This window comes from Cricetulus griseus, chromosome 5, assembly GCF_003668045.3.
Source record: "Cricetulus griseus strain 17A/GY chromosome 5, alternate assembly CriGri-PICRH-1.0, whole genome shotgun sequence".
NCBI classification, from domain to species: domain Eukaryota; kingdom Metazoa; phylum Chordata; class Mammalia; order Rodentia; family Cricetidae; genus Cricetulus; species Cricetulus griseus.
Genome location: NC_048598.1, coordinates 23,048,074 through 23,109,021, shown reverse-complemented (window position 1 = coordinate 23,109,021; position 60,948 = coordinate 23,048,074). Strand labels below are relative to the sequence as shown.

At 40.8% G+C, this 60,948-nt stretch overlaps 1 protein-coding gene across 1 annotated transcript; it reads left to right on the top strand.

The window, feature by feature from the left end:
• The first annotated feature begins 1,857 nt into the window (after nt 1-1,857).
• Rgs5 (regulator of G protein signaling 5) lies at nt 1,858-22,407 on the top strand. Its single transcript, XM_035445811.1, has 6 exons — nt 1,858-1,887; nt 6,661-6,716; nt 8,075-8,185; nt 13,315-13,376; nt 20,041-20,207; nt 21,906-22,407. The coding sequence occupies exons 1-6, from the start codon at nt 1,858-1,860 to the stop codon at nt 22,065-22,067; spliced, it is 588 nt and encodes a 195-aa protein (XP_035301702.1). The 3' UTR covers nt 22,068-22,407.
• The last annotated feature ends 38,541 nt before the right edge of the window (nt 22,408-60,948 follow it).

Genomic DNA, 60,948 nt, shown 5'->3' with positions numbered 1-60,948 from the left:
GCCCTTTGTCCAGGGGAGTCTCTTTCTCCCCTTCCTCCCTTCCTTTCTTCCTTCCTTACCCCCTACTTCCCCCTCCCTCCTCTCCCTCGACTTTTCTGTTTCTTTCTGTATCTCAAACATTTTTTCAATATTATCAGGAAGAAGCTGTAGTGTCTCCTCAATGATTTATGGAGAAGAGTTACTGAAGCAGAATACAGCCCTCCATCATGTCCCACTTTTTCAAAAGCTCAGGCTCACAAGTCCCCAAGTCAAAGGAATGTTAGGAGCTAGAACTAGCACCGGGTGGTACAGATGTTAGATAAGTACAAATGGTGATGGTGTAGATGGGTGATGGCCGTGGTTGCCATGGTGATAATAACAGTAGCTGACATATACAGCATCCTGCTTATGTGCCAGGCCTGGACCAGCCTTTACTATCATTGTCACTTGCACTCCTCATAGAAACTTCTTATCCCATTTCCTATTTTATCCTCATTTTACAGATCATGTTGTTAAGGCCCAGCTTTTGTAAGTTCACTCAGATCGTAAGTGGCTACTGGAGAATAAGATGATCTATTCAAGACCAATTCTAGGTTATTTTCAGTAGGTAACCATTTATGTTAATGGTTAGTTATGGGTGGCTGTTTCTCAATGGCTTCGTGATCGGTGTATGAAAGCAAGATCACTGTACCTACAACGAAACCAAACTGAACACATTCTTTTTGAGCAAACACTTAATAAGCTGATGTAAACTGTTTATATAATTTATTCCATAATATCAACAAAGTCCCAGTTGTTTGTGTTCTGCTTGTGCCTTGTATGAAAGATTCGTTGACCCACAATAGGATCAGAGAGTTGAGATTCTTATGCCCTTGTGGTTGATATTAGACGACCAAAACCTCAGAGACAGTGACTGGATCTGGGGCTAAGCAGGGATCAAGCCACAGGTGCCATCTCTAGGAGTGAACATCAGTTGCACCTTTACAAATTCACTTTAACATGGACAGTGGGCACTACAATAGGCTCCCCAGTCCAAATCTGAGCCTCACTCTTGTGACTAGAGAGAGACTGTTATTTGTACCAAACATGGATCTTGATCAGATCAGCAGGGACAGTTATTGGTGGCCCCACAGGAGCTGAATTTTCTAAACAAGCTTGCAGATCACCACAGAGAAGTGAATATCTGACTAGAGCAAATACCCAGTGACCTGCACCCATCTCACATTGTAGCAATTGGAGGCAGCTAAAAATGTAATGGGCTAATAGGTTCCGTTGTTTCTAACTCTTTTGGTTTTGCCTTTTACTCCACAGGAGACTTCCAAACAAGTAGTAGTGTGTGGCCTGGGACAGGCACACAGCAAAGATACTGCTTGCTAGTCTGTTAAGTAAACAAGTGAGAAGAAACTGCATTTGGCCTTAGTCTTATGAAAAAGTTAGCTTATTTGAACAAGTGTCCTATTGATTATGCGTGCACGTGTGTGTGTGTGTGTGTGTGTGTGTGTGTGTGTGTGTGTGTGTACATTTGTATAGAGGCCAGAGGACAACCTAGGCTGCCATCCCTCAGGGGTTTTATTTTATTTTTTGACATAGAGTCCTCTCCCTGGCCTGTAATTCATAAAGTAGGCTAGTCTGGCTGGCCAGTGAGTACTCAAGAAACTATTTGTCTCCCGCTGTCCCAAATTGGGATGGTAAGTCAATGCCGGAGTTCCTGACAGTTTTTAAAACCTAGTTTTTGTATTCTTCATGCTTGCAAAGTGAGTGATATATCTATTGAGCCCCTCCCTACTGCTTTGTTGCATTTGCCGTTGAGAGCATCTGAGTGAGAACAGTTTGGGCACACACAAAAATGGCAATAGTTGTTGTTAAGTCTGACGGGAAATGGTGGAACATAACCAGAGCTTGAAGGACGTAAGAGATAAATGCGTTTTCTATAAATATGCCATATTTGACAGCTGGCATTGTCAATTCCAGTTTTTCAACCATCTTATAGCTGAGAATGTTGTATAATGTAGTTAATCACGTGAGCCTTGGGAAGCAGCTGTCATTGCTGGAGCCACATCTGAGTTCCGTAACAGCAATGGCACTGAATATTTCTTGCTGTCTTTCTTTACCTTTCTACCACTTCCATCACTGAGGGTTATTTTATGCAAACTAACTCTAGGGTCATTTGTCTAAGGTACCAAATATAAATTATGAGAATCAGGTAAGAAGTTAGGTATGTATTTTAATGTACCACACTGCATTAGATGGCTGAAACAAAAGGAATGGGTGGTTTCGTTTTAGCCAGATGGAAGTAGTAGGTGCCAGAGTGATAGTCTTTCTCCATACAAATGGCTCAGCCCTGCTGTATCCAAAGCCTTGAAGGTCAATCATGATTTAAAGCAGTCATGTTCAGAAGAACTCTGTGTGTGTGTGTGTGTGTGTGTGTTCGTTCATGAATTTCCATGGGTATTTATTGCTTTTTTAGGAGCAAGAAGCATATAGTTTTTCACCTTTGTGGAAAGCAGCCTGTATAGGGTTTTCTTAGCCAGCTCCAGGGTTCTTTCTACAGCCGCTGTAGCTCATGTCTCTTGTGGCCAGCAGGGGGCATCTGCAACACAGATTTGGGTTGCATTGAGTTTAACCATCCAATAATAATAGATCAAGCCTTTTTGGAAACCTGTTTGGAAAATGCTGCTCTACACATCCCAAGCTTCCTACTGAGTGTCTTTCTTTATGTATGTGTTACAAGCACAGGAGTCTTGACGGTCCCTCTGTCTCTTTAACATAGCAAGGTGTAGTCTTGCATTATTTTCAGCTGTCTCTTCTCATTAAAATATACCCTATGTAAGTGATATGAATAACTGAATGTATGTTCCACTTAAGCCTTGCTTGCCTGTTTTCTCCTCACTTTCCATTTTCTTTTCTTTCTTGTTTTTATTTTTAGTGCTGGAAATCTACGCAGGCCCTCACCACATGCTAGGCAGGCACTCACCACGCTTCATCTTCAGCCTCATACGTCTCTAACTCCAGTTACTTTAAAGGTAGAAACTGAACTTGTGGCTTCAAGTCTCTCCAGTCAACCAAATTAGACGTCATATTCAGAAGATGTCAGGGAGTTGGTGGGGCGCAGCTGAAGATGCTGGCTAACAAACATTGGGGGATGTGTGTGTGTGTGTGTGTGTGTGTGTGTGTGTGTGTGTGTGTGTGTGTGTGCATTTCCATGGGTATTTATTGCTTCTTTTGTTTTAGGAAGCAAGAAAGCACATAGACTTTTCACTTGCATCCCATCCACATTTTTCAGTGATGGAACAAACATCTACGACATAGTTTGCATGGTGTACAATGGTGCCTATTGGAGTTGTTCCAAACATCACCAGGACCAGAAACATCATCTTAATCCTTGAAACATCTAGAAGCCGAACCTCTCTATAGGCTGTCAATCAAATCTTGAATATAGTTATATTTCTAAAGAGGCTGCGGTGCTTCTGTTTGTAATGAGTCCTGGTGCTGGCCTTGCATACAAACACATCTGAAGGTTACAGCTTGCACCAGTGCAATGACTAGCAGGAAGGACTAAGGTGGTCTACAGCCTGTGGAATCCCACTCCTCTGGCCAGTATACCCACATGGGGGCAGATTTAGCCTTGCACAGGCTATCACTATTCAGACGGTTGCAGCTTAGTGTGACTCATCTCCAGAACTACCCTCCTCTGAGCCTCTAATTAAACTCTCAGCCAGGCATTTCCAATTGATTTTACTTCAAAACAAGGGTTTTTTTTTCCCTTGTACCACAAAAGGATAACAAAAAGAGGGGGAAGGAAGACCAGAGGAGATACAAATCATTTCTTGTTAATCGGCATTAATGTAATTTAACCAAGGAAAAATGTCTAGTGTGCAAAGAAACCTAGAGATTGTGGCTAACATGGTAAATAAATTAGAAAGTTTTCTTTCCCAGATAGAGATGCTTCTGAAATCCAATGGATGTCAGATGCACTCAAGTTTATCTTTATAGGGGAGACTAATTCAGCAAGTTGAAGCTTATTTGGTTTTCCTGTTAATTTGAGACGGGAAGGCAAGCGAGGGTAAAGCCATTTTCCAGGAACTCTCTAGCAGAGTAGCAACTCCAGGATATTTTTTGTTTGCTTTGTTTTGTTTTTGTAAGATACCAAGTATTCAGAGTGGTTGGAACTTTATCATTTGTCAACTTGAAACAATTACTGCTTGATGAGCATAAATGCAATAACATTCATTCTTTACTGCATGGCTGCAAATGAATAATTAGGTCAGTTGACTTCCCACTTACTTTCCAATGCCCTCTCCTTCAGCCTGTGTACTAAGCCAGCAATGCAGTGCTTCCCAAACAGTGCTTTCCAAAGCACACTGTTCCTCCTTTCTTGCATTCCCAAGACAACAAAAGGAACAACTTTCAGCTCCGAGAAGGGGAACACACACTCAAACATACACGTGTGTAGATATTGTGAGTATCGTATATCATATCCGAGTTGCTATGTAGCCAAGAGTAATCCTATATTTCTCATCTACCTGCCTTTGCCTCCTAAGTGGTGGGATTATAGACCTTTGCCACCACACCCAGTTTACGCAGCTCTGATGGTGAAACCCAGGGCTTCTCACATGGTAGGTAAACATTCAACGAACTGAGGTTCATTTCCAGCCTCAAAAGGTGATTTTTTAAAGATTATGTTTGCTATGTGATGTTGTCAACAGTACTTCTTCTCTAGGTCACTCCACACACAAAAGGCTAAACCCGCTGAACCAATGATGTAGATAAGATATTTTGGGGTTTTGGGAGTGCTTCCGGAGAGCCTTCTCTTTAGCTTTTACTCTTTCTTGTGCTCATGTCACATACGCTACAAGCTAGATGCAGCATGGCAGTCCCTTGTCATCCTTCCACCGGGAAGAGGGAGACAAGATGGCCTCATCTAATACAGCATTCTGATCTCTCTACATCACACTTCACAAGCAAGCAGTCCATCATTCACATGGCTTTCTCTCTGCCCTGCAAGATCAATGTTAGCAGACTTGTGAGAAATGCAAAAGGTCTCATTAATTTGGGTGATAACTGACCATTCTCCCACTCTACCTCTGCTTCCTCTGAGAAGTCCCCTGGACTCACCCTAAAAGGAACTGGGACTTCCTCTGCATGGTCTGCTCCCTTCTAGAAAGCCCAGTGTAAGACCTCAATAGGCTCTAGGCAACTGGAAAGCAAAGACCAAGGCCTGTGGGTGTTTGTTTGTTTATTACGTGCTACCTGATAGCAAACATAATCAACTTGTGAATTAGTAAGACAGACAAATGAATGCATGAATGCATGCATGAATGAATATTTTAAAAATGCCTGATGCATTTGTTCTAACTACCCTATAATGCACGACTATTACTCATGCATGAAGGTTTATAATCCAGCATCTTTCTGCCTTTTACAAAAGTGTGTGGCTCAGATGGAGCAAAGGAGAAAAAGTCAAAGAAATAGAAGTGGAGGAGGGAGAGGAAGAGGAGTAATCCTAAATTCTAAAGGATCAGCAAAACAATAATAATAATAAAAAACCCAAACATGAGAGCTTATCACTAGTGTTATGTCGTGTGTGGATGTCAGGGCCGATGTTGGTAACAGTTCTCCTTATGTTCACGAAGGAAGAGACACGAGAAGGCCATGATGCAGATGACTCTCTTCATCCTGGAGTGTGCACTTGTGACTGCCCCATAATGCTACATATTGACCAGCAGGGGACAGTCACAAGTGCTGCATACATTTCCCAATCAACTCCCAATAATAATTTTGTTCCAGATAATATTATATGGATAGTCTTACTTCCAGAGCTAGAATATTTGAGAATGCTTTCATGATTTAAAAATAACATACATAGGTTTTTTTTTGACCCTTCTATTTGGTTCTTATAGGTAGGAAACATGGGATAAACCTGGTTGAAAATGAGTATTCAGTTAAAGCTAATGTCACAGAAGTAGAATCATATTCAAAATGCTGTGCTTAGTGACTCACACATGTTAGCACATTTAATCATCACAAAAGTCTCAGAACTTACCGTTTCATCAGCCCCAACTTCCAAGCCAGAAAAACTTGGCATCAGATAATTTAGATAACTTGTAGAGCCTGGAATCAAGGGAGACTTACCTTACTCGATGTGTTGTATAACACCCCCATCAGAACATTTTCAGTTTCTACTGTGATGCTTTGTTCCTCTGAGCTCTACTGGATGTTACAGAGTGCTGGAACTGGCTTTGCGCACTCACTGAGAATCTTCTAGAGAAAGAATGGAAGCCAAAAGAAATATAAATGAAAAGATACCACAGAGTTAACTATTTCTAAGTCAGCTTCAACATCATATTTTTGTATATTTGTGAGGTTTGTAAGTTACAAGAGGGGGCTTTTTTAACTTTGACTTTAATATACATAATTATTAACCTTGGCCATGTACTTCACCTCTTTGCCATATCTATGCACAAACTAAAGTATGTTTGCACTATCAAAATCATAGCTCTTTGAGGCTTTGCTTATGATTGGCACTGACTTGGAGACAAATGGTAATAGATTGGTAAGAAACAAAATCAAGATAATTTTAGCTCACCATGACAAATACTATTGAATATTTGCTAGGTTGCCAAGCAACTGTACCAGGTGCAAGGATTAAATGGCATTTAAGACTCAACTTCTTCCTTTAAGGGTTCTTCTATGGAGCTTGGAAAACAGGCCCAGATCAATAACCATAATGCAGTATGGTAACCCAATAAACCCTATGTTAAAGTGCATGTGGAGTGCCACCGTGACGAAGGAAGACAGGTCTGGGGTGTCCTGGGAATTCATATTTGAAATTAGGATTGTAAAGCTGTCGAGATGGCTCTGCTGGTAAATGTACTTTCAACACAGCCTGATAGCCTGAGTTCCATCCCTGGAAAACACAACAAGCCTGATGCTGTGGATCACAGCTGTAACCTGGCACTCCCATGATGAGATGGGAGGTGGAAACTGGAGAATTACCTGGAATCTCCAAGAGCATTTTGATCAGAGCACTCGGAGTAAAAGAAATGGAAGACCTTGCCTGAAACAAAGTGTCAGGAGACACCTAACACCTAAAAGTTGTCTTCTGACCTCCATAGATGTGTCGTGGTAAATGTGAACACACACATACACACACACACACACACACACACACACACACACACACACACACACACACATATGCACGCATGCACGCATGCATGCATGCACACACACAATATAAATACATACATAAACAGATAGATGATAGATGTGTATACAGTTTCCATGGTCTGTTTAAAGTATAGAACAATGAAGATTTTCTTCAAAGATTGGCTTTAAAACTAGATGAAAATCATAGAAGACTATCCAGAATTCTGACCATATCTGCTCACTAAAACACTGAAGTTAAAGGACTATTAAATCCCTAGTCTGTCCACTGAAAATTGCTCTCCTCTATGAAGGCTGCTGCAAGGAGGACACTACAACAGTACAATAGGACAGTGATCGAGGATTTTTAGAACAATTAAACAAAAAATAGTTTAATTTTAGGATTGGAAATGGCTTACAAAGACATCTAGCTTTACTCTATCATGTTATAGAAAGGAGACAGAGATCTGGCAGTAAAAATAAAATCACAGTTGTTTAAAAGTAATGCATCTAGTTGAAGGTTAAAGCCAGAGCCTTCAGGAGACAGCTAGACAGTTCAGTTAGTAATTCACTTGAGAATTCTAGAGACAGACTGCTTGGGTTTCACCATATACTTGACTGGGCTGTATTGAGATATTTAAACTTCCTGTCATTCAGTTTTCTCCTCTGTAGAATGGGAACAAGACTATATTACCTACCATATGGAAATTAGAAAATATGACTAGAACAATTAAGATTGGACATAGTGCAAATTAATTGGTGTCTTCCAAACACTATTGTTGGAACTCGGGTGTCCTACGTTCTACCTTGAAGTTCCTTTTATTGCAACAGGAATAAAAGAAGCAAATGAGGTTCTTTCCATTTTTCTTTCTCTGATGCAGAAAGCAATCACTGTTTTAGATTTGTGTGCTCATATGTCATTCTTGTTCCCTGACATCTATCCTTTCAGGGCCAAGGAGATCAAGATCAAGTTGGGAATTCTTCTCCAGAAGCCAGACTCTGCTGTTGACCTTGTCATTCCATATAATGAGAAGCCGGAGAAGCCAGCCAAGTCTCACAAGTGAGTCATGAATATGGATTCCTCACATTTTCCTTCAGACGATTGTTGTTTTTCAAGTGTATAGCACTGTCATTCATCTGTAGGACAAACCTCTCAACTGCTCACTGAAGATCATTTGAGTCCCCAGAGAGTCGGTTCATAAATAGTGAATTTTTAACACTTTGTGTATATATAGACCATATATATTAAATTAAACATTAAATACTTGCAGAATTAAAAGAAACAGAGCCTTGCCTCTTCTTTGGAAAGATGAATTGTATTTTATAAAATGGCACTAGCCACTCAGTTATTGACTGTAAGGTCAAAACATCTGATAATTTATTGGCTTGGGTCAAGTAACCCTGATCCAATTAATTATGAGTCCTGCACACTCACCAGGAAGTAATAGCCAAGGCCTTTTCCTTGAGAGGGAGATGTGAGCAACATCATGCTGACGAAAAGACAGACACTAGGACTCGATGGCTTCTTCTTGAATATACAAGGTTCTCTTCAAGGTCCAACAGAAAAGCTGCAACTTCAGGGAGGGGTGAACACTTGCCTAGCTGTTCCCACTTAATGCACACCAAGCATTCTTTTCCCACTCATAAAAATCATGTTTCTGATAGGGATTTTACAGTCCTCTGTCTCTCAATTTCAGCTGTGTACATCGTCCCCACCCCGACCCTTCCATCAGTGTAGTCATGGCAGGAAGGTATGATTACAAAAAGTCAAGAGGCTATACCCATGAATCCACCTACTTTGACTCAGTAACACCATCCATACCATCACCCCTGTCCATCATCTTTCATTAGCTCCCTAGACCCTTACTGTCTAGACAGATGCACTCAATTTTCCCTTTATAGCAGAGGTACCCATGGAAATGATGAAGGGACGCCAGACAGTCAAAAGGATGCCAACTCCTTCATTCTGCTACCTAAAAGCTTCAAGATCATAGATGTGTGGGGAAAGTACAGGCGTCCCTTTTAACTTCCACTTCTCTTTTTTAATTTAATATTTGTATAAATTGGCCAACTCATCCTTTGTCCAAATGACCTTCAATTTAATATAGTTGATTGGCTGGGAGATACAGAACTGGGTTATTCTGTTTTAAAGTCATTTTCCATCATCCTAAGTGGATATTTCCATTTTCCTCCTTTTATTACTTCAAAGTGTTCACAAACCGGAAGTGAGGCATAATTGAATTTTCTACATTTAAAAAGGAGAAACTAATTCCATGTGAAGCAGCAGGCTTCCTGGACTAGTGGGCAGCAAGAACCACCTTGCATAGCCAGCAGGTCAAAAGGTCTATTTTGCAGCAACCAATGGGGTAATTATTGATCTGTTGGGATTAACATTTCACATGTAGCTCTCTATTTCCTGCTTTCCATCTCATCTCTAGAATGCCACACAGACGCTTGAACTACTTGGCTCTTAGGTATTCAAGGGAGAAATGGTTGGAGAAAACTCGGGGATGGTATTTATTGTCATATTTACTCTCCTTGTCTTCCATTCCCTCCCTTCTACAAAAATATTTGTTTTTGAGAAAAAGAACAACCCTTCCCATCCCCAGGGAATACTGTGTGTGACTGCTGCTTTCAACCCTCAAAATGAACAAGTGCTCCTTGCAAACACGCATGCTCTATTTTTACCTCTTTACATTGGGTAAATTTCTGTGCTTTTACCTTCAGGGAATGACCTTGCTCTTCATGAGCTCAGCCAAACTCATTTCTTCACTTACATATTTCTCTGTGTTTTTTTAAACCCACATTTTCTGAGGAAAATAAATAAATCTCTTGATGGAAGGTATGTATTTTTAGCTTCTCTCATTTTCTTTGGGCAATTGCTTGGAGGAAGTACTTTCTATTTTTTAATATATTTTAACTTCTCTTCTGATTTAAAAAAAATGAGTCCCTGGAAAAGAGCAGAAAATAAGCTTTTCTTAGTCTTATACCAAACCCCAGCTTCTCTTATCATTTTAATGTTCAAAAATTGGTCCTGGGTCTTCTTCCATTAGGAGAAAACAAGTATTATTCATGCTAGAAATAAATCTCTCTCTCATCCTTTTGGTCCTGTGCCTTTCTTTCTCTTTGCTTTCATTGGCTGAGGCTTGCAGACTTTCATCCGCTCTGTAAGTCTTCCATTCCTTTTGAAGGTATTGCTCCTGGGTGTTTGAACTCTCTGCAGAGTTGACTTGTTTTGCCATGGCTTCCTCTCTATCAGAACTCTTTTGGTCCTGTGTCCTCCCTCTCCCATTCCTGCTCTTCCCACCCTCTGAATTCCCAAAAGCTCTGCTGCAGGTCCTCAGAATGAAGAATAACCAGAACTTGTAAGCCACATACATTGAGTTTGTAATAACATTATGGCTTGTAATATGCTGAATTACAAAATGTCAGGGACAGACGCTCTTTCAAGTAGGTTTTTATATTCTAAATGTCCCTCCTTGACATCTTTTATCAATTTTTAACTGAATGCATTGATCTTAATGTGTTGACCACTTTAAAATCCCAGTATTGCCTCCACAAGTTAACTAGTCCGAAGAACCCTGGCTTATGACAAAAGTCACAGCCCATGATCCTGTGTGTTCCTGAAAAGTTAACCTGGTTAACTGCAGAGTGAGCCTTGAAAGGAAATAAGTACAATTTTATAGATATAAAGAACAGGAATTTCAGAAGTATGTAACTTATTCATTATGCCAAGAGTACCATTGGCCATAGGGTAAGGGCTCAGTAAATAGGCATGGACTTGAGCCTGTGTGTGCTCTAGAGAACAGGGAGGAAGAGCATAGCAGGCTCTCATAAATGACATCAATGAACTCAAGGTTTGTTTTCTTTGTCAAAAACAAGGGCATGGGAAGACATGATTAAGGATAATCGAGTATTTACGAGACACTGTGTAGATAACCAAAACCAAGAGGAAACCACACCTACAAAATCCAACCATTGGTGCTCCTGAGTTAAATTCTTCTCCAGGGCTAATATTGGCCAGTATTGCCAGCAGGTGTAGCAATGACTTACGGCTCTGTTCATTCAAATCTAAACAGTGAGTCATCTGTGGCTTTCAACAAGGCTGACTCTGGGTAAACTAAGCCAGACTTTGGTAACCTATCAATTTGGCACCTGTTTATTAAAAGATTCCTACACAGTTTATTTTGCTCATGAACCGTCAAGTCCATGAACATGGACTGAGTCTTTATCCAATGGCCAACAGATGGAAACTATAGGTGAGTCACTTGCCACAGTTTGATGTCCACATTCAGGCCCCAAATTGAACACATATCTTTGGTCTTTGCAGCCAACCTCACTTATTACTTCAGACTGATGCTGTGGGCATAGGAAAAATAGGAAAGTTCTCTAGGAATGGTACACGACATTTGCCGAGGTTGTGTGTGCTACTAGCCTATGAACTATCCAGAAAGTGAAACACAGCTAAAATGGAAAAAAGCTGTCATTTCCAAACCGATGTGGTCACTTCCTGAATCAGGTGGTGTTTGCACTGGGCATTATAAAACACATAGTCAATCACTTCTATAAATGTTTACCTTGTCTTTCATCTGAGCTAGCTTCCTCCCTGTCACTCACACCCACACAGGGAGAGGGGACTCTGTGCTCACCCTCCGTGGTCAGCAATGGCCTTGCTGACCAGGATGCTCATTGGCCATTTAGATCTGCATCTATCTTGTTTCCAAAGAAGTCACCCTTAATGAGGCCTGGCAAATTCTGAGAATCAGGACAGGATGAACCTGTTACCTCCTAGACTGGTAATCAGAACACTGGGCTACATGCCGTGGGGGGATCTGTCCTGCTCAACTACGCCCTCAAATCAATTTGGACTAATTTCACCCCCAAGCAGGCTGGGCACATGTCCCTTTCAGGAATTTAATCTTGGCTGTGATGTGCTGCTGCTATTGACCATTACTGGCTTTATAATGAGACCATTTGGGACAAATTGCATCTGGTAACATGTTTAAGTCCAGGGCACCTGCTCATGGCATTGTCTCTTCCTGTGTGCTTTAATGCTAACCAAAGAACAAGGGCCGTAAAAGCTATTTCATTTTATGAGAATATTTATAAAATCAGGAGGCTCAGAGAGTGAACCAGGCCTACCCTTTGCTCTGAGTTAGTTGTATAATGGGCTCTTGGTCCTGAGAACATCTGGACTTGACAGTTGTCTGCTATGTGTAAAGTACTGAACACATTGTGAACATGTATATACAGAAGGATATACATGTTATTCCTATATATAATATAATATAAAAAATTCTGTCTATAATATAGGTGTTTGGTATTAAGCAACATAGAGTAGCCAAAGGGTGTTATTGACCGTAACTGTGGTTACCATTGAAATGAATGGAAAAGATATGGGTGCATATTTGTAAGGCCTGTTGATGCCATTTCTCCTCTTTTCTGCTGCTTTGTATGTAGTAACCAAGGGGAAAGGGATGGTAGTCCAATTGTTAGAAATACATTTGTGAGAAATTTTGTGCTTTTGGTCTGCTATTTATGTGTCCAGTAAGGAAAGCAGAACCCATCTAAGTTTATTTCACAAGATTTATTTTCCCTGGTTTTATTGCTTGTCTTTAAAAGAGAGAAGACACATTTAAAAAACTAAGATAAAATCAGGACTTCATTCACACATGCCCTACAAAGAGAGGTTAGGGGGTGGTCACAACAACACTGGGCCGGTCTCAGATTCCTTATAGAGATAAAAATGAGGATGCATATGCCTGGGAAAGAAAACACAGATTGAAAATTGTCTCACTGAAATCAGTTGCTAATGTCAATGATTTAAATTCCCAAAGGTATTATTTCACAAAAACCAGAAACATGAATGCTTCTGGATTGTCCTGAACAGTCACTAAACAATCTAAGACCTTGGGGAAGAAACACTTCATCAACTTCATCTCATTATGAATGTTTTGCCAGTCTGCTTTAATTGGATGATAAAGACCAAATATAGTGAGTCAAGGGTACAAGCACTGTGAACTCAGGAAGACAAAGTCCGCTGTTTTCCCTCAGACAACAGCAGCTCACCTTGGTACATTCTGATGGGAGAAGACAATTGGTGGTTATGACAAAGTACAGTCATTGTCATGCCTGTGGTTAAATTCCTTCTTACACCGTCACCCTTCTCTGTCCTTATCATTGATTTAGGCCCTCGCTGGATGAGGCCCTGCAGTGGCGCCATTCCCTGGACAAACTTCTCCACAACAACTGTAAGTCCATATGATTCTCATCAGGGTCAAACTGGGAGCAGACACAAAGCACCTTCCTTCATCATGGCCTGACACATACAAGGTGGTGTTCATTTTTTTTTTTTGAATGAATGAGCAAGTTAGTTGAGTTTGTTTCTTGGGACCTATAAACTTCATGAATGTAGAACAGCCATGTAGAACAAAAATTTTTGTATTTATTTACCGATTCATCTTACTCTAGTAATTTTGGGGCCAATCGAATTTTGACATGGTGAGCTGATAAATTATGAATGTTAAGTAGCCTAGATAGGTATATTCACTGCTGTTATAAAAAAACAAAAGTTAGAAGAACTGTTTTCAGAATTCTTAAGGGGGAAGATAAATATCAATGTGTCCATTTGCAATTTCACTCACACATTTTGATTTTAAGGGGACAAGGGGCTACTAAAACAAAAAAAAAATCTAGGGTGGGAGCTAATCCAGAAGTAGGTAACATTAACCCCTTAACATTGTTGAGGAGCCAAAGTCTTTACAATTACAAAGAGATGAATGTCTTGATATGAATTTGAGATCTGAGGATTTCACAGTAATGTTTTCTACTTCTCAGAGAAGAAATTATGCTTGTATCTATGCATTTGCTCATATATATGTATAATTTCTTCCAAGCATATATGGAAAAGCATTCAGTAACTATTTTAGACAACACCTTCCTTAAACGTGATACCTCTCCATTCAAACTAGCTCCCAATAAAGGGCTTAAGTTATGGGTATGAAAGACCCAACAGATAAGATAGCCTGCCTGTAATTACTGTCTGTCCATCACTTCTCCATTATATTTCTTTCACTGTCTCTTCTTTCTAATTCTTTCTGTGACTCCTCTTTCTCCATGTCTTTCTTTCTGTTCTGTCTCTGCTCTTTTAATCTCCAGTCATTCCTGAGGAGGAAACATAGAAGTACAGGTATTCCCAAACAGTTCTATGCCAGCATCTAGACATTTCAGCAGCCGCATCCTAGAAAAGCAATACATGGCCTGTTACCTGCATATCTGCCACTATGCTTCACGGATAACTGCAAATCAAGCTATGGCTGTTCAATGCCTCTTACAACATATAATTTTTTGAATCTGCTGAAGCTAAGAATCCATATTCAGAAATAGCTGGTATTAGCTGTTATTGATGTAAAACAAGTAAGAAAGGCAGATACTTGAAAAATGTACTACTGAAAACATAATGATCCCTTTCTGCATGCTTGACTTGAGAAATTTAAACCTTTAAAGTTGGACATGGTGGCTTATACCTGTAATTCAAGCAGTTGGGCATCTGAGACAATAGAATTTCTGTGTGTTTTAAGGCTAGCTTTGGACACATGGTAAGATCTGGACCCATCTGAACTACAGAATAAGATTTTGCCTTAAAAAAAAAATAGCAAAACCAAACACACACACACACACACACACACACACTGAAAGGGTTAGGGGTAGCATTTTTGCTGATTCATAATGAACATTTGGAATTCTTTGTGTTAATATAGGCCATTGCCTTTCAGAGTTGATGGAATTACCCATGCATTCATTAAATCAAAATTTTCTGTGGTAGAAATAAACTCTAGACAAGCTGTTGTTCAATCTTTTCTCATTAGCAAGGATCTACGTACTCAAATTCATTTTTAAAGTATTTTATGTGTTAGTAATGCGTGCATGAGGGTAGTGTGTGTGTGTGTGTGTGTGTGTGTGTGTGTGTGTGTGTGTGCGTGTGTGCACATGCATGTGTGCACATGTGTGGGGAGACCTGAGGGCACCTTTCAGGCGTTAGCTCTCTCTTTTCACTGAGGTTTCTGGAACACAACTCATCAGGTTGACACAGCCAATGCTTTCACCAGCTAGCCTTCTCACTGGACCTAAAAATGATTTTTAATCATTTGAGGTCTTTGGCTTTGTTCTTAAACTACATCGCATTCTTATAAATTTTGCCTTCAATTCTAAAACAGGAGACATCTGTTTTCATTTGTCAGGTCTATAGGGCACATAACAAGTATGCTGATCTTTAAAAACAAAAATAGATTGCACATGGGAGCTTATATAATTCTACCCTAGCACCGTCAGGGACACTGATTCTCCCACAAGAGCATTTTTGAGAGCAAACAGGGATAAAGCCAGTCTATGGCAGCACACATTTTATTTGGGTCCTCTTTTCCCAAGAGTTGTAAAAGGTCAGAGCATTTCCTCAGACACCCCCATGGGCTGGACTGTCCCTCAGGGCACAATGCAGCTGGCTTCAGGCTCATCCTTTGGTTCTCATCTTCACAGCCTGTCTTGGCTTCTTTGCTTCCAGTTTTCTTCATTCTGAGTCCTGATTCATCATTCTCATTACCTCACTGATGGACAGCCACATTTTCACTTATGACAATGATAATAAGAAAAATAATATGAAAGATATTTTCATTTTCATGTATGACTTGTTCACACACACACATATATATAGTAAGAAATAATTTGCATATACTGTTCTATTTAGTGATTGCAATAATCTTGATACTTAAGTACAGCAACCATTTCTATTTTTCAGAAAAAGAATCCATTATTCAGAGAGCTAGGTAGCTATGACACACAATACTGTAACAGTAACAAAACTGGGTTATTTCTTTTCCCTTTAAGTTCATGCTCTTTGGTCTTGTGGGTTGGAGAGATATGGTGATTTCATAGTTCACTGAGACCCACTATTAAGTATTAGGGGCATATATTGAGGAGGGAGGTAGGAAAGGGGAAGTGAAGATAAGGAACACTCAGATAATTAACAATCTCATGGAAAAGATGGCTGAACAAGCAGATAGCAGCACTTGCTGTGGGGGAGAAGAAAAAGGAAAGTGATGTCTCCCCTCCATTGACAAAGTCCTCAAGAGTGAGCAGGTGGCAGTGGGAAAAAGATGATGTCACAGATGAGGCAACATATAGGTGACAAATAGTAACTTCTAATTTGGTATAAATAATGATGAAGACATCCAATGTGTACTGAACTTCATGAAAATTACGCTTGGCAGCATATAAAGGCCATGTGTGAATTATTTAGTCCCTTGCCACAGCCCTGTCATGCAGGTTTCATCAGTATTTGCATTTAACATACAAAGCAACAGAGGTTCCAATTGGCTAAATGACTTGTCTGTGTTATTTCTTAATGAAGTATGTCAAGACACCACTAAGCAATCTTGGGTCTGAAAGTCTAAGCTTTGAACCTATAAATCATGCCATGTTTTTTATAAATTACCAATGCTCTTCCAGTGTCCTCCCCCAATCCATCTTCTCTGAACTATTTGTACTCTTCTTGTTTTCAATAGTTTATAACCATCTGGCTTAGATTCTAGGATTTATTTACTGTTCCTTTTATTCTTCAAGGGGTTTTATAGGTGGTCCCCCTCCCCCTTATATAAAGCTGCTACTTTGATTTGCCTAATGTCAAAAATTGTTATCACTCATTAGGGCCAGCTCTGAGATTATAATGTATGGCTGCCATATGATGTATGGGTACCAAACCCACAGAATGCTTATGGCCAGTCGTCAGATGGATTGCATCAGAGTCCTGAATAGTGGGATGCCTGGGTATGCTGAGTGGTAATTTGAGGCTCTGTGCTGACTCGTACAGGCAACATAGTGCTTTCTCAGGTTGTGTGCTGGAGTTCCACAGTATGAAGTCCCCAGGTAAAAAAAAGTGGGGTGAGAAAGATATGCGTACCTTGTAGAACAGAGATATTTGGCCTAGAATCTTTTCAACTCTGACTCAAAAAAGATACATGCAGAGTGGATGAGAATTCAACAGAAAAAGTCTCTAAGGAAAGGACCAATAAAAAAACAGTGTGTGTAAAGTTGATTAGATGTGACTGTGGAGGAGTCTACTAAGAGAATCCCTAGATGCTCAAAAGCTAGATGGGAGAAAAGAGTAGCTTTAAATGGCTCCCAGACAAGTAGGGCATAATGCTGTTTTATATGTTTCGGTTTAAATTGCATGCATTGACAAAAAGCCTTGCAATAGTATTGTGGAATTCACCAGAGACATGGAACCAGTATCCCTGGGTCTCTGAGATGGAAAGCTGGTTCACAAGTTCATTTCCTGCTGTGAACTGAGTGCTAAGATCACATGAATCCTCAGGTCTGAAATAACAAAGTTTGGAAGGATTGATCTCAAAATTTTACATAGAAGTAGAATGGGTGACTCCAAGTGTCTGATGATGTATGAGGCTGTGGGGCTGTGGGGCTGCAGGGCTGCAGGCCTGTGGGGTTGCAGGGTTGCAGGACTGTGGGGTTGCAGGGTTGTGGGGCTGTGGAACTGAGAGGTTGCCACAAGCACATTCCATGAAAATACTTTGTCCTCTGCAGTCTGAGATCTGGTTATATGGATGCTTATATGACCCCATTTCCTGGTAGCTAAAAGGTGACTTGAGACTTTTTCCATTGCAATAGAGAGCATCCAACACATCTGTTAAAAAATCAAAGACAAGTTTAGCCATGACAACGATAAAACTGGGTCTTATTTCTTTCTTATTTCTTAAGTGCAACAACAATTTCTATTTTTCAGGGAAAAGAATCCATTATTTTGAGAGCTAGATAGCTTGCCTATGACACACAATACTGTAGCAGTAACAAAATTGGGGTATTTACTTTCCTTTAAAGTTCATGTTCTTTGATCCCGTGGAGGGATATGCTGATTGCATAGCTCATGTTGAATTTCAGTTAGCACTAAATTATGATTAGTAACACAGTAGAAACTACAGTGGGGGTAAGAAGAAGAAACATGGGTAGAGAAAACTGTTGAAAAGACAAGAATAGTTGTTCATGTCTACTCATGTTCCCAGATGTTCCTAGCATTGTTCGATGATAGTGTCCTAGAAGGACAGAGGAAGGATTAAATCGCCAAGTGTCTTTCTTGGGTCCTGAAATCACTACTGAACCTAATCCCAGTTCATTTTCAGCCTGGCCATTCTTTTCCTTTCAAATTGAGTGTGGCTGCAGAGAAGGACCATGAACAACAGCATGGGAGGGATAAAAATGTACTGAGAAGATTGCTCAGCAGTTAAGTGCTGCCTTGTCATGTAAAGGATCAGAATTTGGATCCCCAGAATCCATGTAACTAGCTACCAAGTGGGAGTGATGACCCAGCGGTGATTCCAAACTCAGAAGGCAGAGCCAGGGGATCTCTGGAGCAAGTTGCTTCCTCTCCTTCCTTCATTTTCCTTCATAATAACATAATTCAATGCTTATAGATACAGTTAGGATCTTGGTTTAAATAGTTTAATGTATAGACACATGTGTACACATGCACATTCCTTATTTCAAGATGAAGGGAACAGCCTACATTTGGATATCTTTTTCTTTATTTATCTCCTATACTTTGTTAAGTCATCTTGTTAAGCTCTCTCCATCTACCATTTGGGAGGCTTGCACTAGAAGGGAGGGAAGGAAGCAGGCAAGGATAGGGCCCAGGAATTATCATATGTGCACAAATAGCAGCCACAACTGTTCACAGACTCACTGTTGTTCTATTACATTTGGTGTCATCTAAACACTGACTTAAAATTAACTGGTGGACACAATAACTGTCCCTTTGTTCACCTCCCCTGAGTCTGAACTGAACTTAGGCTCCTGATGTGACTCCGTTTCTGCTCTTCAACAGTTTTTATTGTATAGATGTTCAATGAGTCTCTTCATTTTTTTTCTTTCTACTTTCCTTGGAATCTCTGAGCTCTGATAGAGAACTAAGCGTATTTTATTTACCAAAGTGATATATTGCCCTCACTCAAAATTCAGCTGTAAAAAGAGGAAACATGATAATAGTTCCTGAAAGTCATCGTAAATATTACTTATTTTTTTTTAACAAATCAAGATGTTCTTTGGGGCTAGGAATATAGTTTTATGGTAGAGCTTGTGTAGTATCCATGAATATAGTTTTGTGGTAGAGCTCGTGTAGTATCCATGAGGCTCTTAATTCAGTTTTCACTACTAAAACTAAAATTTTTCTTTGGAATTGATGTGTATCCTGAATGTCATCAGTATTGATGAGACTCCTCGGTGTCATAAACATTTGTCACCTGAATGTATACTGCATTCACTTGTGGAAAAGGTAGTGAGGTGAAGCCCTTGCTTCACTGTCTGAGTGGATGATAAGCAGAGCTGTTCTCTGTTGCCTCTGCATCTCAGTCCCAGCCTGCCTCCATTTGAATGAAGGGATAAAGGCAGATGAGGATGAACTAAGAGTCCATGCACGCATGGACAGCGTGGTCGAATCTTTCCATATCATCTCTAGCATCTTTGTTCTCTCAGTTCAAGTGCAGGAGGGACTAGGACTCCTAATGGAGTGTTCCTTTTCCAAGAAACAGAATCACGCTTCTCTTGAGAAAGTGGCTTGGGATAATGGGCACTTGCGTGAGAAATTGCAGAATCAGATAGCCTGGCTTCAAGTCCCAGCCCTGCACTTAGTGGCTGGACATTTTGGAGCAGTCACTTGCCTTCTGTGACCTTATTTACAAAAGAGGACACTTACAGCTCCTGCTCTTTGGGTATATGGTGAGAATTAAGTGCGTTTCCATTTGGAAGATTTTTAAATCAATAGCGGAATGCACTAGAAGCAAAATGGAGTTATTTAGCCATAGTTTGGCAAATCAATGAATGAAATCCCCCTGCATACTTTTTACTTCCTAGATGGGCGTGCCACCTTCAAAAGCTTCCTGAAGTCTGAATTCAGTGAGGAAAACCTTGAGTTCTGGGTTGCCTGTGAGGATTACAAGAAGATCAAGTCCCCAGTCAAAATGGCGGAGAAGGCAAAGCAAATTTATGAAGAATTCATCCAGACTGAGGCTCCTAAAGAGGTTGGTACTGGGGGGCAGGTAGCTGAGTGCATCCACCTAAGAGCCAGATCAGCACGCTTCCCAGGCACAACATTTGGAGCTAAAAGCTACTGTACTTGTAAGTACAGTACTGCACTTGTAAGTACCAGTAAGCACCTACTGAATACAAGGTCAGTGTGATAGGGTCAAGCACATTTGACTTAAATGCTATACAGATCACTATGTAACTGATGCCTATTGGAGCCTCTCTTCAGTACCATGCAACCAACCTTAAGTAAGAAGGAAGCCAATGTTAGATTTGGGATGAAATGTAGAATCTAGTTTCATCCCTTTGAAATGTAAAGTTATGAGAATTAAACAAACAGTAGATGTGAAAAAAACACATGAATGTGCCAACTAATTGATGCCTGTGAATCCAGTCTCTAGCCTTTGACATTTGTCCTTTGTGGGGGGCAACAGAACTTCCATTCACCGGAACCAAAATAATACAAGGTAACAGTGCAAAAGGTATTTTTTTTTTAATACAAGGTAACAGTGCAAAAGGTATTTTTTTTTTTTCGTTTTTCGAGACAGGGTTTCTCTATGTAGTTTTGGAGCCTATCCTGGCACTCACTCTGGAGACCAGGCTGGCCTCGAACTCACAGAGATCTGCCTGCCTCTGCCTCCCGAGTGCTGGTATTAAAGGCGTGAGCCACCAATGCCCGGCACAAAAGGTATTTGAAGCCAACAAATACGCCACTAATCGACTGCAGAAGACCAGATATATTCAGGTTTCAAGAAAGCTTTGGGGAAGTCTGTCTGTGCTTATCTTTGCCATCAATGAAACCAAACTGGAAAGCTTGTTGAAAAATCCTTGGTGGCCACAGCCAGACCTGTCTATCTGGTCAGTTCCTGTAGTCCCAAATGGTTCTCTTGACTCCAATGTGCATGTTGAATTCTCAGCAAGGTTTGAAGGAAAGCGTGTCGACTGAGTGAGTCCTTTGAGTAGTCTGTTACAGATGATTTGTAAAGGGAAAGAGTCCTCTCACCTGTTTTCTTTTGTGTATCTGATAAATCTTATGGAGGCAGTGTGAGATATTTACTCCTGTGGCTGTGTTGCATCCTTAGCTGGTCCTTCCAAGAAGCAGATGTGGGTGTGGAGATTCAGTGCTATCGCAGTGTGCTTTGTTAGCATGCGACAGGTCCCAGATTCAATCTCCTGGTACAGACTAACAACACAGTAGATCAAGCACTGGTTCATCACTGTTTGTTTTATGGCTAAATTGCTGCTTCCTGGTTTGTTTTCGACAAAGACTGGTTCTAAAGCTATGCCAAGGGTCCCTGGCCACCAATTGTTCTCCACTGTCATCAGAAGGGAGGAAATCTAATGGGTAGAAAGTCTGTGAAATCAAGCATTAGTTTACCTGTATTCAAATCCATCTGATTAAAACACTTAACAGAGAGATGATCTTGAGCCACTTAATGTGTGTATATATTCTTAGGCCATTGAATGATGAAATAACATACGCTAATTATGCCCAGTGACTCTGAATCTAAGTCACGTGTTCACTACAGCGTCAGTTGCCTCGCCCCACTGCTTCTGAAACAGCAGTGGTCTTTCTTACTTTGCATGATATCCCTTCTACCTTGCCTCTCGATGGTGAGAATTCTGCCACTCTGGCATCCTCATCAAATCCTGAGGCCTAAGCTGACTCAGTGACCCTGTTTCTTGGCCCACAGGTGAACATCGATCATTTCACTAAAGGCATCACCATGAAGAACCTGGTGGACCCTTCCCCGAGAAGTTTTGACCTAGCCCAGAAAAGAATCCATGCCCTGATGGAGAAGGATTCGCTGCCCCGCTTTGTGCGCTCTGAGTTTTATAAGGAGTTAATCAAGTAGTAATCTGATCCGGCTTCAAACCATCAACCTTCAGTTGAGTTACACCCTCTATAGGAACACAGCATCCCCCTAGTACCTCACATTTCCTCACAGAAGCTTTGCTCCAAGATACCCAAAGGCGACCCTAGACTGTGTTGCTGACTCTTTTGCTCGTGTTGACTTGGGTGTGGCTCTATTGTCCATTTAGGGCCTTCACTCCCATTTCTTATTTCTGACTGCTTTGTAATGAAGGTCTGTCTACCAAGTTTCTGCCCACCTGAGTCACAGGAAAAAAATCCTGTTTAACATAAAAACAGTCTGGGAAAAGAATAGGTGATAGATTGTTCTTTAACTGGGATGAATAGAAAAACAGAAGCAAGGGTCCCCTTTCAGGGGGATTTGGCTGGTTTTCTTTATTGTTTTAATTCTCATCCTCTAATGATTTCTGAATTCAGTTAGTGAAAAGTAGGAAGCTGTCCACAAGACTGCCATCACTTGGCTTTTAAGCAAGTCCATTATTTACCATACTGAGATCTCCCTCTTAGAGTACCTTTGTGTTAGCTGGACATTCTAAAAAGAGATACAGTGAACAGAGTATGCTTTGCAAAATCAATCTGAAGAGAATTCATTTAAATTCAGCTCTCACACCTCCAAGTTAGCCTTTGACTCTCTCAATTAGAAATGCTAAGCACCCAAAAAATTTGAGTGAACTGTTTATTGAATAATGAAAAACATTTTTTGACTTTAAATATTGTATTCGTATTAGTTGAAATCTCCAAATGTCTGAAAATACCCAAAGAATTAGTTTGTAACTAGATGTTACAAACTCACCCACACGGCTCCTGTTTTGGAGACCTCAAGTGGCCATGCTTACACGCTGTGTGAGTGGCTAGGCTCATAGTGGAGGGTGAGGTGGGCAGGAAGGAAGCAAAAGAAGGCAGGAAGGCATGCTTCTGCAGTCATCAGCCTTGTTATCTATCCATATAGCTGCCATATCTCTATGTAATTTTAAAATTTAAAGCAATATATACACATATGTATTCTTCTAACATATAAGGCAATAGATGGGAGTTAAGTATTCTGGCACCAAAAGAGAAGCCAAATGTATTAAAATTGACCTAGAAACTTTTGGAGGAAAGAACTCTCTGTGTTAGTAGCAGTTTCTATGGTAACGAGAAGAAAATACATTCTTTTACATCTGAGAAATTAGAAAAAGTGGGATGACCTTTGGCGGAAAAGAATGTGTAGCACTTATTTAGCAATCCTCCCCCCTCCTCCTGCTCTCCAGTTTCCCTTGAGCAAATTGCGTGAGAAAGTCTGAAACTTAGTGTGTGAGCCTGTAGTGCTTGTGTCTCACTCTTCCAGAGAGCACAGCCAGTAGCTGAAAGTGGGTCTGGGATGTAGGGAAGTGTTGGGACTAAATTGTGGTCAATGGACAGGAGGATTGGCTTCTCGTTCTTGAAGGAAGCCTGGGATTAGCCTCGGAACTGACCCATAATCTGGGCTTCTGTCTGACTTTGGTATAGTTCTGGGTTGAGTATCAGATTGATATTTAAATCAAATCAGCAAAAAGAGACCTTCAGTTCAAAAGAAACTGAGGAGGCTGTGTCTCATGTGTGTCTGTTAGAACAGGGTTGTTCATGTAAACAGACAGACAGACAGACAGACAGACACACACACACACACACACACACACACACTTTCTTCTATATAAAGGACACCTTTTGAAAGGCAGACTCAAATGTATGGAAATATTTTATTCTCTTTTCTCCTACTCCAAGCACCACTACTCTTTACTGTATAAATTGAACTTTAAGCAAGTTTTCATTTCAAACGCAGGAGGTGAACTTAATGGAAAAAAGCTTTTCTTTTATCCCATCTATGAACTGCACTTGACTGATGCGGTCTTTGTATAAAATCCATTCCAACAAGATTAGATTATTTCCCTAACATCAGTGGTTATCCATTAACAAATCAATTAATAAACTAATAAGCACTCCTTTCTAGGGTTTTGCCAAGCTATGCCATCACACAGGTGGTGGTTTAATTATTGCTTAAGTGGCTAGTTAATTTGGAGGAATGACTTTCACTCCTGAAACTGTACCCCTTAACAGGCATTTCCTTCACTTCCTGGGAATTTAGCAGATTTGGAAGCTAATGGGACACGAGGAGAAGGGAATAAAGCAAAAAGAGGAAATAGCAAAGAAGTAAGCACCCAGTCCTGTGATATCAGCCCTCTGACTAGGAAACAGAGAGGAACAGCCCATGTGAAAGACAACCAAACTGCATCTTACTGTCATCCTGGGGGTTTACAGAGAGGCATTGCATGGCTCAAAATGAGGCAAGGCAAGGAAGTTCATCTTAAAATCCTACAGGAAACTGACTAGAGAAAAGAACAACAATGGAGGGCTTCTTTTCCATTAAACGTGTGGGTGCCAGAAAGCAGGGAGTGGAGGGGTCAGTTTGGAGCAGCCAAGCATCCAAACCTCAGAGCCAGGGAACTCTAGGCAGGTTTGGGATACAGAGTCTTGGTGTCAAGTCTCTCGAGCACTGAGTCTCTCTATTCTACATGTAGTCTAGCATCCATTTAACGTCCTCTTAGTACAAAGCCCTCTGGTGAACTATTTCAAAGCCACTTCTGCTGTTAAACACACTTTCTATAAATAAGTCCAGTGGCTAAGGAGAGCAACTGATAACCAAAGAAGAGTTTTCTGTAGCCCCAGTAAACCATCCTGGGACTGAAAGGGTTGACTTTCCCCACTGGAGATATCCAGGACACTAAATGGAAGCTTATAGGAGAGAGTGGTGACTACAACACACAGAATCTTTAGAGTTTTATACTTAATTAACTGTTTCCTAATAATCATATACATCAAGTAGAGAAGCTATGTAGCCATGGTACTCACTGCCAGTTAAACATGCTTCTTACAAGTTATCCCTTCCCTCATTTGACATGTCTTTTTCCTCCTCGCTCACTTCCCCTCCTCTTTCCCCTCTCTGAAGCATTGTGTCTCACTGTACTCTGGTAATATATAAATATGTTAAGAGCACTGAAGTTCCTGTCTAGGAAGAGGTACAGGCAAAAGCATAGACAAACTAAAGGGGAATGCTGGGAAACACACCACAGGAGGCAAGTAATCTGGGTAATGTTTGACAAATATTCTGTCGTGAAGTCATCAGGAGGTCAGGGAATACAGTTTGGTTTTGTTTTGTTTTTTAATTCTACAACTTGGGAAGTCATTTTTTGGGGGTGGAATGGAATAGAAATGAGAGGTTTTATTAAGTCCTGTGCCGGCACTTTTCTCATAAGTTTTAAATTCTGGACCAATTATGTTTGTTTTCTGTTAACAGTATCCAATATTTTATGTAATATGTAACTCACTACTACTGATAATAAAATAAATATTAACCTACAACAGAAATCACATATTAATCACATGTTAAATATATGTATCTATGGAATGGTTTCCCACATTCTCTTGACTTCCAAACATTCTTTCAGGAAGCATTATTTTTCCCCCTTTTCAGGAAAGGATAATTTCTTCTCCACACTACTTACAACAGGGGAAACCTTGCTCCGAGAAAGGGAGCCCCACCAACAAGAGTCAGTCCCAAAAGAGGCTGCTAAACAAAACTCAGAAAGCAAAAAGCACAAAGTATCGAATCTTCTAGTGACCACTTCCCCTTAGCTAGGGGTAGCAATTACCTGTTGTCCCAGCTGCTGCCCCTGTGAGAAGCAGGCTGAGCATGTGGTGGTGTAGGGCAGTTTGGATCCTGTAACATTCAGTGCACATAGTAATTCGTTTCTTTCCCCATATTGGTGAAAAGGCATAAATCCCAGAGCAGCTGTGAACACTTCAAATCCTATGATTCTGAATTTTATACTAAGATAACTTAGATGAGGAGTTAAGGTCAAACCTGGTGGAATTGGGACTGCATAGGGGCAGAGCTTGTGTGCAAAATGAAAAGGAAACTAGAGGCAATAAATAAGATCAGAAACAAAGATGGGAGAGAGGCCTGGAGAGCAACTGAAGTAAGTTGTCGTAAGGCCTAACTATATTCAATGCAGCTGTAATGCCCCCAATTCATTTCAATACCATCTATTACTCGTGTGACTCTAGTTGTCTTGAATGAGCTCCCAACGAGAAGTATTATTAATAATACTTCAGACACTGCAGGTGACCTTGTCAGTGTCACCGTGGAAGCAGTGGCAGAGCAGTTTAGAAGAAATCTGATCAGCTCTCACACTCCTGATTGATTAGTAGGATCTGAGGAACTACATGGACTCTCTTGAGACCTGGGCGTTATGGGCTTTAATTTGAGTAAATGAGGCCAAATGAACCCAGATCCAAGTGAAACCCAATCCTACTGTGTGTCAGGAAAACCAAGTCAGCAAGGCAGGCTCTCGGAGCTAGGAAATCTCCTAGGCATTTTTTTGGGGGGTGGGGATAAATTGATGTTTTCTGAATTATTGGTGTATGAGTTACTTTCCTGTTACTGTGATAGAACACCATGAGTAGAAACAGCTTAACGAAGGGAGGGTTTATTTTGGCTTATGGTGTCAGAAAGATGAGAGTTCACGATGATCGAGCAGAGGCATGGTGGCTGGAACAGCAATCTGAGTGCTCACGTCTTGAACCACAAGCTCAACGCAGAGAAAACAAACTGCAAGCAGGACAATGCTGTGACCTCCTGAAGTCCATCCCAGGGACCTACTTGCTCCAGCCAAAGATCTCCTGAAACTTGACACACAGCATGGCCAACTGGGGACCAAGTGTTCAAATGCCCAAGACTGTATGGCACATTTCTCATCCAAACCACCACAGTCAGGGTTGTTCAACCGCAGTTTTCTCCATGGCTTCTCTTTTCATGGCTTCTGGGTGCAGTCTTTGTTTGAATGAGTCTCATCAGGCCAGTTCTTGGTCTTTTCAAATAATCCACTTTTTGGTCAAATCCTACCCTCTTAATGATTTGAGGTCTTAAAATAATAAAAGACATGGATGGTAATTTTATTTAAAGACAAGCTTATGAGTCCTTGGTGTGTTTGGCAGACAGGTTTCCTGGCCAGATAGTAAGGTTGCTGTCATTGAGACCACATTTCCAAGTAGTCTTCACAGTGGGGTATCAAGTGGACACGCAGGACGACCACCAAGCTTGGAGAAATGGTGCCTCGTGCAACTGGAAGAACCCTGACATATAAGAATGGACATCTGTCTTGAATTATACTGCTAGATGCTCAAAGCCAATTTGCTTCCAAGCAGAATTCTTGGAAAACATAAAAGACACTTAAATAGGTGTTAGAGCACAAACAGAAGCTTAAATGAATAGGGGCTAGTAGAGATTGATGCATCTTTGTTTCTTTTGACGGAACATTTATTTGGACTTCTTAATTTAGCAACTAAAACTCCATTTTCTACTCAGGTTTCTCTAGCAACTAACTGACAATGAGTAGATGGAAGTGATAAAGACTTTTAAAAATACAAGTTCAGAAAATCTTGTCACTTTCAGGATGGAGAGTCACTTCTCTTCTCTATTCGAAGGTTCCCTTCAGCTGAGACACTGGAAGCTGGGAGCATACAGAGTTGGAGTCTGGCATGGACTCTCCTGAACAGCCAAATCCCCCAGTGACCGCAGTGGTCACAAACAAGGATACACCCCTACCATCCTGATGATTCCTCTACCCTGTCTCCAGTTCATCAATGAGGGAGGAACTTGGGTTCTGTAGAGGTCTAGAGATTTATCTACCATCATGGATGCCAGTATTCTTCTAGATAAAACAATTGCAAATTTATGTTACACACACACACACACACACACACACAGACACACACACACACACACAGACACACACACACACACACACACACACACACACACACACACACACACAATATTCTCAAAGTTGACATCATAGGACAAAATGCTAAATAAATCTGGTTCAGAGAAATGCTGCTAAGACAATTCCCCCAACTCTACAGTTGCTAGCATTAGCAAGCTACTCTTCTTTTTTAAAAAATTTTTTATTTGAATTAGAAACAAGGTTGTTTTATATGTCAATTCCAGTTCCGTCTCCCTTCCCTTCTCTTCCCCCCCCCAACTAACACCCTTCCTATCACCCTTTCTGTTCCCCAAGGAGGGTGAGGCCTTCTATAGGGGGTCTTCCATGTCTGTCATAGCTTTCAGGATAGGGCCTAGGCCCAATCTGTGTGTCTAGGCTCAAGGAGTATCCCTCTATGTGGGATGGGCTCCCAAAGTCCATCCCTATGCTAGGGATAAGTACTGATCTACTACAAGGGGCCCTATAGATTTTCAAGGTCTCTTCACTGACACCCACATTCATGGGGTCTAGATCAGTCCCATGCTGCTTTCCCAGCTATCAGTATGGGGACCAAGACCTCTCCCTTGTTCAGGTCAGCTGTTTCTGTGGGTTTCACCAGTCTGGTCTTGACCCCTTTGCTCATCACTCCTCCTCTGCATCTGGATTAGAGTTCATTTCAGTGTTTAGCTGTGGGTGTCTGCTTCTACTTCCATCAGCTGCTGGATGAAGGCTCTAGGATGGCATATAAGTCAGTCTTCAATCTCATTATCAGGGTAGGGCATTTAAGGTAGCCTCTCCTCTGTTGCTTAGATCGTTATTTTGGTGTCATCTTTGTAGATCTCCAGACATTTCCCTAGTGCCTGAATTCTCTTTAAACCTATAATGTCTCCCTCGATTATGGTATCTCTTATCTTGCTCTCTTCTATTCTTCTTCCAGCTCGATCTTCCTGCTCCCTCATGTCCTCCTCATCCCTCCTCTTCTCCCCTTCTCATTCTCCTAGCTCCCTCTCCCCTCCCTCCATGTTCCCAATTTCCTCAGGAGATTTTATCCCTTTCCCTTTCTCCCAGGGACCATGTATGTCTCTCTTAGACTCCTCAACAAGCTACTCTTCTAAGTATAGAACATCCTGTTACAAAGTTGCCAACCATTTTACTTTAATATAAATGGCTCTCATTGGATTGTGCACATTGCTTATTTCTTAAAATCTCCCCATGCCAGGGAGATGGCTAGGTATGCAAATACACAGTACAAGCCTGATGACCTATGCTCAAACCCCACCCCCATAATCCTCTCAGGACCACTTCCACCCCTCAAAACCATATAGGAAGGCACATAACTGTAATCTCAGCACTCTTATGGAGATATGGAGAGTGGAGGCAGGAGAATTCGCCAGAAGTTTATAGGCCAGCTGACCTGGGGTACACAACACTGCAGAAACAAGGAAAGAGACCTTACCTCAGCCAGATGGAAGGAAAAAACCAACTCCTAAAAGACTGGCCTCTGACCTTGACATATGCTATGGCAAAGGCACCTTCCCTGCTCCCAACACACAAATTAGTAAATATTTTAAAAACATTCCTCAAGACAGCCTTAGGATTAGGGTAAGTTGAGCGTTGGTGGTGCATGCCTTTAATCCCAGCACTCGGGAGGAAGAGGCAGGTGGATCTCTGTGAGTTCGAGAACAGCCTGGTCTACAAGAGCTAGTTCTCTGTGGCCTCCAAAGCCACAGACAAACCCTGTCTCGAAAAACCAAAAGAAAAAAAAAAAAGAAGGATTAGGGTAATCTTAGGGGAGCATTGCTTTGATTGAGGGATAAAAATTTCTGACCAATGTTGTATTTTGACCATTGGTGATCCATACATGCTGTCCATGTCCTCATTATCTGACAGTACCAGGTGATAAAAATAAATCTGGGGGCAGAGAAGCAGTCTTTTAGACTATTCCTCTAGCTGCTACCTAGAGATGAAGAACCGAATCCATTCCCATGCTGTTTCCCATGTGTATCTATCAAGCTGCCGTTTGCAACTCACTGTCCATTACTCAAAGTTCTCCATTGTACAAGTTCTCATAGGAAGAACAATGCATAATCCAGGAGCTTTTTGAGACAAGGAAGAAAAAATTGAGAGTATTGGATCAGATTGTTCTGAACTTTGGATGGCGTCCCATGTCCTGTAGCTCTCCTTCGACAGCAGGCCCCAAAGACAGAAGATCTTGCAGAGTGGAGCATGTAGATCCATACAGGCAACTTCATTGTTCATTGACTGAATAAGACCTCACATACCCACTCATTTAAAACTCACTCAAGGGCTGGGGGTGCATTCCTGGAATGCACAAAGCTCTGGGTTCAATCCTGAGCACAGTGTATACTGGGCTTGGTAGTACATTCCTAGAATCCCAGAACCCAGGGGTAGAGGCAGGAGAATTAGAAGTTCAAGATCATCCTCAGATAAGTAGCAAATCTAAGTCCAGCTCTAGCCTGGGCTATATGAGACCCTGTCTCAAAAAGAGAAAAGGAAAATCCAGAAATTTTGTTAAATGCAAAATACAAATTTACTTCTAAAATTCCTAAGTTTTAACTGCCCACCATTTGGGATAATTTAAATCAATACGCAGTGATATTGCAGATAGTCTCCCATGGATTACCTTAGAAATCTCTGTACATTGAACAGGTTGTCATAACTAAAAAGTGACCGCTGTCACTCCAGTGAATAGTATCCTAAGTCTTCAGCTGTCACACATGGCCCTCTAAGCTGGCAAGTATAAGTATAAAGCTGGCAAGCTTTAAGTATAAAGCTCTTAAAGCCCCCACCATGCCAGTCTCTCTCTTGTTCAAGGCCTTTCATTATGTTCCACTGAATTCACCCAGTTAACACACAGACATTTTTGGAGAATTTAGCAAACCAATGTCACCTTCTGAAGAGACACTGTCTTAACCCCCTCCAGACCTCATCTAAGTACAATGGATGACACGCCTCTAGAATGGTCAGGAAATCCTCTTGGAAGAATGTTAACAAAACAAAGGTGATGATCCATGAACAGGGCATGCAGAAAAATGTGCAGATACCATCTCCTCCTAAATTCCTAGGAAGACAGACAGATGAAGAAAATTAAAATGAATATGGCTTCTAGCTCTACCCTCAAGGAACAATGGTCCTCAAACACACTGACATTCATGTTGATAAACACCAACCCAGAGAAGAGCAGCAAATGCTGCTACCAAAGCAGATTGGCGACTGTGGGACCATCAATAACCACAGAATCCTCTGGGCCCAGTCCCTACTTTGTTTTCTTCAAGGTGTCTGCACTGCACTCTCTGGGCTCTGACACTGGCACCTTTTCTAAGTAAGTAGGTCAGGCATCTATCACACTCTTTGTTTCCGTGCATCTCCAGCCAATTTTCTAAGCAGGAACTGGAAAGGGAGAAAAGTAAATGGATTGTCTAGATTCTTTTTTCTGGCAGGTAACCATTGCGTGACTTTTCACTCCGATACCAGTTCTGTCTCACAGTGGGGGTAAACATAGAGAGCAGGCTAATCTCACTCATTTGAAACCCGGCTTGCTTCCTCCAAAAAGGCTTAATGGCATTGGGGATTTGTTTCTTCCCAGTGTACTCTCTTACAATGACTAACTGTAAGTAAAGGAAGTAAAATAGCCTATATTTTTTAGCTTACATGAAGGGGTCTTTTATTTTATTAATCAGCACTCAATAAAGCATTGGCATATGAGGATCAAGGTAGTTGAAATCCAAATGAAAGCATTTATTTACATCCTAACCCCTCAAACCAAGCGACAGACTAAAAGGAGATTGTAAAGATACAGGGACTGATAAAAAACCAAGTCTGTGGCTCTTTGAACTCTAAGTGCAGGCATCAGAAGATGACCTTAGGGCTGGGAGAATGGATTTCTAGTCACACTGGCATCTCCCTCTGGTTGACTCAGTCTTCTGTGGCTTAGACTCACATAATTGGAGTTGTAGGCTACATTCTTCCTCTCCAGGACACGAATAATTCCTGAGCTGAATCATTTCACTCTTCCCCCAAAAGAGTATAATGTAGCACAGAGAAGTGATCCAGAGTAAATGAAATTAGTTAAATATACAAAAGGCTTGTGAGCTGTGAAATGAAGCTGCCTTCCGACCTCCCTAAGTAGGCCAGTTTGCTTCTTTCACTACCTATTGTAGTTTCCCTGAATTTGATGTGATAAAACACTGTGACCATAAGCAACCAAGGGAAGAAAGGAGTTGTTTGGCTTACACTTTGAGGTCATGGTCCATTTTTTGAGGGAAATCAAGGCAGTAGCTCAAGCAGTTCTTGCAGCAGAAACCACAGAGCAACATTGCTTGTGAGCTCACCCATAGAATCAAGCTTAGATAGCTTTCTTCTATAGCCAAGAACCACCTACATAGGAAGTGGTGCTGCCTACAATGTGCTGGGCCCTCCTATATTAATTAACAGTCAAGACAACCTCCCACAGACATGCCTGTGTACCAGCCTGATTTAGGTCGTTCCTCGGGTGATTCTAGGCTGTGTCAAGTTGACAGTTTAAAGCTAACCAAGGCACCATCTTTCTGATATGAATCATTAAGGCACTGTCAGAGAAAGAGGTACATCATTAGTTATTATCAGGAGAGAGCAAATACAATATGTCATTATTTCCATCTTACTACTAGTTCCTAACTGCAAACTACAATAAACCTGGAGCTGTGTTTCTTTCATTATGTCCCAAGAACATAATCTCACCAGCTTATACAGAACTTCAAGTGGTTAACTGGTCTACCAGATGTCTGCTGGAGATGCCTTGACTTTTTAATTACAACTATGCTATGACTTCATCATAACTACAGCCCATTCCATTTTCCCTAACTTTATTTCATTTGGTCACCATTTTAACTTGGTAAAGTAAGTGGGTAGTATTCAAAATGCTTACTTAATATATAAGATATCCTGAAGCTTAGCAATTTTAAGATTTTGCAAAGTCACTTTGTTAATACCAACAGAATTAACAGAAACCAAACATGGAGAGCGCAGGGGAATGAAGGATTGGCCCTGTGGCCAGAGTGCTCTTTCTATTTCTTTCTCTCTCCTTGCCTACTTTTCTGTTGTTTCTCTTTTTGAGACAGACTCTTGCTATATAGCTCAAGATGTTCTCAAACTGACAGTACCCTGGTTCTATTTAATAAGTGCAGGGATTACATGCTCTTTTCCCAGATATGAAGCTCATTTTCTTATGTCAGATTCTATGTAGTGTTGTTAATAAATTCAGTATTTACAGTATTGGGCTGGTAATATAATGCGGCAGCTCCTGAATAATGGTCTGAGTGGTATCTATGTATTGACAATCCATGGTGGACATGGTTATAAGTATACAATAGATTTAATTTCTTCTTTAAAAGTCTTTTTCATTTAGGACACCACCAAGATAGCTCCATGGAGAAAGGCATTTGACCCTAAGCCTGACAACCTGAGTCTCGTCCCTGGAATCCATGTGGTAGAAGGAGAGACCCAACTCCTGAAAACTGTCCTCTGACCTTCACAAGTGTACCTTGGCACATCCACCACCATCAAATAAACACAAATAAAATTTTTAAATAATAAAAGTCTTTCTTACTGGAGCTGGGAGATAGCTCAGTGGGTGTCAGGTGCCCTGGAGCTGTAGAACCAAACTCAGATCCTTTGCAAGAGCAGCAAGTACTCTTAGCTGCCAGCCATCTTTCCAGACTCTACAACATGAATTGTATAAATATTCTTACTGCATTTTTCTCACAAGGAACTTAGACTCAGAGAAAGTCTGCAGTGACCCAAGACCCACAGCTGGAGAAGAGCAACAAACATAGAGTGCTCCCTCTCAGTCTTACTTTTATTTCTCCCTGCTTTAAACTTCAGAACAGGACATTGTACAAGGAGGCTTAGGTTTTCTTAGGTACAGAGCTGCGTGTTCAGAGCACCTCTCCTGCTTTACCTACCAGAACAACTGCTCTTGGTCAGTACCCTACCCCTCTGTAGAAAACCATCCTCACCCATCCTGATGGCGCATTACCTACATGACTCCAAGAAACTCATATATTCTTGTAGCTTATAAAAGCAAGGGCCATGCTGAGAGCTCCAAGGTGTTACAGACATTTTTCCATGAGAGCTGCCATGTCAAATATGCTCTTGTCCTCATCCTAAGTGCCCTGGCCAGGTTCCATGCTTCCCTCAGCTACATTCTGACTTTGCCCAGACACCATGTTTGTATAACCGGAGCAATGGTAATCAATCAGCAGCTGTAGGAAAACACATTCCTAAGTTCTGGAAGACAAACGGCTCAATTTCTGGATTACAAATGATCACTGGAACAAGTCACATGGAGCCAAAAGAATCTTTTAGGGAATGGCAGTCTAGAAGAATAAACACAATAATCCCAATTTGATTTTAAGTCTTGGAGAAGCAAAGCCCAGGGCTCTGGGCTTTTCTGCATGTTAGAACTTTGCCCTAAACTCAGTTATTTTCAGTTGTCTCATGTGTATACATGAACTTGGTTCTGACTGTGTAGTAGGCTCCATGCTAGCTAGGGATGCAGCCATGAAGAAATTTCAGTCCATGAAGAAATTTCAGTCTCTGCTCTCCAGGGACTTGAGAGTTTGTTGAGAAGATCTGTGTACAGATGGAGTGAGTGCCAAAGTGAAGAGATAAATGACATGCTGAAGCTCACGGTGTGGAGATCCTAGAGAAGGGAGCCTCCAGGTGACCTCTTTTGCGTAGTCAGTCCCATGAGCGAATTTCAATGTGTTGCCAACATCGCACTGTCATTACTGATGACTTCCTACTTATAGGAGTTACACAGGTGCTGGAGCACAGACAATCACACCCACTCTCCTCACTCACAGGGTTAGTCCTTCCCACTGGGTACAGGACCTCTCTCTTTCCTTCCCAATCTATTCGCTAAAGACACAGCCACAGGTGACTTATATATAGAGAGATACTGACCACACCTCCTCCAAAGATTTTACTCAATTCAGTCTCTCTAAAGTACCAATATTAATAAGAATAAAATCGTTGTTTATCCTATAAATTAGACATTTTGCCTAGCGTTTGCTGCATCTCTTCACAATAGCTTAAAGGAACAAATATGAGGTAGTATTAACATTCCTTTTTGAAACTGTAAAAGAGGTTTAATAAGTTCCACAGTGTTTCTTAACTGTCTCTAGACTGTGACCCACCCATGTCTTATTTGCTAGTATACTCCAAAGAAATGGGTCAGGACTGCAAAACTGGGATACATTAGATGCTTAAAGTGTGTTTGTTTAGTGAGTCAATAGAAGGACCCTGATACGATAGGAAAAGCAGATAATTTTTCCTATTTCACTTGAAGAAATTCAGAATCATAAATAATCACTGTATGAAAATTCCATAAGCAGAAAGGATGTGGAATGATTCCTAGTCTAAGGCTTTTTCACAACCATGGCCCACCCTGACAACCAGCTGCCGTTCCATTGGCCTCTCATACAACCTGATCCGCAGGGCTGGTCCTTGTCATCAATGCCAACATTCAGAGTGAATCCCATGACTGCACTGCTGCAGTCTCCTACCCACACAACACGGAATATTGTATAATATAATATATAAAATATATCCATAAAATATATCCATCAATATTCTATAGCCACACCTTGTTCTCAATGCCAGGCATTCACAAAACAATTCTGGATGGATACAAAGGATTTCTCTGGTTCAGGCATCTGACTAAAAAACCTTTAGGCTTGTTCTGAGTTCCTGGACCCAAGTCACTACCAAGCCAAGTTAGGTTCCTTGAAAAGTAATTAGTACACAATTAACTAGATTCTGCTAAATTGTTATTTTTAACTATAATCATGTAGGATATGTGGGGGGAGAGGTGAAAATGTACCAATAATTGCCAATTTGCTACTTTGACAATTGGCATTGCTTATTGTTGTGGAATATGTGTTGCATACAGTTTAACTTTGTAAAGATGTGTTGTATTTGTTTGACTATGTAAAGATATGTTGCATTTGTTTTACCTTGTCTGCCTAAGGCACCTGATTGGTCTAATAAAAAGCTGAATAGTCAATAGCAAGTGAGGAGGTATAGACAGAACTTCCAGGAAGGGAGAGTAAGGAGGAGGAGGAATTTAGGGACAAAGAAAAGGAGGTAACAGGGAGACGCCAGGGGCCAGCTAGCCAGACAGGAGGAAGCAGGAAAGTTGGACATATAGAATGAAAGGTAAAAAGGCTCAAGGCAAATCATAGATGAATAGACAGGTTAAATTAAGTTAAAAGAGCTAGCAGGACAAGACCAAGCTAAGGCTACAATATTCATAATTGATAATTAGTCTCTGTGTCTTTACTTTGGAGCTGGTTGGTGACCCAAAGAAACTTCAACTACAGTTTACTAAATTTATCTCATAATTTTTAAAGTTATTCTTGAGATTCAAAGCAATCTTACTAGACAGTTTAATTCATTATAAGAAAATATCTGGAGAAAACAAAAGTATTTTATTGTTCAGGAGTAAAGCTGTGCCAGTTATTCCCAGAAATTAGCATATCATCCAGCAGATTCTGTCAAGTTGCTGTTTTTAGTGATGATGATATGTGGAGGGAATGGTAGTTCTTGCTGTTGTTGGCAGCAAACAGATGCAAAGTGGAGGACAGCAAGAACAAATGCTCCCTCCACATGAGCTGAAGACCATGAGGCAGACCAAAGGCCTTGCTTCTGTGCTTAATGCTGTGAGTGTCTTGCAGCAGACAGGGCAAGTCAACAAAAGACAGACAGACATGTATATGCAAACAAACTTTTCTCCCTCTACTTTCAAAATTAAAAAAACAGAACACTGCTGTGGCCTGATGTGGGAATTTTCTGCATAGCCCCATTAGTTCTCCAGTAGACACCAGATTATGTCCTTCAAATCAACTATGGCACAGCCAATGACATCAAAGCCTATAGCCTGAAGGTTCAGTCCCACTTCCATCCCCACTTCAATAGCTTTTGTGAGCACTCATCATCCACACAGTGCTAGTGAGCTTGCTTTAAGCCAGGTTTCCTCCCATGCCATTCTTGGGTTTGAATCATTTGATAGCTTAGCTCAGAGACGTAAGGATGGTACAATTGCTGATGTATGATAGAGGATACTTACAAAGAACCCAATGGCTACCCAGATAGGAGGGAAGGATACGGTAAGATACGGGGGTGGGACAGAGAGCTGCTGCATCCTGGTCAAGTTCTGCACTCAGCACCTCCACATGTTTAGTGAGTTCACATTCCTGTAATGTTAGGAATTTAAGTAGAAATGTGATGCTCAACACATTCATGATTAAGAATGTTACCCAAAGATGTGCTATGCATGTGATATCCATTTTGCTGAAAGGAAGTCATTAGTAAAACATAGAGCCAACTCAACTAGAAAAGATACCTTGGTCAAGCTGACACCTTACTTTGGTACATTGTCACTCCATGAGAGACTTCTGCGTGGCTTTCAGAAATACTTCCACTATTATGTCATCAGTAGGATATGCAAGAATAAATTGCCCCTGATTCTCACCAAGGATCATTGTGACTTCTACATTGCAGTACATGTGCTGTGGTTTGGGTTGTGATTTAGCAGCTAGCAGCTTGCACATAATGATGAACTCATTTAGTGTGTGTGTGTGTGTGTGTGTGTGTGTGTGTGTGTGTGTGTGTGTGTGTGTGTGTACATTTATTCAGGTGCCCCATGGCACCTTTGTACTGGTGACCCAATGACAACCTTGGGGGGGGTCTGCTTTCCCCTTCCATATGGGTCCCAGGGATTGAGCTCAAGTTGTCCAGTTTGGCAGAAGTGCCCTTAAACCCTGAGCCATCTCACCAGCCCAGATGAGCACTTTTAAAACATATGTTTATTAGCTATTTAGATAATTTACTTGGTTCCATGCTTTTTCATATTGTAGACAATTTTTAATGCCTTGCCTTTTATCATTAAAATGAAATAATTCTTTCTATATTCCATGTGCCAGGTTTGTTCAAATATTCTCCTGGGGTATAGCTATCACCTACTAAGAAGAATTCTTAAACTATACAAAATCATTTTCATTATTCTCATTCATGGCTAGTGGTGTGTGTGTGTGTGTGTGTGTGTGTGTGTGTGTGTGTGTGTGTGTTTAAAGTATCTTGATATAAAACAAGATCGATCGTGAGAATATTGTCCTATTTTATCCTCTTAAAAAGTTAGTTTTAATTCATGTATGTTTTGGGGGGGTCAAAGTGTATTTTTATCCCATTTACATACTCAGACTCTCTAGCAACATCTGTTCAAGATGCTTTTCTGTTCTCAATAGATGTCTTTAGAGTTTTGGTATAAGCTTTTCCACATAGATGTGCATGTAGATATTTTGATTTTAATTTCATCAATTTCCATGTGTCACTATGGAAATAGTATTGACCTCCATTTATTACCACAATTTTGAAAGAAAGCAAGCTAAGTCCTCTAACTTGATCCCTTTAAAGTTTTTTTGTTGTTGTTGTTATTACAGGACTTTTGTACATTTGTGTAAATTTTAAATCAATATATCAACTTTTGTTCTTAAATACTCTGAGAAGGCAGTCAGGGTTGTTTTGAATTTATAGACAAATTTGGGGATGAGCAACTGGTTATATTGGTTTGTATCAGTCTTCTGGACCTCATATGATCTTCAGCACAGACACTCATCAAGGTCTGATGGGACTATGCCATAAAAAACCTGATCATTGATCTCAGATATCATTAAGCAAAAACTGTGTCCAATAAATCATCTGCTGAATATTAAGGCTTACTTTGCCTAACTCAAGCATGCTCAGAGTGTCTTTGGGTCTTGATCAGGTTCATTTTATCTGCTAGTTAAAGAATTAAAAGGCAGGATTAACCTGAGCAAAACAGGTGGTAGAGGAGAAATCTCACACAGTGCAGATGAGGTAGGGTTGAAGAAAGATGCTTGTTGGAGATGAAGAAATACCAACACACAGCAGACATACAGAGACAAAGACCTTCTGTGAAGCGGAGTGTGGACATAAAAAGCTAAAAATAAAAAAAATCCAGTCTCTTCTTAAAGTGGGAGGTTTAACGCCTCTGAAGAGTCTTCCTCCCCTAACTTAGGATTGGTCAGTCTAAAGACAGCTAACAGGGTGACTTGGCCCAGAACGGTTATGTAACATGTCCCCCCCAAAAAAAACGGTCAGGGGCCCGCTGGTGGGAGATGAAAGCCTACAAAACCTTTGTTTTAAGCAGCCAGGCTTTTGTCAGGGGGGTGAGGAAGAACCTGGTCATTTTGGAAATTCATCACCTTTACTACCTAGCTGTGGTCACTCTCCCTATCTGTCTGCCTACCAGAGAGTTGGTCTAACTCCTAGTCATTGGAGAGCATCTACCCTACTACAGCAGGAGACAGCCATCTCACAGACCTAGCTTAGAGAACACCCACACTGCTACAGCAGACACAACTATCTCACAGGCTTATAAGGAAGTGTTGCATATCTCAGGGAACTGACTGAATACAGTACAGAAAGTTATTAGGTCCCAGACCTCCCTCTATAGACTGGTCACACAGGGCTTCTATCTAATACCTTCCCTTAGCTGCCTACCTCCTAGCATGTGGCAGACCCAAAGCAGATGAGAGATAGGATTAACTTCCTAACTTACTGTTTTATAAACTTTCCTGTATACTTCACTATCTGCCAGACTCAGACCCTTTCACTTAGCCCTCAGAGGCCTCACCCCATCCAAGCTCAGAGACCCCTACCCTCAGAATTCTGTAAATGTAAGGATTTTTCTGAGTTCTGCAGGATGACACTGGATGTCTAACTCCAGCCTCCTCAACCTGCATTGTTAGAGACCCGAGTACCTGAAATCTGTCTCTCTACCTAACCCAGAAAGCCCAAATAAGTTTTTTTTTTTAAGTGAAATAGAGAATAGTTGTATGGATTTAATTTTAAACCATTATGAAATTTTAAAAAAATCATAAATTGAACCATCAAGAATCAGCTGTAGAAGGAATCAGTAAGTCATTCATTAAATTTATTCCTAACTTTTTTTTCTTTTGATGTTTCAAGACAGGGTTTTTCTGTGTTGTCCTGGCTGGCTGTCCTAAACTAGCTCTTTAGACCAGGCTGGACTTGAACTCACAGAGATCATCCTGTCTTTGCCTCCCAAGTGCTGGGATTAAAGGTGTATACCACCACCTGGCAAGTATTTCTAATTTCCATTTAAAATATTATTATTAGTCTAGAATTTTTCATATCTAATTTTAATTTTACCTTAAAGATACAGGTGATTGGAGTTGAACTACTGGAACTCATGGTGAAGGGAGAGACTGGGCAAATATTCCCCATAGCCCCAGATATGTGAACATTTGGTCCCAAGTTGGTGGCACTGTGGTGTGAGGGAGATTTGGAGGGTGTAGCTTGCTGGAGGAAGTATGTCACAGGTGGAGGGCTTTTAGATTAAAAGCTTTACCCTGCTACTTCCAGGCGAACCTCTCTGCTTCCTGCTCATGTTTGAAGACATGATCTCTCAGTTCTCTGATCTTGCTACCATAACTCCTGCCACAATAGACTCGCCATCTGGAACCATAAGCCAAAATAAACTCTTCCTTCTATAAGTTGTTGTGGGTGATGGTGTTTTATCACGACAATGGAAAAGTAGTACAACTCAAGAAGTTGTTATCTGATTTCTGTATGACCATGGTGGCATGCATTCACCATGCCTACACACACACACACACACACACACACACACACACACTTAAAATATATTAAAAAGAAGTCTGGAAAACATTTTAACTGAATAGTTATAAAATTTGTGAGAGGTAACCAAGTCTCTGCTTAGAGAATAATTTAGAATTTATCTGCTTAGATTAGATTGGAAGAATTTACCCCATCCTTCCTAAAGTAAACAGTTTAAACAATTATTCCCATAGGAAAAAAGTAAAGATGCATAACAAATTGAGGGAAATTTGTGTGTGAAATGAAAATCTGAGTGCAAAATAAATAGAAAGTTAAAGAAAATGAGAACGAATGAAAGAATGCTGAAAGCCTGTCAATTTTGAAAACTGATGCGATCAAGGTGAATGATGCATGTTTTGTTACTGTGATTTGATTTTCTGCCACTCAAATGAAGCTTTGTAAGTCATGCTGATACGTGTTGCATTGGTTTATTAATTGTACTGGCCCATAATAAAATACTATAGAATACTTTCATTTACTTAGCTAAGAATACTGCATACATATATGAAGGAATACTCAAAGATGTCCAATCTCAATATTCATAAGGAATTTAAACCTAAAATGCAATAAAAAAAAAACCATGAGACAGACACAGGAGAAATGTTTATGTAAATGCCCTTTCCCTCTTTGTTTTATGTTTTAATTTGTTTGAGGTAAGATCTCACTAGATAGCATTGGCTCACCTAGCACTCACTCTGTAGTCCAGGCTAGCCTCAAACTCACACTACTGGTTTTGCTTCTTCCTAAGTGTTATGATTACAGACATGTACCACCATGCCACTTGTCACTTATAAAATAAAGAAAATACTTTAAAACTTTACCTTGTTCAAAGATTTCATGATGAATGAGGGATGAATTTTTTCAAATATATCTCTGATATATGGACACTCACACTCTTCCTCATTAATTCTATAATGCTGAGCTTATAGTGCTAAATCACTTCAAATTTTAAAATAGACATAACTGGAATGCGATGCTGATCTTTTTTTTTTTCTTGTGAAATTTATTTTGCAAGCATTTTCTTGTCATTTTTACTTCTGTCCACGTATGTGACATTTGCCTTTAATTTTTCACTGTTGGTGTCACAATTATAACTGTAAATTATGATTAGAAACACCCTATAATTTTATGTATTTGAGAAGAAATTATGTGTGAAAGGAGTTGTCCATCCCTTTAACACTGGATAGAATTCATCATTGGAAACCACCCAAGAATGATTCAGTTTGGTTAGCGGCTTTGAGATTCCTTAGGATCTTAATTTCTCATGAGTCAGACTTTTGTGTGCATGTTTTACATTAAGAACAACATATGTTCCAGAACATTACATAGTTACTTAAAATGTTTCTTATCACATTTTAGTAACTAGTTTGTGGTTGTTGGAAACACACACACACACACACACACAGACAGACACACACACATGCTTTTTTCTAAAATCACTGGCTTGTGATCTCTGCTGGTCATCAATCACCCATGAATTGCATTTCTTTTTATTAGCTTCTAAAAGAAACCAAATTGTTGGCTTTACTGACTACCTCTATGACTTAATTGTTCTCTTCCATTTGTTTCTGCATCGGCTTAATGACTACATCCTTATTATGGTCTATCTGGTTCTGTTTCATAACATCCAAACTTGGATGTTTATCTCATTATTTTTAGCTTTTCTATTTTTTTTTGGCTGTAGCTTTTTTAAATGATACATCTGCAAAGTACTGCTTTAATGCCATTATGCAAATTTTTAAAATTGTGATCTTATTGCTATTTAGTTCTAAGAAGATTTTTCTTTCCATTACAGTTCTCCTTTGCTTGTTGTGCTGGAAATGCATGCTACTGTTTCCACATGTATTCTATCTCTTCGTTCTTGTTCTTTCTTTCGGCCCACTCATATTTAATCTATATTCTTTAATTATGTGTCACTTTTACAAAAATCAGTCATGGAAATTTGTTGAAGTTCACTTTTATGCTCTAGCACAGTGGTTCTCAACCTTCCTAATGCTGCGATCCTTTAATAGAGTTCCACATGTGGTGGTGACCCCAACCATAAAATTATTTTGTTGCTTCTTCATAACTGTACTTTTGGTGTTATGACTCATAATGTAGATATCCTGACATGCAGGATATCTGAGCCCTGTGAAAAGATCATTTGACCACTCCCCAAATAGGTCTCAACCCACAGGTTCTAGCATATGGCAAATTCTTGTAGATTTTATAAGATAGCTTAAAAAGAAAAGTTATTCTCCAGCATGACTTTAGTTTTGATGCCATAGATGGTCAAGTGTAGGCACTGTGCTCAAAAATCACATATATCTTCCTCAGATCATTGTGTGATTAACTAATTTCCAAGAGAAGAGACAGCCACCCACAGAGGAACTTGTATAAACCACTCACGGAGAACAACTACTTAATGTAGGCAAAATGAAAAATAGTGTATGAAATAATCAAACAACATCACAGAGTCAGGGACAGGAAAGAAGACAATAGAGTGGAGGGACTGTAGACCCTGGCATTCCTCTATTGCACTTCCCCTCAGAGATGTGTGGATCCCTCATAGAGCATACATTCTGAAAAGGCACTGATGTAGCCTAGAGTTTCATAGCCTGGCCACTAAACTGAGAAAAGAGATTGGAGACAGTCGGAATTTGATAAGCCAGCAGCACTGAAAGGGAAGTTGCAGAAAAATGAACCCAAAATTCCAAATATAATTTTCCAGAGGTTATTGTTAGGTTCCTGGAATGGGGGCTAAGAAACCTAGAGCAATGTACCTTGAATGTGACAAGGTTGGAGAGCTTATAAAAGAAAATTATGACATAATTAGACTGTCTTCTAAATTAAGACAATGATATAATTTTCCAATGATCTTCACATGCTTTCATGGCTTCCTCTGCTATTAAAACTGACTCACTTGGCATGTGTCTTCACATAAGGTCCAGGCTAGACTTTAATTTTACCATATGGCTCTCCATTTCTCTCCAAACTACTTACTTAATGATCAGATTTTTCTTACTGATTTGAGATGTTGCCTTCTGCTAAAAGGCAAAATTGGTGTCTTAAAATAAATATAACTCAAATCAGTCAGACATTTTGTTCTCCAGCTCAGCGTTCCTGAGGCCCTTCTCTACTATTTCCCATTGCACCGACCACCCTGGAATCAACTTGGCCAGACCTGAGAGCCATCCTTATTTTTTTTTCTCTGCACATTGTACTCCTTCCCTTTACAAATATTATCGTGTCACTTTCAAAGCTACATTCGATCTGTCCACCTTTCAACCCCTCCATTCCTACCTTTTCCCAAGCCATCAAAGTGTTCCTTTGAGAGAAAGTAAGGTATCGATTTGGGTGAGTGGGGAAGAGGGAGAATCTTGGAGGTGTTTGTGCAGGAGAAGCCATAATCAGAATATATATTGTATGAAAAACACTCTATTTTCAGCCGAAAACATTCAAATTATCTTTTCCCTATTCATCTGAAACAACCTTTTCTTCAATCTCTGTACTCCATTTCTCTCACGCATCCTTCACACTGCAGCCTGAGTGATCTAACACACACACATATATCCCCCCCGACACCCACACCCACACCCACACCCACACAGACACACACACACACACACACACACACACACACACACACATCCCCCACACATACATATGCATAAAACACACCCCACATACATACATATGCATACACACACAAACACACACATATCCCACACACACATACATACATACCCATACCACATACACATATCTTCCAGTAAATCATCTAATGAAACATAAAATCCATTGCTTGACTTGCTCATGATAAAACCTTGCTTTCTTCTGGTAATGGAGGGAACTCCTTAGTTGCTTGGCTTTCTAAACAATCTCCTTCCTGAATGTCTTTAATTTTCCTGAGCTCATTAGACTCTTGCATGGATTTCTACCTCATCTAAATAATGTTAAGATTAGAGGATAATCCTTTTGATTTGAGGTTTTGATATCATTGACCATAATTTCGGTTTATTATTATCAAAACTCTGAAATACAATATTCTTGAATATGGAAACTTAAACTCATTTGGGTCAATAGAGCTCAGTAGAAGTCTAAATAGTTAAGAGTGCTAGATACGGATGAAAACAGCACTCAGTAGCCACAGCTGGGTGAGCAAAGCTGTATCACGTCAGTGCCTCCAACACAAAGGCCAACAAGCTCTTGAGAAAATCAAGAATGTCCTTGTGTTTTGGCTCTGTGCTCACCACCAAGCCTCATCACATGGGTTAAAACTGCTCCTACGCCTGAGACTGCCTCTTTGGGAAGGAACTGGGACTGTTAGGAAAATACCTTTACAAGGTTGAGTTTAGAGGTGAAACTCTCCAAGTATGAATCAATACTAACAAGGAAAATGAAGAAAATTTTATGCTCAAGAAATACAGAACAAAGTATTTTGGCTTGAGAATGGCCTTTATTGCCATGCATATGTCATTACTGTTTTCAATGCCTTAGTGAGTTTTATATGTAATTTAAGAACCAGCATTAACAAAAACACAGAGAAATGAAATTTGGATGGCAGAGGAATAATGACAAGAGGAGAATGCAAGAGAAGAAGGTGTTGTTGGGTAGTCTGGCAGAGGGGCTGAAGCAGTTTTAAGAATGGGGACATTAAATATGGGATTATAAGTTTTATATGTTCTTAAACTGACAAGCCCACTGCATCCCAACAACTTTAGTAAAATCTTAAGTACATTACTTCCAAATATTGTCTATCCTTCCCTCCTTCCCTCCTTCCCTTTCGCCTTCTCTTTCCTCTCCCTACCCCCACTTGTGTGGTGTGTGTGTGTGTGTGTGTGTGTGTGTGTGTGTGTGTGTGTGTGTGTGTATGCTTCTGACAGGTGGTCAATTCTGGCTGGTTTGAGGAAGGAGAAAAGGAGCTGGAAGAGTACATAACCCAGAACTATGAGTGGTAACATAGAACTGTGTGGGGGTAATAGATTCAAATTGCCTATCTGGTTTCAGGACATTTATTTATTTATTGTCTACAGGAGCAGAGTGCTTTAATCAGTACAATGCAGATGCCCACTTCCCTTTATTTATTTATTAATTTTTTGGTTATTTTGAGATAGGGTTTCTCTGTGTAGCTTTGGAGCCTATCCTGGCACTCGCTCTGGAGACCAGGCTGGCCTCGAACTCACAGAGATCCACCTGCCTCTGCCTCCTGAGTGCTGGGCTTAAAGGCGTGCGCCACCAACGCCCGACTCACTGCTCTTTATTTATCAGCACAAGCCTCATATGAATTCTGAGTCAGTTTTCTGAGTGAAAGTGATTCAGGTCATTGACCAAGTCTTCTTTGAACTTACAAAGCTGAGGTTCATCTCCAAATGCATCAGTCATTTTCACTGACAACTGGGTCCCTTCCATACATTGTTTTCCTTCTGTGTGGCTAGTGTCCTTTTGTTTACTCTCCCTTTGAGTCATCTCCAGTTTAGAGCTTTCCACAACATTGAGTCACACTAAAATTTCTTTGAGTATATGCACTCTTCTCTTTGCCAAAATAGAGCACCGTCTAGCTCTGCCTAGGCCTGCCCATTGGCCTATGAATTCACTCAGAGACTTTATAGTCTTCCTGGGCCTCGATTTTAACTTCTGTAAAGTCAAAATAATAGCAGGAACACTAAGGTGGCAATAATTACCCAAGATCCTATTTTTTGAAGCATTTAACACTTTTCCAAGAACATAGCAAAGTCTCGTGGGAATCCCAGCTCATTTTATTAACAATGCTGAAGACTTCAGTCCCAACACATTTGTCTTAACTTCAAGGTAGTATTTTCCTCCACAGTGGAATCACTGTCAGAGGAAAAAGAAAAATGATGAGCTTTGTTGCCTCCGGCTTGAACAGCACACTTCTCTGCTGATTTCTCACGGCCTTCATGCCTTCTGCACAAAAATCTCCTCATTTACTAACCCTATCAATGTAAGGCCTGAGTAGCTGGGAGAGGGGAAAGCATCCCTTCTAGCTGTAGCGCATGAGGCCACGGAAATGTGCAGCAAATACACAGGCAGCTGCTCTGAGTGGCAGCAAGCCCAGGGCAGAAGGAAAGCAGAGTTATTAGTTTTGTGGCAGCATCATATTGATTTCTGGGTTTTAGCTGAGATTCAAGCTGGCGTAGGTTTTGTTGACTTCATCAGGATCAATGCCACCATATGAAACTCTCTATAACATATTATTTCCTGTTCTATATGAATACCTTTCATCCTTTTGGCATTAGTTTTTTGACTCATTCCCATTTATAAAAAAATAATTGTCATTTGACCTTATTTCTCTGATTCTTGTACAGTCTTTTAAATATAGATGGCAAATATAACCATGATGGCAGTTTCCTTCTTGTTGGCTTCACCCAACAGAAATAGGTATGATGAGTATAGATTTAGAGTAAAGAATACATTACAAAAAGGTACTTGAAAGTCGATGGAAAACTTAAAGACAAACCAATGGCTCACAAACAGCTAAAAATCACTGTTGTGGAAGAGAATTATAGTACCTAGGCAAGCAAATATAGTAATCTCTGAATTTATTTCCCCTTGGAAAAAAAATGATTGGGCTCAATAGTGCTTACTGCCAGGACTGGTGACCTGAATTCAATTCCAGGGACTCACACAGCAGGAAAAAACAATTATAACCTGAAATGTTGTCCTTCCGACCTCCACAGCTATTCTGTGGCATACCCCATTCCCTCAAGTAAATAAATGTAATTTTAGAAATGATAAAATAATGCCATCTGACTTGCTAACCTTTGAGGGGAAAAACCTGCATAAATATGAACTACATTTCTGTTAGCACTGTTTTTTGTTTTGTTTTGTTTTGTTTTGTTTTGCTTTTGGCTCGTTTCAATATCCATGGTTCAACATTATGGAAACAAGGCCCAGGAAAGACAAAATAGCCTGGAAAAGAAACCGTGAGTCAGCAGGAATGGTCTCTATTATAATTGTCAGAATGTCGGGTGATGGAATAAACCAGGGCTCATATTCTCACTAAGCAAATCAGACCCTTCAAATTAATGTTTTATTTGAATAACGATAAGGACAAAATTCCCCCTCATCAGGAAGAAAACACACAGACCTGCTTTCCTTTCCAGCGTAGGGAGTTTAGCATATTGAATTAGGAATGCTTTCCAAGCAAATATCCTCTTCCTAGGAAAAGGGAACCGCCAGCTAAAACTGTTTACATCACCTGCAGGAATCCTTGTGTATCATCATCACAAGATGCCCAGTTATGTTTACAGTTTCATTACGAGCCCTGGATTTCCTCCAGATTTGCATGTATTCTTCCTCTGGGATAAATGAGCTGGTGACCTGTAATCACAGCCACTGGGGAAAGTGAGGAAGGAGAAAATGGAATTAGAGGCCATTTTAGGCTTCTTTCTCTGTCTCTGTCTCTGTCTCTGTCTCTGTCTCTGTCTCTCTCTCTCTCTCTCACACACACACACACACACACACACACACACACACACACACACATTTCTCAAGACAAATATGTGAAGTGGGTCATGAAGGATATAAATTATCTTCCTCTCCTTTCTTTCCCCTCTGCCCCTCCCTCCGCCCCTCCCTCCTCCTTCCTTCCTTCTTTCCTTCATGCATACCTTTTTACCCCTTGGCATGTCCACAAACATTTTTGTCAAGTAGTGGGCAAAAGTACGAGTGATAATAATGAAATTAGTGGTAATAATAAAAACGTGGTGATTCAGATGTGACTGAGACATGGGCATCTTCTGAGGCCCGAAGCCTGGGGGGGGGGAGGGGCAGATGGAAGTAACTATTAAACGTATCAATAAACCCATGGAAGCAGAGAACAGAGGTGGCCAGCTCTGCCATAGGGAATCCAGGAAGATGTCACCAGGAAAGTGGCCCGGAAGCTGCCAGGTCTCAACTCTTTGGAAGGAAGAGAATGGAGAGCTGAGGATGCAGTTGTTTGGTCCAGCCGTGGCGTAGGATGGACAAGCAGCTCCTGAAAGAGAAAGTGAGAAGAAGGAGGAAGAGAAAAGGAAGGGATGAAGGAAGAACTTGCCAGGAAGAATTGAGACAGAAGCAACATTGTGGAAAAAAAAAAAAAAAAGAACAGCGCTCCATGGCAGCCTCACAGGACAGGTAAGACAGGAACAGCTGGGTCTGCTCTAGGCCCAAGAGAAAATTCAGTCTGTTGACTTCAGTAGGAGAAATTGATGACATACGTTTGCCTGGTGATACAAATCCTTGTCAGTCCTTTTCTCACACTGAGTAACATCAACTTCTTTCAATTTTCTACCAGTATCTTTATTGGACTTCCTTGTCTGTTGGGTTACTGAAGCAGAGTCTGTTCCCAGAACCATGGGTTGGCCCTCTGTGAAGATATGTAACATATAGTTTATAGTTTACTAGAGACCATATAAAGAAAGAAGTTATTTTCAAAAACAAAACACCCTGCAACCACACCTTGAAGCTATACTAGTTTGGGCTGCCATCATAAAGAGGATCCTTCGAAGATCATTCATGGATGTGTGTATTTTCTCGTTTTCAAACCCAGTAGCACAAAAGCCCAGCAACCATGGTCGGTCATCCCTGCTACTGCTCCAGCCTCATTGTCCACCATCCTTGTCCTTGCCGCATTGTCTCTCAGTTTGTCCTTAAATGTGCAATGCTTTCCTTCCTCCCATCCAAAACTCCTTAGCTTCAGGTATCCACATGTCTCTTTCCCATCTGCTTCAGGACTCAGCTCAGAGAAATCTTTTGGTTTGTTTGTTTTATCTGAGATAGGATTTCTCTGTGTAACAACTCTGGCTGTCCTGGAACTTGCTTTCTAGACCAAGCTGGCCTCGAACTCACGAGAGAGTCACTTGTCTCTGCCTCCAGAGTGCTGGGACTAAAGGTGTGCGCCACCACCGCCGGGAGAGAAATCTTACCTGTGGTCCTTCCACATAAAACAGGAGTCACCCATCTCTTCCTGTCTGTCATAGTCTTACCTCTTCTCTTGGCTTAGTCTTCACTGAGTACTTCTTTCTAAGGTGCTCTTTGTTATGGTTTGAATGTGAGACACCCTCCATAGGTGCATGTGTTTCTAGGCTTGGTCCCAACCTTGGTGGGAGGAACCTGAGGATTATAGCCATGTTGTACTTCCTGTTCAAGCTCTCCCTACATCCTGGTCTGAGAAAAGGTGAACAAGCCACACTGCAAGCTGCTACCATAAGGACGGAGCCCCTGCAGCTGCCTTCACCACCACTGAGGATGCTACTCACTGACCTCTGAGCCAAAACAAGCTGTCCATCCCATAACTTGTTTATATAAGGTACTCTGTCACATCAACAAGAAAAGCAACCAATCCACTGCACACTTTTATTTCACAAAATTTTTATTCTCTCATGTTATATTAGAATTTAAGCCATAGCAGGCCAAGAATGATAGTAAATAGCTAATAAATATTTTAATAAGTAGGAAACTCTTTATATTTGATACATGCAACATTTTACAGGAGAATGTCCCAAATAGCAGACTAGTGAAGTCATTTCCTTATGTTCCATGCCTCATGAGGCTTCTGGATTTGAATATGTAATGATCCCAAAGACAAGAATTTTCCATTATCACAAGCTTTATTCCCTAAAAGAATGTTGCCCTTGAGATATACCTTCAGACGGAATTCTATTCATTATGTTCCTAATTGTAAAAACAAAATCTGCTGTAATTGCTTGAGGAAAAATAGATTTATTAATAGCTGTAGACAGCTCACAAAATTGTTGGCCAAGCTAACAAAACAGACTTGGACTCTCAGTTCAGCCTTCCAAAATGACTTCAATACCACAGTCAGTCAAGGAGCTGCTCCATACCCCCTCCCCAGGAACTATTGAGTTAGAGAAGCTGTCATAGCTTCAGTGAGTCAGGACAAGGCCACTCTACCATGAGCACAAAGTTGATGGATGAGAGAAGTCACCTTGACAGTGCTGGATCTATTGTTTTGCTCCCCTGTCTTGCCAGAAAAACAATGGTGTCATATCTTGGCTTTCTTCCTATTTAATGTCCGTTTGACATTAAAGACTCTCAAGCATCCCTCTGTTTGGTAGATCTCAATTTGCATTGAGAAGTTTTGCTCCAAGGGGTAAGAAAAATGCAGGGTTTTTGTTTTGTTTTGTTTTTCTGGGCTTTCAGCACTGAAATGCAATTTCTGTGGCCTCAGAGACATTGTTGGTGGAGCAGCTAATACATAACAGCATTCAGACTTCACAGAAATCCCATAATATGGTTAACATTTTGCCCAAGGGATGGAGGAAGGGGTGGAGGGTCAGAAAAAATGATTCACTTAGAGTCATTAGTGAGATCATTGGTGTTAGTCAGCTTTCTGGTACTGGGACAAAACACCTGAGAAAAACAACTTAAAGAAAGATTTATTTTGGCTCAGGATTTCAGAGGTTTCAATCCATGGCTGGCTGGCACAAATATTTCTGAGACTATAGAAGTCAGAGAATTGTGGTGGGAAGATCTTGTAGCCAGGAAAGGGGGAAGGGAGAAGGATCAGGATGGAGACAGGGAGGGAGAGAGAGAGAAAGAAAGAGAATCACACACACACACACACACACACACACACACACACACACACACACACTGCAGTGATGTACTTCCCACAGCTCAGCCCCATTTCCTGATGTTTCCACCATCTCTCAATAATAACATCAAATTAGGTCTCTATATCAATGGATTGATTTATTGATGAGGCTAGAGCCCTCATCATCCAAACACCTTCCCCAAAACCCTAACTGTGAGCAATGCTATATTGAGGACCAACTTTGGGAACATTTCAGGTTCAAACCACAACACCACCTAATGAAACATCTTTGTGCCTTCTTTCTAGATTTCTCAGTGTCTCATCTTTAGCTGTATCACTCAAAGACTTGTTACATTCAGAGTTCAATAGGTTGAGTAGAATCTCAAGACTCTACCCTCCAAAAGTAAAAACAGAAAGGGATAAAAATCCAAATATCTGGAAGTGCCGTAAATAGCTACCTAAATTCTAGCAGTGCTATGATGTGTGTGGGAGCTGACATGGGACTCCCGCCACATAAAGCCCAAATAATGGCCTACTAAGGAATCTTGATGAAACGTTTAATATGTGACATGACCTGGCCAGATACTTCCTTGTGAAATTTTACTGTTATCTCTCTGAATCTGGTCTTTCTTTTAGAAATGAGACATCTAGGGTTCAGTCCCAGAGAGATGCTTAAAGGTGCATCAACCTGAGCCTACAGCATCCAGATGTACCTGAAGTTTGAGTAGTTAAGCCTAAAACTTGGCAGAACAAACATGAACCTAGAATGGCTTTTGATATGGTTGATTGGCTTAAATCAAGCTCCTTCTACCCCATTCAAAGAATGGAAGATGAAATAGTGAGGCATTGCTAACAGGACAAGACAGTGATTTGGTCAAGGCAAGGTGACCCAGCCAGCAAACATGACTCATGGGAGCTTAAGCAGTTCTGCTTAACTTAGGGAATCATGGACCAAATCCCAGACCAAATTAGAAATGAAGAATCACATGAGAGATTTATTAAGATACAGTTTTATTTTGAACTCGTGCAGTTAGTGAACTCTTGAATGCTGGTGGATGGGAAGAAAAAAACACACATTATTATCTCAAGGTCTCAAAGAGAACCATGCTGGGAAGATGCACCTAGAACCATAAAGAAAGGTACACCTGAGACTTTATGGTAGCAATAGTGACTTCACCATCGTCACCTGTTGAAGAGAAGTTGAAAGCTGTTAGAGTGAAGCCAGAGGTTTCTGGTGGGAAGGAGAAAGTTCTCAAGTACAATCCTTGTCCTATTTTGGAGTCGACAGACCTAACTTTGAGAAGAACTGCTCACCTAAAATAAGTGTCTAAAACAATACCTAAACTTATTTGGACTGGCTGAATTCTTGGCAGAAGCTAATGCAAGAAAAAGACTGAAGGCAAGGAAGGAGCTCGTTGACAACTCTGTCTGCCCAGTGGGAGCCCTGTATAGGCTTTTCTCTGATGGATATGTGATAAGGAAAGGCAGCTGACAACTCACTCTCCAGCAAATCAGGCTCTCTGTTAATTCAACTGTGTGAGTACATTTAACTCACTGTGCAGGTGGTGTGTTCACTTAAGCACCAAATGGTCACCAGGCACATTATGTCTGAAGGTCATGTTAGCGCTCTTACTGTCCAATTTGCCTGTATGTTCCCTGAAGTTCTGTTGTTAGGAATCTATCTTCCCTCTCTTCCTTCCTTCCTGCCTGCCTTTTCTTCTTACTCAGTCTCTTTTATTATTATTTCCAAATTCCGTTTCCCTTCATGCATCAAACAGACATTACTAACCTTAGTTCTCTTTGTTTTCCAAAGACTGTGACTCCAATCCAAGAGCCTGAGTTATCACTGTGTAAGGAATTCTTTGCCTGCATCAGAAACAGTAATCAAAAGGGCATTGCAAGATTGCCTTTGCAAGTCCATGCTACCATAGGATCACATGCTGACCACTGGAGTCTATGCCTACTACCTGTGGAGTATACAGAAGAAACCTTCCATATGAAAGCTGTCATCAATAACCATACTACTTTCTAGAGAAAATGAGAATTTAGGAAGATACTAACAAATGATATAAGGCATCATGGAACTGAGTTTTATAGAAGCTGTGTATAGTAGCATACAGAAATGAGTTGCTGGAAACAGTGGGGCTTGTTAATATTTTCCTAGAAGAGTCATGCATCACTAGAATTACAAAATACAGATAGGGGGTTTTAAGAGAGAAGATGAAAGAAGGGACAGCCAGGAGGAGAGACGAAATTACCAAGACAATGAGATTTTCTTTCTCTTCTCAAATCTGTGTCTTTCTAGAGTTTTTGTTTTGCTTTGTTTTTAAGAGAGAGTGTGTGTTTTTCTCTGACAGGATAATAGGTAGCATTTACTGATTTTTGTTTATATGAGAGACCCATTGGTATGTCCTTGATATAGTCTCTTCTTTGATCCATTATGCTTGAATAAACATATTTCATGGGTGTTACTTAACCATCAGAACATGACCTTTGTCCTAAGAAACAAATCACAGGGTTGGTTAATAAAGGCAAAACTCTCTCTAACTCTTTTCTGTGCTAGTGCCTCTTGTTGCAAGCACACAGGCTGCTTGTGTTCCTGGAGGGTGTTTTAGGGGTGGTCCATGATTCAACCTCTAGGTTCTTCGTGTATGAACAAGGAATCAGTGAGATACAGGATAGCAGTAATATGCACATAGATTTATTGTAAGTAAAAAGTATGAATGTATTCCACATAGTGACAGTGGGCTTAAGCAATCATAGTGCTCAAGAACTCTGTTTGGGGGGCCCAGGGCATTTTTATGAGAAGAGTTCTCTGAAGGGGTCAACCTTCCTTTGTTGTAGGCAATTGATTTTCTTAGTTGGAGGTTTGCTCAACTTTTAGAGTGGTCCGGGGCAGTTTGAAGGATGGTTCTTCTTTGTTGAGAGGTCCCAGAGCTAAGCATTGACACAGTCACACATGTCTGACCCTATCTTCCTATCCCACTTTGTATCCCCTTAACTTTTCTACATCCATATCCCTTGTCAAGAACTCCTTATGCCAAAAATGCCCACAAACATATCTGTGCCTTTCCACGACAGCACAATTTGCTGAATGATAATGGATTAACACGACTTAGTGGTTTCAGTGGCAGCAATCTGTCATATAACCCCACCCACCTCTAGACACATGCATGTCCTTTTACCACAATCCTGATTACTAATACAAACTCTCATGTTACATGGCACACATATACAAGTTAAAGGGGCTCCAGCAGAGTTCCAGGGGTTTCAGAAGTGGGCTGAGAACCAGTCTGCTTTGACTGGATAATGAACCACATGGTGAGTAGGAAGCTGCTGCTGGAGTACTAGGGTTGGGGTTTGAGAGTAAGGCAGCAGAGTTCACCTCCAACGTGGAAAGCTTGAGCCTAGATCAGGAGCTCACTAGTCAGGAGCACGAAACAGCAGGTCAGGCCTGGACAGATGACCAAATGAAAGGGTAGGCATATGATTAGGCTACAGTGACCACAGGGAACCAAGACAAGCCATCGGTCCAGGGATAGACTTGGATTCCTTTACTTATTGATTGGTATGGGGCCATGACATCATTGTGTTAGTGTTCATCATTTTATGAGCGCCAGATAACCATGTTCAATAAGTTTTGGGACCTTCTTTGCTTGATATGATTTTAATATGCCACGTACCCTCACTGCTTCAACTCACCCCAGTAAATTTATAGGGTGCTTCATCTTTTACTCCACAGAATAAGTCATACATCAGCCCCTGTTGAGTTGGTTGGTTGATGGAGTTTCTTTCCTGCCAGGTTCTGCAGCCCGTTAGGCCTAAATAAACATACAGAGGCATATATTAATTATAAGATGTTTGGCCAATGGCTTAGGCTTCCCACTGGCTAGCTGTCTCTTAATTATTAACCCCTAACTATGAATCTATGTATTTCTACATAGCCTTATATTACCAGAGAATGCCTGGGCATCCTACTTTCCCAGTAGCTACATGGAGTCTCCCTGGCAGCCCCTCTCTTCATTCCTAGTCTGGTAGTCCCACCTATACTTCCTGCCTGGCTACTGCTCAGTCAGCATTTATTCATCAACCAATAAGAGAAACACATATTCACAACATACAGAAGGACCTCTCCCATCAGTGGGTGCTGTCTGATAGATGATGCAGTAGAAACTACAGTCCACTCGGGGGCTGTAGTTATCCTTCTCACTCAAACAGAGTCAAACGCTGCTTGCAAAATGGTGGCTCCTAAGGGCAGGACACAACACGAAAACCCACTGGTTTATATAGTATGGACTGTCTTGAAGTGGTGCATTGCCTGATGTCAACCATACAGAATCTCCTAAGTTGGTTCAAATACCCTGTATAAATCTTTCAAAGAAACAATAGCAAGTGCTAGATTAATGTTAATAGACAGGGCCTTCAGAGTCTTGGCAGGTGAAGGAATTTGTTGCTGGAACTATTAACCCCCGGGAACTGTGTGGTGGAATGAAAGAACTGAATCCTGCAAGTTGTTTTTGACCTCCACGTGTGCAACAAGTCAATGCATGTTTCTACTGTAAGTCCTTAAAAAAAAAGACCCAGACTTGCAGCTTAATGATACCTCGTTTACTGGCACCTGTCTTGCTATACAGATGAACTGTGCTCTCTCTTCTTTTCTTCCTCCCGCTCTCCCTCTTTCTCCTCTTCCCCCTTTCCCCTCCTCCTCTTCCTCTTCCCTCTTAGGCTTCAACCTATGAATGTATAATAAACTTCGCTATAAGACTTGCCCTCTCTGGTCCATGACTTTCACTGTTCAAATTCCTTGAGACAAGAACCCCAAAGCCACTTGCTCAGCTTTGGTGGCCTCTGAGTTTCCAGGACCCCACAAAGGCCTGCTTACCCTGAGGTAAGCCAAAAATTTTGGACCTATGACTCCTAAAGATACATGACTTTTGAGCTCCCCCAACAGTCATATCCTCTCAATTAACTGTCACACAGTGTCCCTATCAAATCTCCCTTTATCTTGTTGTTTGTACTCAGGCAATGATAATTATAATTTAGAAAGCTTTATGGTGTTATGGGAAGAACATAGAATTAAATGGCTGAACACTCTGGCACTTATTAGCTATGTGAATTTTCCTCTTCTCGCAGGACAATAATAACCACTTCACGGGTTTTTGTGAATATAGACTCAGCCAATGTGCCTTCCAAAATATTATGCTTCCTGGCCTCTATCAGGGTAAGTAACTGGGCCAAGGGCCCTTTCCCACCAGCCTTCAAGTCCCTTACATGGAGACTGTATTCCCTGCAGAGCTCCTGGCATTGAGTCACAGATGGGGTGCTTCCTAAGTTCATTTTCGCAACAGTGAAAATACAGAGAATGATGGCAGCTTACCTATATGGGTGGGTACATGGGCTCAGCTCCCTGCGTCAGAGTTGGCTTCTGGCTTAATAACCCCTAACTGAAACTGTCATGTGGTAAACTTAACTGTTTACAGAAATCTGTTTTCTTCCCTCCCTGACCCACTTCTCCTCACTTCTCTTTCCTTTTCCATTCCTTTCTCTTCACTCCCCTCCCTCCCTCCCCTCCTCCTCCTCCTCTTCCTCCTCCTCCTCCTCCTCCTCCTTCTTCCTCTTCTTCTTCTTCTTCTTCTTCTTCTTCTTCTTCTTCTTCTTCTTCTTCTTCTTCTTCTTCTTCTTCTTCTTCTTCTTCTTCTTCTAGTAATTACTACTAGTGCTGGTTAGTGCCTTGGCACAATCTAGGGTCATCTGGGAAGATAATACTTCAGTTAAGAAAATGCCCCATCAGGTTGACCTGTAGGCCAGTCAACTGGGCATTTTCTTGACTGATGATGGATGTAGGCAGACTCAGACCACTGTGGGTGGTAACATCCTCCGGCAGGTGGTCCTGGGGCATATAAACAAGCATAATGGGCAAGCCAGGAGGAACAAGCCAGTACACAGCTTTCCTCCCTGGTCTCTGCTTCAGTTCCTGTCCCAAGGTTACTTCCTTGAGGTCCTGCCCTGGCTTTCTCTTGTGATGGACTATAAAAGGCAAGATGAAATAAACCCTTTTCCCTCAAGTTGCTTTTGGTCATGGGCCTTTATCACAGCAATAGAGAGCTAGTAAGATAATGCCCAAAACACCAAGCCTCTAGGTTGGGGGCCTCTGAATCTCTCATTTTCATTAAATTTCCCAAACTTTTGCTTTAGGTAGGTATTTTCTTGTGCTCTGAATCAGTTTTATGTTAGGCTAGATAAGTATAACATCTCATGAAATGGCCTCAGATGATATTATACCCTTAGTGAAAGATCAATTTGAGGTGGTTTCTTAAGATAATGTAATTCAAGGGAGGGGACTAGAGCTTCTATGAACCAAAGAGCCTGGGGTCTCAAATTGAACTCGTTTTAATCCCAAGTCTTATCACTGGCTATAAGATTTTGAGCAAAGAACTCAACTTCACTCAAATCTGGAGATTCATGAAGTGGACATATTGGGAAAACTGGATGGGTTAACATATATAGAGTACAATTCCTGTGCCAGGCTTCCTGGCCACCCTAACAAATGGGAACTCTTATTAATTCCTAAGACATATAGATGAAGATCACTTTCCAATAATTACCTCATTTCCCTTTATTTTACATGAACCTTCCTATTTATACTTAAAATTTCCCATGTGTTTCAAATTTCCCGTAGAATTTTAGTCTCAAAAATAAACAGTATTCAAGCCTATTTTCAGCACTCATTTTATTGCTGAGGTCACAGAGTATCCATGTTATTTTCTCTATTATCAGTGAGCTGAAGACTCCATACATCAGGCAATAGAAATGGAGGCAGGTGTGGAGACTGTCCCACCTGCCATTGGTAATTATTCCATGGACTGTGTCCAAATGCTAATGGGATGATAGGAATTACAGGCAAAGCTAAGTAGCTGGCTATTATGAAAATGCCTGTACAGCTGTGATCTGGATTTAGTTCAGCTTTAAAAGTCTTAAATATCATTGGGAACGCATGAATATCTACACAGATTAAGAAGGGGGATGTGAAGGAAATGGGGTGTTAGAAGAGACAGTCTAGGGCAGGAAGTGTAGACATCTGTAAGAAACAAAGAAGATGCACAAATGTGGGTGTGTAACTATAATACAAGAGAGTAGGAGAAACTTTCAGAGGAAAAAATTTTGAGAGAAGAGTAGACAATGAAAAAATATATATTTATATGTAAATATTTACATAAAATTTATGTGATATATATTAATATAACTATTAAAATAAATATATATACATATATATGTGTATATATATTTAGCAATCACAGAACTCCATGCTTTTTTTGTTTTGTTTTACAAATGCAAACACTTTATTATTTAAGATCCTTTCATGACTCCTAAAAGTTTACAGATTGCATTGTAAATGTCTTAAGACACAATCTAAAACTTCTTGTAAATCCCAGTCCTGCTAAGTCTATTCTGCCTTATACACCATATGTTAGGCATTCCAGAGAGAACTCCATGCTTTTATGTAATATACTTAAGCTGTGGGGCCATATTGTCTTGGGGTCAAGCCTTGCTATTTTTTGCTCATGAGATATGTGATCTTGAGTAAGTATTTGCTTATCTGTGAATCAGTTTCTCAACTATGAAAGGAAGGTGATGGATTTTTACAGTCTCTTTATCTTGATGGTGCTATGGATTAAAAGAGTTAGAGCAGATAAAGTGGTACTAATGCAAAATAAACAATGAATGCCGGTGAATTTGCTGCCAATACCAGTGAAGGGGTGGTGTACATAAAGGAACACAATCAGAATGGATTCTGTCTATGAAATAGAACTAACTTTAATTACCTATGTAAAATAGATGCACAAACATACTGTGAGTACACTTGTGACTTTTTACAAAATCTTTTCTCTGTAAGTGACTCCAACAATATCTTCTGTACTCTATTTCATTCCCACCCCTCCATCACAAGGCTGGGAAAAACATCCTTGTGTTTTACAAGAAATGGACAGAAACATAGTAGACTTTGAGACGAATACATCTCAACAATACTCAGGAAGCAGTAAACACTCAGGAAAGTTGGAGGAGCCAGAAGGACCACTTCCTGCTTCCATCCAGAAATATGTAAACTGTTGTCAGTCATTCTACAAGCATTATCTAGTAAATGTAAGGCTCATGGCTGGGTGCAGGCCTTATGAAATCAATGAAACATGGTCCATGGCCTTGAGAATTTGGCAGTATAATTTGGAAGACAAAACTTACTGATTGCTGGCCGGGTGTTAGTGTCGCACTCCGCACTCCTTTAATCCCAGCACTCGGGAGGTAGAGGCAGGCAGATCTCTGTGAGTTGGAGACCAGCCTGGTCTACAAGAGCTAGTTCCAGGAAAAAACTTAGTGATTGCTGAACCATGTTCTGGGAATAAGAGCATGCTGGGCAGTAAGGGAAATCCCCAGGGAAGATTTAAGTCATGCCATAAAGTGGGAGAAGTTTCTCAAGGGGTATAGACTTTCAACTGAATTTAAAAGTAAATGGAGGAACTAACTAAATGAAGCAGATACACTGACCAGAAATTTAACAGAAGCCTCTGGTCATGTACCACTTCAGAAATTGCCAACCTTCACAGCAGAATCAAAGAGATAATTGTAGAAGATAAGACCAGAAAGCTTGAGAGACTTCAATATCATAGAGTCTAGAACACCAGCCAGGTGAGTTTGAAACACTATAATTTTTGAGGAAAAGGTATACCAAATGCATACCTTTGCACACCATAATGGTTACAGTTACTTGAAATGAATTAAAGGCTCCCAGGCTGGAGGCTGAGAGGCCAGAAGACAGGATACATCAACAATCCAGGCCATGCCCTCTAAGGCCCTGGATGTGGGGATATCCCTGAAGATGTGGAGAATCTTTGAGAAGTTCCATCCAGAGAAATGCTACACAGCTAGATGTCTATTGGGTGTGTGGAGTTTCCAGATGGATTGACTCCATGTAGAGTCAGGGTCATTGCTAAGGTAGGATAGAGAGGAGGTAGAGAAACCTTTGAGCTGGAATTTGCCTGACATTCCTGACAGTTGTCTTCTTCAACACCAAAAAGGCAAGACAATATTAGATAGCAGACAAAATGATTGAAAAGACCTAGTCCTCTAGTGGGAAGAAGAGGACAGAGAAAATGCTGGTAACAGGGCTGGGAGACAAAATGTTATGATTTGTCTTTAAGGATACTAGCTCTTTTCCCACAGTTCATTAGCATCAAGGACATCTTTTGGGGATATGTTGTCCTGGGAGAAGACAGCTACAGAAACCCCAAATGGGGTGGTGGATAATCTGGGAATACTACAAATACCCCATGAAGAGCAGTTGAGGGGAGGCAGTCTCCTTTACTTCAGCAATGAACCCAAAGTCAGACTTGCAGAATCTTGGGAGACTGCCACTCTCTGGTTCCCACGGCCTAGCTCACTGTTTTGCACATGCCGTTGCCTTAACTGAACTCCTGGAGTGGAGACAGGGCCCTTTAACCTACTGACTTCCTCCCAGAGGGGAGGCAGGAACGTGAGGAGGACCATGGGCTCATGCCTGTTTCCAGCTGTGGTCCTGGCTGCATGTAATTCCTGCATGCTTTGTTGTGTAATGCCCCACCCCCACCCCCACCCCCTGTAAATTCAAATCAGAGTCTAAGAGTTTAGGATAGCTTTTATCCTTTTTAAATTTTGTTTTATGCACTTGTCTATTTGCTGCTCTAAGAATGGTATTTAATCTGGCAAGTTCAGAGAACAAAGAGGAACCAGGAAAGTGACGCTTAGAGCTGTCCTTAGTATCTAATGCTGGCTTCCAAAATGCACCT

Bases quoted from the DNA above. Each gene is read 5' to 3' on its own strand.
- Rgs5 (XM_035445811.1), top strand. From the start codon at position 1,858: ATGGTGGAACATAACCAGAGCTTGAAGGAC. The intron at 8,186-13,314 runs GTGAGTCATGAA...TCATTGATTTAG, and splicing joins AAGCCAGCCAAGTCTCACAA to GCCCTCGCTGGATGAGGCCC. The intron at 20,208-21,905 runs GTTGGTACTGGG...CTTGGCCCACAG, and splicing joins AGACTGAGGCTCCTAAAGAG to GTGAACATCGATCATTTCAC.